The sequence below is a fragment of the Symphodus melops genome, assembly GCF_947650265.1.
Source record: "Symphodus melops genome assembly, chromosome: 5".
In the NCBI taxonomy this organism is placed as follows: domain Eukaryota; kingdom Metazoa; phylum Chordata; class Actinopteri; order Labriformes; family Labridae; genus Symphodus; species Symphodus melops.
Window position 1 is genome coordinate 4,478,332 of NC_136695.1, and position 60,948 is coordinate 4,539,279.

The 60,948-nt window shown below is 41.2% G+C and overlaps 1 protein-coding gene and 1 long non-coding RNA gene across 2 annotated transcripts; one reads left to right on the plus strand and one right to left on the minus strand.

Annotated features, from left to right (window-relative positions):
* The first annotated feature begins 12,111 nt into the window (after nucleotides 1-12,111).
* LOC306824603 lies at nucleotides 12,112-44,615 on the plus strand. Its single transcript, XR_013779160.1, has 3 exons — nucleotides 12,112-12,477; nucleotides 30,292-30,338; nucleotides 42,606-44,615. It is a non-coding gene; the product is annotated as an uncharacterized lncRNA (long non-coding RNA).
* Nucleotides 44,616-46,153: 1,538 nt separating this feature from the next.
* cndp1 (carnosine dipeptidase 1) lies at nucleotides 46,154-57,610 on the minus strand. Its single transcript, XM_079343510.1, has 12 exons — nucleotides 57,450-57,610; nucleotides 56,081-56,191; nucleotides 54,180-54,323; nucleotides 52,734-52,896; nucleotides 51,992-52,080; nucleotides 51,181-51,378; nucleotides 50,998-51,082; nucleotides 49,334-49,494; nucleotides 49,088-49,252; nucleotides 48,842-48,983; nucleotides 48,098-48,245; nucleotides 46,154-46,612 (listed from the first exon to the last, which is right to left on the minus strand). The coding sequence occupies exons 1-12, from the start codon at nucleotides 57,522-57,524 to the stop codon at nucleotides 46,534-46,536; spliced, it is 1,560 nt and encodes a 519-aa protein (XP_079199636.1). The 5' UTR covers nucleotides 57,525-57,610; the 3' UTR covers nucleotides 46,154-46,533.
* Nucleotides 57,611-60,948: the final 3,338 nt, after the last annotated feature.

Below are 60,948 nucleotides of genomic sequence, written 5' to 3' on the forward strand. Positions count from 1 at the left end.
GTAACGGCTCTACTCCGAGCTCCTCCCTGGTGACCGAGCTCCTCACCCTATCTCTAAGGGTGCGCCCAGCCACCCTACGGAGGAAGCCCATTTCGGCCGCTTGTATCCGAGATCTCGTTCTTTCGGTCATGACCCAAAGCTCATGACCATAGGTGAGGGTAGGAACGAAGATCGACCGGTAAATCGAGAGCCTCGCCTTTCGGCTTAGCTCCTTCTTCACCACGACGGACCGATACAGCGACCGCATGACTGCAGACGCCGCACCGATCCGTCTGTCGATCTTCCCCCCACCCGATCCCCGGACGCAGCTTCTGGCGTTTGGGACATGTATTTATTGAGTTTGGCAAAATACATTTCATCCAAAACATCATAAAGATGTGCACATGAAAGCAAATTTAAAAATAAGTTAAAATGCTAAACAGTAGTAAAATTGTGCTCCCTCTTTTTTTGTTCCAGATTTTTTCACATTAACAGCAAGAGGACCAAACTTTTCTGCCGCACCAGATTCTCCAAATGACCTTTACCTTTTGTCTTTTTAAATTGAGTTTGAGGAAGTTTAGGGTCATTCAGGAGTTTAGGGTCACCACTTGCACACTGTCATTGGCCGGGGGGGGAAATACAACAGAAATTTCCAGTCAACCACAACAGCGAAAAACATTAAATTCAAGCAGAGGACGAGGTCTCTGCAGACACAGGTACCACCACAGACCCATGAGTGATGATTGGGTGGCATTACCTTTATAAAGGTCTATATTTTTGTTTTTGTTGAAAAACGTAATTGGCTCTATCTTTAAGTACAGTAGAAGTTATCGTGGTTAAGACAGAAGACCATCATAAAGCACGCAGATGAAGACATCCAGTGTCGGCTGCTAATCTCTCCTCATCTTTAATTGGTATGCCAGTGGCCTCCCCTCTCTGGCACTTACACGTCTCCCTCCTGTGTATCCTGTAGGACTCAGACACTCTCCGAAGAGACTTTGTGAAGAGTCTCTTATAGTTCTTACTGGATGAATAGCAGTGTGGACGTTTGATTCCTGCACACTTCTTCTCTTCACAACCTCTTTATGTCCTGATGAACATAAATATTATTTAAATATTAAAACATCTTATAGGCTCCATCTTAACTGAGGATGCAAGGTCATGGCGAATTTATTGTTGGGCAAATAAGAGTTTGGAAATGCAGCCTGAAAGCGCAATGTTAGTTGCAAAAGGAAACCATTTTCAAAAGGCCCAATGAAGAATAAGCAGAGATTATTGGAAGAGGAGAGAATGATTTATTAGGAGACAAACACAATAAAGAAAGCCACTTATATTTGTACCCAACAAATCTTGACCTATCATATATACTCAACAAAAATATAAACGCAACACTTTTGTTTTTGCTCCCATTTGTCATGAGATGGACTCAAAGATCTAAAATTCATTCCAGATACACAATATTACCATTTCTCTCAAACATTGTTCATAAATCTGTCTAAATGTGTGATAGTGAGCACTTTTGCTTTGCTGAGACAATCCATCCCACCTCACAGGTGTGCCACATCAAGATGCTCATCAGACACCATGATTAGTGCATAGGTGTACCTTAGACTGTCCACAATAAAAGGCCACCCTGAAATGTGCAGTTTTTGCTTTATTGAGGGTCTGGGGACTCAGAACCAGTCAGTATCTGGTGTGACCACCATTTGCCTCATGCAGTGCAACACATCTTCTTCGCATAGAGTTTATCAGATTGTCAATTGTGGCCTGTGGAATGTTGGTCCACTCCTCTTCAATGGCTGTGCGAAGTTGCTGGATATTAGTGGGAACTGGTACGCGCTGTCGTATATGCCGGTCAAGCACATCCCAAACATGCTCAATGGGTGACATGTCCGGTGAGTATGCTGGCCATACAAGAACTGGGACATTTTCAGCTTCCAAGAATTGTGTACAGATCCTTGCAACATGGGGCCGTGCATTATCTTGCTGAAACATGAGGTGATGTTCATGGATGTATGGCACAACAATGGGCCTCAGGATCTCATCACGGTATCTCTGTGCATTCAAAATGCCATCAATAAAATGCACCTGTGTTCTTCGTCCATAACAGATGCCTGCCCATACCATAACCCCACCACCACCATGGGCCACTCGATCCACAACATTGACATCAGCAAAGCGCTCACCCACACGACGCCACACACGCTGTCTGCCATCTGCCCTGAACAATGTAAACCGAGATTCATCCGTGAAGAGAACACCTCTCCAACGTGCCAGACGCCATCGAATGTGAGCATTTGCCCACTCAAGTCTGTTACGGCGACGATCTGGAGTCAGGTTAAGACCCCGATGAGGACGACGAGCATGCAGTTGAGCTTCCCTGAGACGGTTTCTGACAGTTTGTGCAGAAATTCTTTGGTTATGCAAACCAATTGTTTCAGCAGCTGTCTGAGTAGCTGGTCTCAGACGATCTTGGAGGTGAACCTGCTGGATGTGGAGGTCCTGGGCTGGTGTGGTTACACGTGGTCTGCGGTTGTGAGGCCGGTTGGATGTACTGCCATATTCTCTGAAACGCCTTTGGAGACGGCTTATGGTGGAGAAATGAACATTCAATGCCCGAGCAACAGATCTGGTTGACATTCCTGCTGTCAGCATGCCAATTGCACGCTCCCTCAATGCTTGCGCCATCTGTGGCATTTTGCTGTGAGACAAAACTGCACATTTCAGAGTGGCCTTTTATTGTGGGCAGTATAAGGTACACCTGTGCACTAATCATGGTGTCTGATGAGCATCTTGATGTGGCACACCTGTGAGGTGGGATGGATTATCTCAGCAAAGCAAAAGTGCTCACTATCACACATTTAGACAGATTTGTGAACAATGTTTGAGAGAAATGGTAATATTGTGTATCTGGAATGAATTTTAGATCTTTGAGTCCATCTCATGACAAATGGGAGCAAAAACAAAAGTGTTGCGTTTATATTTTTGTTGAGTGTATATATATATAGTTTGCATGTAGCCACCAGTCTCAAAGGTATTTTGGCTTCAGTATAATAATGAGCATCAACAAAGCAACATCTGCACAAAGAAGGTTAAAGGGAAAAAAAAGGGGAACGCAAAAAATCTGAATGTTTGCTTTTCATCTTTTCAATAGAGTCACAAATCACACAGCTGTGGCAACGCATCTCTTTAAAATGTACAATATACAAAAAGATACACCATGCCTTGTCCATACATATGAAGTGAAGGGGTACATCTACATCGATCGTCTCAATATGCTAGGCGATATCTATTCAGGCGAACGCTGGTGTCTGACCTTTTTCAACTCAGGGCCCACTTTTTAGTTTCAAAAGTTTTGCCCGCAAACCTCCAACAAATGCACAAAAACTGTGCTAATGAGTTTAGTCTGCTAAAGAATATCTTTACAGGGGTTCTTCAGAACTTTTTTTAGCAGCAGGTATGTCTTTTCTACATCGTGATCATTTTTTATGCACAATTTGAGGCTTTTCTGATTCACTTTAAAATAAAGATTTAGTTGTGTGTCCTCTTTTGTGTCTTTTCAAACCTATTTTAGAGTTCTTGTTTCCGTTTTCACAACAGGCGAGCTTCAGACTTGTTAGTAAGTAGAGCAGAAAAAAAAACATTGTTAGCATCAGTTTAAACACAAGGGGGTTTTGCCTCCCCTCACGGACTGTGAGCTCCGCTCCGTGTGACTCTGAGACTGTCTCTGTCTCTTGGGCTAATTAAAACACTTTGTTGTGTCACCATCCGAAGTTGAAACTTTGCAAACTCTTCAGTTAACTGTTTCCCGATCGTCACCGACAGGAAGTCAGCATGCACATCGACAGTTCTAATGTTGTGTTATCAAAAAGTAGCTACCATGTCATGGTTTGGTTTGGTTCTGTGTTTCGTCTTGTTTTAGTTTTCTATCCTTAGTGTTCTGTTTTGTTTCCTAGTGTGATTGTTTCCCTGTATCCTTGGTGTCCTTCTCTCTTGTCTGTAATATTGTTTCCTGTTTTACTTGTGTGAATGATTCCTGGTGTTTACTTGTTTAGTCTTTAGTGTTTCCAGTTTTATTTTGTAACGTCTTCTCCCCGTGCTTCTGTGTGGTCCATGTTTTACCTTGTAGTTTTCAGTGTTGTCTGGTTTCCTGCCTCTCTGTGTTTCCCTCCTGTCTTGAGTACCCTGATTGTCCTCACCTGTCTGATTAGTCTCACCTGTGTCTGATTGCCCCTCTCTATATATTCTCTGTGTGTTCTTACCCTCTTGTCGGATCATTGTCTTTTGTTGTGGTATGTGCTTTGTCTCCTGTGGATTACTTTGTTTTGCTCCTCGTAGTTTTTGGATTTTCTTTTGAGTTGTTTTTGTTTTGGTGTTTCTGCCTTTTTTTGATTAAAATAAATAATTTTAGTTTGTTCTGCATTTGGGTCCTCCTTCCCTGTTTTCTGCCTCGAAAACGTCACATACGATGCATTTTAAAAAATTCAGTCCTTAAAACTTCAGGATAGGCCGTCCCTTCACGCCACAGCAAGACACGTTAGACTAGGGGAAGACAACAGACTGGACACCCTGTGCCCTTTTGTTTACGATGAGAGGGCAGAACAATCACCCAGCCTGTTTGAGCCCAGTTTCACAGCAGGCTAAAGACGGAGAGGACAGACTTTTCTCATCATGGCAGGGTTTGTTGAAAAAAGCTTGTTATGTGCATTTTGCTTAATATGTATCCTTATGGGGAGGAATAGCGTATGCTAATATCAATATCTATGGAGAGAGTAGTGCCGCAATTATAGAGCATTAGAGTGGATATTGATAGCCTCTGTTATGGATTTGTGCAATGGTAGCATTTTTGGACAAAGCAACACAAGTCGACAGAACGCCAGTGTGTCGTCACAGTGCTTTCAGGTTCTGTCTGCCATTTCACACAGGTTGCTATCAGGGGAAAAAAAGGCCTGTGTGGTTCTGCTTTCATTGTGCAAGAAATTCATCCAACGGTTTTGAGCAGCCAATTGGTTGACGATCAAATCTGATCATGGTAACCTCATACTCTGTGTGCTTCAGTAGGACGACGTCACAGTTTTTAAGAATACATGTGAGTGCTCTCTTCTTAATATAATGTTGCTTAATAACTTTTCCATTCTTTGAACTGCACAGGTAGCAAATAAAACAAGTATAAAAATCGGAAATAGAAACAAAAGTAAATGCAGCAGGCTCTCTGGGTTTCTTAGAGTGCTGATCCTGTTCCAAAGAGAAAGACGGCCTTTTAGGCTGCTCATCTGTAAACACAATAAACCCCAGATAACAACTTTAAAGTCTTATTTGGTAAAAAAAAATGATCAAGGTAAACAAACAGTCCGTCTACAGCAGGCAGTCTGTCGTAGCAGTTAGCACAATCTGTCAGCGTCCACGCTGCTCTTGTCTCTGTCCATTAGCATTGTAGCGTGTTAATGTAGTGGCTAGTTTATGTAATCATAACACAGAGAGTGAGGTAAGACTTGAGCCTCTTAATGGATATTTTTTTAACGTACATACATCCTGGATAATAGTGAGCAAAGTATGGAGGCATACAGAAGCTAATGCTGCACATTAAGACGGCGTTACTGACCTCATTACATACTTTAGGCTTTTAATCTTGCTAACATGGCCATGCAGAGTATGGAGTCACATAGGGGCCTTAAACAGATTAAATCTACATATGGATACAAACATAAATGGTGAATATGTGGCTTTGCCCAAAGTCATTGATCTCAAGCAAAAGATAAGATATGTGGGGAAGGAACACTGAGACTAAATAGACACAGGGGTAATCAATCACAGGTGAGGACAATCACACAGGCGGGAAACACAAAGAACACAAGACCAGAACACTGAGGACAACTACAAAGTAAAATCTATCACCGATGGTCCAGGTTAAAAATGTGTGTACATGAGCTGAGACCTGGCATGGGATTTGAGTGTATCATCCGCTCACGTCCCAAATTCATGCAGAAAGTGCCAAACTTGGAAAATGATCGGTCGTCCATATGTTTGATATGTGAGGGCCTTTGTGTGTAAAATGCCTGTTGAGCTGTCCAGCTGATATGAAGATGAGGGATCAGGGAGTGTCTCATCTCAGTGCTCTCACACACACTGACTCACGCAGACAGAGACAAGACAGCGGTAGAGGCAGAGAACACACAGGCGGCACAAACAATGGGATTTATATCTATACTACGCTTCATATATAATTCAAGCCTGAGCTGTGCTGCTCCATGCAGGTGCAACAGAACACTGCAGTAACGTGTGTGGGAATTTAAAGATTTGGGAAACACTTCACCATTTTGAGCTGGGGTGCATCCGTCATGTGAGCTGCTCATGGATTGGTTAATGATTAAATTTGCTTCGCAGCATAACGCTAAAATCTAATTTCCCAGCTCTGCATTACTTCACATGACTGCACGTTTATGGTACTGTGTAGAAAATGGCTGCAGCAAGCTCAGCCTCGACTGCAGCGCTCTTTTGTGCATCTGTCTCATTCAACCATTCAACGAGAGAGTAAGGCACCCATTAGCCTTGCAGTATGGTTTTCAGAAGCTGCAGAAATCTGCATGCTTATACAGGATGCATGTAGGGTAAAGCAACCTCTGATGATGAATGAAGCCAATGCAGCACACTAGTTGTACTGTATGTCAAAGAGTGAAAACGTGGACAACTTCACAACTCTGTACATTTCTGATATTGATTTTCTTTTCCTTATGTCTGGTTTTCTTCACAGCTTTTTTCAACTGTATGAACATAGACGTAGTATCAGTGACGTCATCCATTGGTACTGGAAATAAAAAAACTAACTTTTAGTCAGCCTTGTAACAGGCAAAGGCTAAAGTAGGCATTAAGACGTGCAGCTATACGCCCACCCACCAGTTCAGTCCCGCCCCTTATGACATGTAACTCTCATTCCTACTAAAATCCAAAGAGAGTCATTGTTGGTGTCTGCTTTTAATTATGTCAACTGACCAAATTGTTTTTTGTATTTTGCCTAATTTCTGCACTTTTTTTTACTGGATTACTGGGCTTTTGCAGCCAAGGGGACACTTGAGGAACTGCAGGTTTTTTTGCACTTCTGAACTGGCTTAATTTTTCCACACAGAACTTGTCACTTCGTCATCGCCCACGAGGAACTGTGGAGCTATGTCCATGCTAGTCTAGACAATGGACTCCTGTCCGAATGATCTAGGTTTGTTAGACTAAGAAATTTGTCTTGGTAAGATTTGAATTGCACATGTATTTTAAAAGTCCAGTTTTACCAGAACTAACAGTGATTTTTTTTAAAATTTTTAATGACTTGTGTTGGTGTACTTAAGGGGAGCAGGTAGACAGACACATTTAAATATAAAACATTAACGTGTCGACATTCAATGTGGCTGGATTTTACTGTAACTGTTAGCTAGAAGACTGAAAGCCCGCCTCAGCTCCACGTCTTGTCTTCTATTAGAGTGAAAGTTAGATATAGAGTTTCAACATCTCCATCATGGGGACAACCACCATTCAGCTTCATGATGCCTCTTCAGAAACAGATGGGTCACTGAGACTATGTCCATGTTTTACAAAGTCTATGATGGTCTCATGTAAGGCAAACATGACATGACTTTGGAAAACAATATTTCCAGCTTTAAATGTGAGAGAATTTTTTCATTTCTCTTCTTCTATTATTGCTAATTGGATATAATTGATAATGGATTGTTGGTCAAACAAAACAAGTTATTTAAGGTCTTCACCCAGTCCACTTGAAATTGGGCAAAAACGACAATTTATTAAAGTTTTTTAATTTAACTTAAGACTAGTTATGGCCTTGAAGATAATTTTTGAACACCAATATGTCACGATTTACGGGCAGAAAACAGGGAGGGAGGACCTAATTGCATAATAAACAAAAATGCAGATTTATTTCAACAAAAGACAAAAATAATAATAATAATAATAATTTCCAAAATCCACAAGAAGAAAAACTCTTACTAGCTCTAATAATACTAGCTACACTTGTGTACAAATAGCATACACTTCCTTGTATTGAGCTCTTACAGAAGACCTTACAAATATTCTAATCCAGGTTCATGGATGAATGTATGGGCTGACTTAGTTTGTATGTATGTGTCATGGCTGGAGGCTGTCCATCAAACATATGGAGAAGGTAGCACTAATTTCACAGCCTGTTATGACAGCCCGTGGTAGAAATGTAATCAATACCTCATCTCAAAGGCATGCCCACATCAACAAAAGCTGTGAATTTACATCAATCAATACGTGGCAGGGAGCTGTGATGAGTGATATGTGTATGGAAAATTAAACTTGCAGTTTAACTTATGAGGAATACTGAAAAGAGAGTCATCTTCGTCTGCTTTGGTTGACCCTAACTTGAAAGACTGTCATCGTGTTTTTGTATTCATGAAACCATACCTGCCAACATATAGGTTCCAAAAACTAAGGATGGGATCGGGATTTATTTTTGCAGAAAACTCCTGGAAAAATGTTGATATTTTCAGGAGGATCTATAGATGATGAATATTTCTCCTGGTAGCAGCACTGCTCTCTTGGGTCAAAAGTCCTGGGTTGTTTGAGTCATTGCACTTTATATATTATACTTTAAGCAATATTTTTTTCTGTATTTTTTTGTCACATCTTCCGTTACATTTGTACAGTTGATTCATAAAACTAAAAACTCCATGCCTCCAAATGACCACCACATGTTATACAGTATGTGGCATACATGTCAAGAATAAGTGCAAGTAAGGAATGAGAAAAGCCTGCATGCTAACATCATATCCATCAATCCATACAAGTACAGTATGGTGATGCTACTGAAATAATAACTATCGAAAAAGATGACAAAAATTATCAATACTAATGCATGATAAAACACACACAGTCTACAACATGTATTAACATTTGTAACATACATTTTGTGTCCTCTAAGTCTCAACTGGTGTTGGGACAAACAATGGGGTGCGATCATGTGACAAGTGGCATAAAGTCTACGAAGCGTTCCTGAAACATGTTGGCTCACGTTTCATACCATTGAAAGTCCAAACAACTCAATAAATCTGATTGGTTGAAAAAGTATCAGAAATGTTCATGAAGGAGTTGGTGGTGGATCCTGAGGCTAGACCAGTTGGGAACCACTGCTCATAAGCAAACAATAAAAAAAAAAGATTGAATAAACATTTGCTGTTTTTTTTATATCTGTAGATAATTTGTGACGTTAAAAACATGAAAATAAAAATTACCATGATTTGTGTGTGTGTGTGTGTGTGTGTGTGTGTAATGGGTTTAATGTGTTGCAGTTCTGCAGAGCCAGACAAACACTTAAGGCAGACGGTTTAAACCAGCTGAAGAAAGCAGGATTGCTGTTCACCACACACACACACACACACACACACACACACACACACACACACACACACACACACACACCTCTGCTTCACCTTCCTTCATGGTTCAGTAAATATTCATTCATTCATACTGCCTTCACTCTTTCAGCCACACACACACACACACACACACACACGCTACTGTACACACATACATGCACACATTTGCATACCCCGCTCCTTCGTTTAGAGGCAGCCTACTGTAACATATAGGTAAAGCTCAGTCAATTACAGCAGATTAAAATGTGCTTACATGTATTAACACGGGCAGTTAGGTGACGCTATGACCCCATTCTTCCTGCTGCAATAATGGATGTAGAAATTTCATGTAATTATGACTGCGTCGGTCATTCACAGAAGCATAAAAAGCAAAACTAAGCACTATTTTAATGCCAAATAATCATCATTTTGAATTAATTTGGAAAAGGAGAGGTGGAGGACATAACAGGAGGGTCATTATGGAAACACATCATCGATTAAATGGGTAAAACCTCACATGTTTACCCATATTATGGGGCGTTGTCATCTTTCTCTATTTTAACGATAGGATATATTGTAAAAGGATTAGTCTGTTTTGACTGCAGTGCCATCAGAGGGGCCGGAAAGATCTCCTGCATTCAGAGATTTCATTAGATTCCCTGAATCTTTTCATCGTGGATCATGTGTGACGCATTTGGAACAAAGGTAAAGCGTAGAGTCTGTACAAAATGTTCAAAGCTGTAAAGTGGTCCAAGTTTTCACTGCTCGACATAATTAACCAGTTTGCGGCTCACTAACTCGTTAGCACAGAAGGTCCAATAGTAAGTGGAGACGCATGAAGGTTCTGTCGATGAATCAAATCTGCCTCTGTGCTCGTATACTGGCACAAAGGCAGGAGTCCATATCAATTTCCTAATCAAGCTATACCCATAGCTAGACGCATCGGGCATCTGGTTCATTTTGGGTATTTTTTTTTTTTTTTTTTTAATAATCTTGACATTTCTGTTTAAATATTAAGATTTTGGGGGATTTTGGGGCCTTTATTGGAGAGACAGGACAGTGTATAGGAATTGAAATGAGCGAAAGTAAAGGAACGATGCGAACAAGGATAATAACTCCTCGCTGCAACACGCAGAATTGGGCGGCATCAGATAAAAGGAAGGTTCGGATGTCTGATCCCTCCTTTCATCTGGAAACCGTATTGAATTTTTTTCAAGCTTTGCGGAAGAAGACGCATTGAATCATCTTCATTTTCCATAATAATAAAAGTCATGACTGCTGCAACACAGAGGGACTATGATAACATGATCTTAAAAATGTTAGGGCCAAACTTAACAAAGTGACGTGAAGAAGTTTTTATAATGAGTGGGCTGTCAGGGAATAGTTTTGTAGGCCTTTCAGATGTTGCACCGGCGTTAAAACAACTTTAGATGGTATTTCCTTTAAACTGACGGACTCAGTTTGTTTGAAAGACATGTGCAATCATGGCATGAAGGAAATGAAACAAACATATCAAACAAGCCTAAACGACAGCATCTCCTACCTTGTGTCTTTCTTTTCCATGGATACATTTCATTTCTAGCTGTCAGCCTTAATGTATAAACTGAACAGCGTTTAGGATTTCAGATTCTGCTGGTTTGTGCTGTTTCTGCCTTTACAACAAGAACAGTGACAGGACATCATTTTAACCCTTTTGTATTACCCGATCCGTAGGGAGGACCCAAAGATGCAAAGGAGCCACAGGTCGGATTCAAACCCTGGCTGCCTTTTTGGTGACATCTTTACACACATACTAACCAATCAGCCACCGGTGCTATTTTTATAAGAAAATACAGTAGTTTCAGTGTTTTGCAAATAATCACGTTTCCAACTTTTAAGGGAATTGGCTTGTACAGTAGAGCCTGTTTTTTTCAGTATGTGGTCTTATATCAAGACTGAGCAGACTGGGATGAAAGTGAGGATGAATGGATGGCGATTTGAGCATCGCTGGGAGAGATGACAGCTCGCAGTGAGGCCGACAACCGCTCAGTCACCCTGAGACCTGACCTCCATCTTTAACTGTCTCTCGTCAGCCCATTCGCTGCCTCTGCCTGTCTGTTTGAGACTCATTCTCACAAACAGTCAGTGGCGCTTTCTGTTTGGCTGCGTTGTAACGTAAAGCAAACGGCATCACAGATTCATGCCACAGCTCTTTGTTCTTTTCATCCTACATGTTATACTTAAAAATATTTCCCGAGCTGAGGAGCCTCATTGATTCACTCTGCAACCCTTCGAGGCATCCCTCCTCCCAAAGCTATCCTCTATTCATCTCTCCTTTCACTCCCTTTCCTCTTCTATCTCATCCGTCCTTTCATTCCCACACTTCCTCCCACTCCCATCCGCTCTCTTCCTTCCTTCCTTGCTCCCATCCATCCTTCCTTCCTTCCATCCTTCATTCCTTTCCTTCCCCGCTCCTTCCTAAAACCTCAGCATGCAGAGAGGATGCAGCGAGACGAGACCTCCCATCGTCGGTGGGAAAAAAGGGAGAGACCATCGTCTAACAGATGGAGGGATGTAGGGAAGGTATACATTGGGAGGCGGCAGTATATGTCTGCTTACTGTTCCCTCGCCCTCCCTTCAACGAGTCTCATCAGCTCCCCCCCCCCCCCCCCCCTCCCCACCCTCTCCCCCTCTCCTATGCCAGGGTGGTATGACCTGCTGGATTACAAAACAGCCCTCCCATGTGTCTGCCTGTTCTCTGTGCCAGCTGAGAGACAGCGATACCGAGCTCCTGGAGCGCCGGTGAGGACGGCAGAGAGGAGGAGGAGAAGAAGAAGAGGATGACAGGGGGGGGGGGGATGTGTGGAGAAGTAAAAAAGAGTCAAAAGAGTAGAAAGTAGCAGAGTGAAAGAAGAAGAAGAAGAGAAGGAAAAGACGAGAAAGAAGAGTAGAGGAAGAAGGAGGGAGGGAGGGACGGAGGGAGGGGAAGCAGGAGCAGCAAGAAAGAAGGGAAAAGTGTTTCTGTGAAGTAGAGGAGGGAGTTTTGAGTGATAGTGAACATATTGTAGATGAAGCTTTGAGAGGAGCAGGACGCTGAGAAGCACCGGCGCTGTCAGAGCACCCTCAGGGACAGCCACGGGTAAGTTACACACTCCTCTGCTACACACACACACACACACACTCATAACCAGCATCGTATTATACCTCTAACACACACCTTTCTATGAGGCCAATAGGGAATACATTACACACATAGTGGAAACTAAAGACAGCTTTAAGTGTCAGGAAATGTTGTCTCTAGTAAATTTAAACACTCCAGTCAGATTCTGATTTTAACCAGCTGTGGTGATCCAGACAAACCTGCAGCTCTAAAGCTCCACCTCACTTATGAAGGAGGGTGAAAGATAGCAGGACGTCTGCCCCATAACAAGTCCTGACAGTGTTTTGTGCACTTTTAAATTCATTTTTTCACTCTCTTCCTTTCTTAGCACAAGGTGGGCCTTAAAAAACAAAAAAAACCCAGATATTGTTAGAGATATAGGAGGAAGATCAGGAGCAGAGATGCGAGGAGATAACAGTGCAGGGGAGAGGGAGAGGGAGGGGGGGGGGGGGGGGGGGGTTCGGCTGCATGGAATCAATTTCATATGATGTCTGACAGGCTGTCATGGATTCATTACGCAAGCCCCTGAGACAAAGAGATGCTTTAAGAAGCTGTGTGTGTGTGCCTGTGTCCATGTGAGTGCTTGGGTTGTACTTCTGCTGGAATACACACTTTAGTGCGCACGCATTCCTGAAGCGCACAATCGTCCTCTCATTTCTGTGCACAAACAGCTCGATCTGAAAATAACCTCGCGATCTGGCCCTTACTGCAGTCATTTGAGGAATTCTGTGCTGACTTTTCTCCAGGCTACCGAAGAGACAGAGAAGCGACAGTGCCGGGCAGTTGTTAGTTCTTCGTTTAGCAGCAATTGATTCCCGTGCTGGAAGGCGAAGGGTCGCCGAGGATAGAGCAGGTTTTATTGTCTGAAGGAGAGGCACTTCCTCCCATTTAGTTGCTAAACCCCCCCGAGGTGGAGAAATTACAGGAAAGAAGCGGGTGGTGGTCTCAGTCTCATGAGGGTGGCTCCACGGCGGCCATATTAGCTCTATTACAGGTCTCAGGAGGACAGCTAGGTGACATAGGTCGTCATGGCGAGGGGGGTTGTCATGGTAAGTGGTTGTCATGGAGATAGTGATGGAGCTGAGCGGGTGGGGACCCCTGTGGCTGGGTCTCACCTGGTCTGAAGAGACTATTATATTCTTTCTTTTTTTTTTGTACCTGCAGATGCCTTTCTCTCTTCTTCTTTTTCCCTTCTTTCTTCCTCTGTGGAATTCTGTGTCTTTTTTTTTTTTTTTCCCGAGCGGAAGCTTTATGTTCAGACAAAGATAAACTGCTGAAAAAAAGCAGCGAGATATAGGCGGGGTCAGTGCTTTTTTTTTTTTTTTTTCCTCCACATTTTTCTTAAATGACCTGAGATTTGTGCCTCACTAAATCCTGATGTTTCCATTTCATGTTGATAAAGTATTAAGAAAGGCTCTGCTTGAGTAGCTCATGTATTTACTCACATCTTAAAGACACCAGCGCTCAAGGCTGCACTGCTTTTGTGTCATAAACTTCAGCTGCACATCAGTGGAACAAAAAGCGCCTTTTAGAATTTTGAGGAAGAAAATGGAAGAACGGCTGTAAATGTACCTACAGACATTTAAAAATCTGATCTCTTAAATCCTAATGAAAGCTGTGCTCAATGGCAGCCGGAGAAGGGAAATATGATAAAGAAGATTTTTTTTGAATGATTTCTACTTTTCATTGTGTTGGAAAATTCCTCATTTCTGTGAGATGGCACAGACAGGCGGGAGTGTGTGTCATTACAGAGGAGCTCATTAGTAGGCCAGGAGAGAGCATGTAGTGTACATGTAATGGCCACCCTCCCCTAAGGCCCCCTCTATCTGGGCTGATATTTTTTTTGACACACACATCTGCACACACATTTTTTCTCTCGTCTCTTGTTTTCTCTCCGGCCTTTATCTCTGTGGTGATCAGTACATTTCCCCTCCTTCATTTAGCAGCTTCTTTTATGTGCTAATAATCGCCCTGGAGCGCTGACACTGATAGCATATGAGTCTGTGTATTTGGCCAGTTTTCACGCCCTGAAGCCTCTGTGTTCTTACACACCAAGCGAGCGATAATTTGAATATCTAAACACACAAAGCGGTTACTGTTTGCTAGCGTGAAATGCAACAAATTCCCCTCAGATGTGAATCATTATCAGTGCATATAAACTTACTCTGTACGAGAACATCTCTTCGTGGTGTATCTCTTCCTGCTGCTCACACATCCCGACTCTTTTAAAGGCCAAAAGTAAGAGAGGGCCAAGAGGTATTTAAGTTCATTTTATTGATTTAAAAACAAAAAAAAGTGTGAAGAAAAGTGTTAGTTTTACACACAAAGAAAGGGGTGCAAGCGTTTCACGAAATACAGTCAAATATATTTGTGTAGTTTGATTTAATCAGCTGTAATTTAATCTGCTGAATGCTCAGTCATCCTTCCCTCTCCACGAGGCTGCGAGGCGCCGGCCCGGTTAGCAGGGCCGTGGATTCTCTGCAGAGAATAATGTGAGTGTGGAGAAGTATTATCACACACCAAGCTGGGTCGAGTGTCTCATAATAGGAGCACGGCCTGTGTGTGTGTGTGTGTGTGTGTGAGCGGGCCTGTATAGGGGAATAGTGTGCTGTCCATGTAGTGTGTGTGTCTTTGGGTGTGGCTTTTCGCTGAGAAAACCTTTAAACACAGCAACCTGTTTGTGTCAACGCTGTTAAATCACAGCGCGTATAGGACGGCTGATTATTCGAGCATAAATCAAGTTTTGAAGGGTTGTATTTGCTTGATTGCGTTTGATTACACAACTGGAAAAAAAGGCCTTAAAACATTTAGAATTCTTCTTTATATTCATAAATATGTTGGTATATGAGTGTGTCATATTCACACAAGCTACTTTCCATCTGTGTGTTTTCTGCGTCCTCAAATCCTGACATTTGTTTTTTGTTAATTTTATCGAATTGATTTGTTTGTTAATTCGACCTAATCCAATTGAAATTGAATTTATTCACCGGATTTTTGTTCGATTAGCATGAGCTATGCACACACCAAACATCCTCTTTTTAATTACCCAAAATCCATGCAGGATGGATTTAAAAAAAAAAAAAAAAAATCATCATTTTAAGGGTTAATATGAAAGCGGTCATAAGGTAGCACTTGAGTGACAGGATCTGGCCTTGATTCTTAATACTACAATATCTCTCAGAAACCTCCAATTACACATAATATAAAGCACATTGACCTGACGAGGCCAGATTAACACGTTTTTAAAGAATATTTTAAAGAAGGAAAAATCAAGGCTGGAATTGATTGTTGTATTTAAAATATGTCCGCCAATACAGGTGAAATCTTTTTTTGTTGTTTATAATGACAAATAATTTCATGTAAGAGATTTATCTCAGTTTAAGAAACTGAAGTATATTTTTCTTGCTGCATTGGTCGACATGTTTTATGCATCACAAGCAGTTAAGCCTTCTTTTTTAAGTTTACATCTTGAAATGTTTTTGATGTTTTTAGGACTTATCTGGTCAGTAGGCCGATCATAAGTGTAGTGAGATATTTCTGATTTGAAATTAGACACTTGATAAGATTAGAATTTTTGCAGTGCAAATACCTAAATTCATGAAGTCCATTAAGATGTTTTTATTTTTTTTTTATTTTTTTTTTAAATATGACAATTTCAATTCAACTGCAGAACACAATATGAAACACTTATTGATCGGTTGCTTTCATTTGACTCTACTTCACTTTGTTTAGATTGGATAGCCCGTTGCAGATTTGTTTGGTACACATACTGTAAGGCGAAAATCCTTTGCTTCTGTCCGTATTGATACAAAAGTAATAACTTTCCACTGAAGCCTTGACATCTTATTCAGATAAAAATCCTCATGAAGCTATAACTAGTTATGTCATACTCTGTTTAAACAATGTGGTTTATATATTATGTTATCAATGTATGAATAAAGTCCATTCAAAGCTCTTTCATCGTGTTTTGATTTTGGCGCCCCCTCTGGGCACATTTTAGTGATCTAGTCCTTTGCATGTGTTAGTGGGTTTTTGTGTTTTTTTTACAATAATGTAATCCTGTAAGAGTAAAATGAATTTACTATGAATCTTTGCTGTGGAAACAAAAAAAAAAAAAAAGGCTGTCTCTTCAGCGAGCTAATGTACCTTTCTGACACCTACCGTCAGCCGATACTCGTACAAAAAAAAATGAATAACGTATAAGTCATCTTCTAACTAATACTCTTGATTGCTTTTGAAGGTGACTTTTGAGTCATAATTATTCATTTCAGTCGGTTTCATAACCATTTAAAAAATTCATCCCTTGAGCTTTAACTCCTTCTTGACACAATGACAAACAATGTATGGAAGTACACGCAGACTCCGAGGTAACGTTAAAAGGACAGTCCTTTCATTTAACCTGAGGCTTGGTTCACGAGTAAGCCACATATCTCAATAAATAATATTCAATATTGACTAAATAAACCTCAGGATTATTGGAAAGGATTTCATTATGCACAGCTGCTCATTGTTGTCTTTAGTCATGCACTTCATGGTCACATCACATGACAATGGCTCAATCACATGACTGTAGTCAGTAAAAACCACAAACACTCTCCCTCTTTATTTGACCGTTTCTCAGAAGTGAGAAGGAAGTAGTGAACAGGATTGATGTAGGACATTATTTTACAGTATCTTATTGACTTTAGATCTTAAGTCCCAAACGTGGGGTGCCAAAGATCTCAGGAGGGTCATGAACTGCTCTGAGATACATTTTTAGACATGCACATATTAACTCAACTCATGATAACGCACCATAGACTATATAGACATGGACGTAGTCTCAGTGGCGTCAGCCTTTGGTTTCTGTAGTGGATTTGTGAAGCCCGCAGCAGTAGTCATTTTGTAAACGCTGTGTGTTTACAGGCAAAGAGCTATTCAGATCAGCCACGCCCCTTATTATGAGTAACTCTTAGCCTTTATTTACTAAAAGGTAATACAATAATCATCCACCATACAGTGTGTACCACTGTTTGGTTGTGGGGAAATGAGCTATGAAACCTAATTTATTTTTTAAAAATGGTCATTTTAATATCGGGTGTGTGTGGGACTTCTGTGGCTTTTGCAGCCAGCCTCAAGTGGACACTCGAGGAACTGCAGTTTTCTTTTCAGTCCTTTTTTAAAGTCAGTCTAGCAGGGAGGCTGTTGCTTGGCCCCTGTTTGCTATGAGGTTGACAACAGTAGATTTCCCTGTGTTAACTAAAGACGTTTTTTTGGATGGAAACTGAATAAAGTTATTGCTCATTGGGAGCTGAACAGAACAGTGTGCGGACGGTTTGTACGTTTTTGTCCTGCACCTGTAAGCAATATGCTTGAATGTGCGTACAGTCTTTTTTCACATATTAACTAAAGTCATGATACCACAGTTATTTGATAGTTTATAGATCCCTCCACGAGAATAGATTTTTAGAGTTTGACTTTAAGAGGGTAAAAAGTAATAAGGTCATAGATCTAATAAGTGAAGTGCAAAATAAACACAAGAAGAAGAGACGGAGAGGTGATCATCCTGCCGGTTCAAAAAATATGATTACATACGTGTTCAAAAATAAAAGAAAAGCTGCATATGCCATTCACATGACAAATAATTACCTGACAACCGGTCATCTAATGCAAATATCACAACGTACGTGATATTGACATTCATGTGTTCGTTCATGTGTGTGTGGGGTGTGTGTGTGTGTGTGTGTGGTAATGCAAGATTGTGAGTCACTTAGCCGACGTTGAAATCCCTTGTTCTCCTTCACAGAGTCGATAACAAAGACAGCCACCAACAAATTTAATTTGATTTTTTAATGAGGGTTTTAAACACATCTGTACTCCAACTTTTGTTCAGCAAATGACTTCATGGACAGTGAAACATGTTAGGACCCGGCTCGGTGTGTTTTTAATAATTGGAAATGTGAATTAATTTGCACTCTTTTATTTAATTGAATTAGACATCATTTGAAAACTTGTTGGACGACACTGTTAGGCGGAATCACAGAGTATCGGATGATAGTTTAATTAATTCAGTGTAATAATTAAAATACCGAATGAAATAGTGTAATTTAAAATAGGGATAGAGTCATTGCCATTTAACATCAATTTATGGTCATTTCATGATGACAGTAGAAAAATGTGCTCATCAACCAGTGTGTGTGTGTGTGTGTGTGTGTGTGTGTGTGTGAGGGAAAAGAGAGAAAGCAGCCATGCATGCACAGCACACACTTGTGTTTGTGTGTTTACATATTCTTAATTAGCTGGACAGATTGTAAATGTTGCCCTGACAGATTCCTGACCGAACAACCTTTTCTGTTTTCGCAGCAGCTCCCTGAACAAACACAGCAGGTATGCAGAACAGAATAAAAAGTCCACACACACACACACACACACACACACTTACACTCTCTAAAAAGACGCTCAAGCTAAAAGGCTAAATGTCCGTTGTCTTTCAGATTTACATCCAGCTGTAAGAGTTGCACCTTGTCGACGCCGTCAGAAAACACAAACTGGCTGAAAATGAAACACCTTCAGTCAGCAGAAAATAAACTCGTGGACGACACTGACTTATCGCACATTCTGTCTTCCCCCAGGTCATTGTCCTTAACGTAAAACTCACAAAAAAAGGAAAACTAGATTGTCAAAAACATTTCCATTTACTGAAATATAATTAACAACTAAGCTTTACAAAAAAATACACCAGCTGAAACTGAACTGTGTGTTTATAAAAGAAGAAAATGTCTGGGTTTGTTTGGTGCCTTGCTCAAAGGCACCTCTGCAGTGCTGTAGATGTAAACTGACACTTCAGCTACCATAACAATTTCCAGATTTGATCCCCTCCGGTACATGAACCAACGATCCAGTTCCCAGTCCAAGCCGTACTTAGCTACTGCCGCCCCCGTTTAAAACACATTTTTTACAATGTTTATCCCAAACCAGCGTTAATAACGGATCAATACTAAACTGAAACAGAAAAATCACAACAATGTAAACTTATAAAACGTGTTAGGTCATAGACGTTTGCTGGTCTTAGCCCCTGTAAGGACCAGATGGAATTTGGTCTTGTTGCTGGAGAGGTGTCAGTTCACAATGTGAGTGCTGCCGAGGTGTCCTTGAGCACCCCCTGGGTCCTTGTTTGTGCACGTGTGTATTTTGAGTCTGTGTGCCAATGCAGCAAATCTCTCAGTAACAGCGCGTGAACCCAAATTCCCCTGAAGTATATAGAATTAGATCTAAGATGAACTGAACCTCTGTGCTTATATCCCTCTAGATCAGTGGTTCTCAACTAGTGGGGCGGGACCCAAAACCAACCGAATGTGAGTTGATGAAGTGCTTTTTAAGCATTATTGTTTGGTTTTGTTTCTTTGTTCTATTTTTTCTTCATCTAAAGTCCAAACGACTCAACTTTTAATTAAAAAAAACCTGATTGGTTGAAAAATATCAGAAATGTTTAATAAAAGAGTTCGGGGTGAGTATTGAGGCGAGACCAGCTGAGAACCATTGCTCTAGCTTGTCTAAACTTCCTCTTTACAGTTTAATGGAGTTAGCAGTAAAAATCTTCAGGTATGCTTTTCACCAACCAAAGCCTTTGTTGAACTTATTATATCCTTTATTCCCAGTAAACGTTCTACCTTTAATTTCCTCCTTTTTTTGTCATTCTTCTTGAGATGTTTATTATGTTCAATTTTAATTTCTTTCTATTTTACTGTCCCCCCTCCCCTACCTTTCTGCCCCCGCATCCTGTGTGATCTACCAGGTCCCAATAGAGAAAAAAATGTACACACAAAACAGTGACACAATAACAGTAGCATGTCCATGTAAGTGATTTATAACACAGGTGAATTTAAATGAACATAAGATGAAGACAATGTCCAGATGGAGAGATAAAGAAGATGTACTTTTCTTTCAGACCAGGAACATGAGATAATGAAGTCAGCTCATGAAGATGAGCCCAGAGACGAATACATGTCATTCTTTTTATGAAACTGCAGTACAGAGAAACTACAAAACGTGTATACGTTTTTGAAATGGTTAGCGTCCATGACATACGTCCCCGGGTTGTCTGTGGCTCAGTTTGAGGTCAAATTGGTCGTTTCTCAACGGGAGGGTTTCGAGGTTTCCATCTGCAGCTCCTGCAGTCTTTGGGCAATACTGAACCTCAAGTTGCTCCCCTCCTTTGCCAGCATCGTATGAATGTGTACAAATAGGATGAGTTACTTCCGATGGTCACTTGACACAGCAGCCTGTGTGTGACCTGCAGAGGTAACGCACTTTAATAGTCCGAAAACTAGAAAAAGGCTTTACAAGCCATTTAGTCCCTTTACATAAAGGAACATACGTGTTACTCAGGCAGAAACTAAGAATAATTAGAATCAAGGGTATCTGCATATGTAGAAATAACAAAGAATATATAGATCTGATTATATTATGGGATGGGATCATGTGAGGTCGTATCGTCTCGAACTGATCCGTGAAAAAAGAAAAAACGTGTCTTTCTTTTTAAAGAGCAGAACTCAAAGAAGTCAAAGTGTGACCCAGCAGACTTTAATTCCTCACATGTCCTCGTCAGCTCCGTGTTCAAATATCCAGCAGCCTCCTATCGTCTAGTAATGGCACCATTACTAGCCATCAATAATGCAGAGGGGGTAAATACAGTACATGAAGCCCTGCTGCCCCTCAGGACTCATTGAACTGCATGAGAGCTGTTTCTTTCCCGATGGATGAGGGTGTAAAGGTGCTTATTTGTTTAACCCCTCACCTTACTGTAAAGGCGAAAAAACACGCTGGTGTAATTTACACACACGGAGCAGAGGGTGTAAAAATGGTGTAAAGCAGTGCACACGTCAGACATTATTTCAGCGTGGCGTACAAATACACATGAAAGGCTACACAAAGGAGGAAGAGGCAGTGGAAACACACCACATGCTCTCACATGCATCCATGTGTCGCGCATCACACACATCACATGATCGCGCGGTCGGTGAGTGGGAGTCTTTGTGTGCTGGGAGCATATAGGAGTGGAGGATGTGTGCTGGAATTCCTGGAGAAGCGGGAGGCTGCAACAAGGTAGACTGTTGATGCTGCATGTTTTTCAGCCAGACAGACACTGTGAGAGAGTGTGTGTGTGTGTGTAGGTGTGTGTGTGTGTGTGTGAGTGTTACTCCCACATGTTTCCATCCAGACAGAGCTACGCATCCATGTGGGAGGGGTTGTGAGAACAATGATGGGTTCTCGCTTCTCCCTCCTTGCACACAGTGTGTATCAGCGCATGGGAGCGCATGTGTGATCACCGTGTGTCCGTGGGAGCGCGTGAGTGTGTGTGTGACTGTGTGTGTGTGTGTGTGAAAAGCAGCAGACTCTTACATGTGGCTGTGGAAATGAAAGGTAAGCCGTTTCATTTCTCTTTGTCTCTCTGTTAATTGTTTCCTGAAGTGATCATGACGGGATTTGTAATAATTTGTAAGATGAAGATTTCTTCTTCTGCACTCTCTTTCTGTGTAGCTATGAAAGTGTTGACTCTGTAAGAGGTGTAGGTGAGCTGGACGCTCTTTTTTTTCTTCGGTCGCCTGACCTGCCGTTATCGCCCGCTAACCTTCCTCTACTTTGACCACTTTGTTACTTAGTGTGGCTAAGAGGGTTTGAATATATTAAAGAGCTTATTGGCTCATCGTCACTCCATCATCCACTCCTACCGTTTGTCATGTGTCAGTTTGATTTGTGTGTGTATTGGCTGTGGGCACGCAACAAACCCTCAGAGATAACGCACCCTCACTCCCAATTTGTCAAAACGGTTTACGACCGGGTTCCCTGAGGATACACCCTCCATTTTTCATTGTCTTCCCACGCTCAGCTTACACACACACACACACACACACACACACACACACACACAGCAGTACACATGTGGAATCGGATGTAGTGCATATGCATGCATCTCACACAGCAGCGGCAGCATTTAATTTCCATATCAAAGATTGTCTCCCACCAAAGGAGCTGTAATGGGTGGTAAACTTTCCATTTGAATTTCCTTGCAGGATAATATTAGCTTCTGGCTGTGGGTTGAATGACAGGGTTGGAGGAGCTGGAAGAGAGGGAAGAAGGAGGAGGAGGGGGGGGGAGGGGTTTGAAGGTGAGACAGAGAGGAAGACAGGAGGTAAAGGATTGCGGTGATGAGGTGAACACATGAAAATGAAGGAGGAGGGCAGCACACAAAGAAGTCAGGATGAGGGAGAAAAAAGAGGAGGAGAGTCAGTGTGGAGGATTTTCACACGCCTGGTTGCTCCCTGCAGACAGCATCCCACCCCCCAAACACACACACACACACACACACACACACACACACTGAAACCACATTTCTGTCCTCCCTCCCCCCAGTCGAGTGTGTGGACGGCAGGCAGGCAGGCGTAGCGGCCCTTTGTTTGACATATAGCTGCACACAAAGGCATGTGAACCTGAAGTGGCATTGAAGAGCACGCACACACACACACACACTCTCATCAGGACCACTTCTGATTGGCTTAAACTCAACTTCACACTGATACTGGAGAAATCCGTCAAACAATGCTTTTAGTGATAGCACTTCATGTTGATTTAAAAAGGATCTGAATCTGAATAGAAGTTAAATTATTGACGTGACTCGTGATGATGACGCCGCGTTCAGAGCAGATGTGCGAGACCTTTGTTTCTCATCAGACAAAAGACTCTAGAGAGCACATCAGCTCGCTTTGAGAGCGCTCCTCCTGAGGCGATGTGACTCGCCTGTCGCTGGGATTCTTGTGGAGACATGAAATGAGTCGTTAGGCTGACGGCACCGTTTTCAACAATTACTCTTTGTCTCCAGTTTTGTATTCAAGATCTGGAGCGTTTGGGGGGGGGGGGGGGACAAACGTATAGACGAGTAAATGCAGCATTAAGCACATGTTGGAGCTTGCAGAGGTGAAACAAAGCCAAAGGATATGTGCAGAATAAGTTAAAAACGTGCACTGTCAGAATCTCAGAGTGATGCAAAGGGTGTGGGTTTTTTCTATCCAAACATTTATAGGTCAAATTTAAGCATGCATTGCCAGCTGTGACTGCACCAGCACCCACTTAGGTTTGATAAGAGAACTGACAAAGCCAAGCCTTTCCCCTTTAAAGCCCTATTCAACGATGCACAACACTCCTGAACACTTCCTGATATTTTCGGGATGAGCTGCATGAGTGAAAGCAAACAGCCCATTTTATCACTCCGTCTTTACCTTGACATTCCCCTCACCAACCTCCTGGGTCTGGGTGGAGCCTTGTGATTACCCAGCAGGACATATTCAGGAAAATTCCCAGTATAGGAGGTGATGGTGGCTGCTAAGTGTATTCTGTGATTTGCGAATGAGGGGCTACATCAGTCGCAATGTTACTATTTTGCGATTTCTGTGTGCTTTCACACCATCAAAAACTCCTTCATTATATTTTCTTATGTCCCCCCCCCCCCCCCCCCCTCTTTTTGATGAGAGCTACAGTTTGCATGACACAAAGGCAAAATTCTTTAGAGTCCGCGTTTTCTAGCGGACTCTAAATCATCCACTTCTGCAACGTTTTTTCGACGTCATGTCTTGCCTTCATCCGATAGGGTGCATGTGTGAACAAGCAACTCGATAACATGTCAGCTGCAGTCTGCCTGATATCTTCTCAACATTTTCAGCAGTTCATTTGTGAAAGTAGCTTGTTTGATCTTTTAACGCCATGTCCTGCCTCCTGAGAGTCCCCGCTCCTGTCACCCCATGTGAGGTTTGTGTGTGAACAAGTAACTCCAGCGATTCAAGCAGCAGCCTGCATGACATCTTTCTACACATTTTCAGGAGTGCATGTGTGAAACAGCCCATTCTTTAGGGAGCAGGGCTGTTTAAAGTCTCCTGACTCTTATGAAAGATTAACCTCACCGTGACAAAAAAAATCCATCTTTGTTTTTCATCAGCAAACACAGAGCGCCAGACTGAGAGACAAAGAGGGAGAGAAATATGGCAAGAGGAGAATATCACACTTTTAAAAAAAAAATTCTTCTTCCATATTTCAGGGGAAACCTTTCAATGAGATGACAAGCTTTCTGCAGGAATCTGTGCTAAATGGATTTCACACCATACTCCACGCAACAGGGGATTTAGGGCGCTGGCGGGCAAGAGAGCAATATCTGCCACCGGAATGTCAGCACTTTCCAATCCGCCATTTGAACTGCAAAACACTGCGGAAAACACGGAACAAGACAGTTCATGGCATTAGCCCCGCTTTGGCATCATGGAATTCAAAAGAGATTGCAACAGAAAAAAAAACAGCATGCAGGTATTTCAACACATTTAAATCTGGAAACGATACAAAAAAAAAAAAAAAAAAAGACAGCTGGGTTTAAGTGTGGAGATATATACGACGTGTACAGCAATTCTATTTGTGAAAGTCTTTGTGAACATGAGGGAGCCACATCTTGCATTTTTCAATATGGAAGTTATTATCACAGTGCTTAATCCCACACACTCTGCTTAGCTACTTAGCGTAGCGAGAGAGAGAAAAAAAGAGCGTGTATGTTGAGGGTGAGGGGGGGGCTTTAATTCCAGCTAAGGATGGCAGGTATGTTAAAACCAGATAAAAAGAGACATTAATTGAGTGACAGAGCTCGCTCGTGGGGTTTATTAGAGGTAGTGTGTGTGTGTGTGTGTGTGTGTGTGTGTGTAGTTTGATGTGAGCGCTCTTGGCGAGTCCTCCTCTCTGTCTTCTGTCTTTGACCCTTGCGTGGTCTCGTGTGAGGACGGAGGTTCGACGGTTGAGGGGAGGTGAGGCAGGTGCACGACTTGATTCGAGAACATCAGCATAAACGTCTGAAATGCCTCTTGATCCCCACTGAACTTGAAATCAGAGGGCTTTGTCAAGCAACCGAGGGGGGGGTTCTTGTAGACGAACAGACTGTTTGCCACTTTACCAACTCAAAAGATTGCTATCAAGCTGCTCAGATTCCTGTACATCTCCTATGAGCTATCGTGTTCTATCGTTGCAGCTTTTCTTTGATGGAGAATGGGGATAATGCACAGATCGAGCGGTTGCTTTTGTTTGCGAGGCAATACTCAGATGTTCTTGTCAGTTCTGAGCGTTGTGGTGAAAAGCCAATGCTGAGTGCTATTCAAGGCCTTCTGTGAGTGTATGTGTGTGTGTGTGTGTGTGTGTGTGTGTGTGTGTGTGTCGTGAGCAGCCTCAGTCTGGAGCTTTTACCAGGGCTGTGAGGAGGCATTTGAGGTGCAGAACTGAGGTAATTTTGACCAGACCCCGGAGCCGTAGTTCTCATCTTTCTATTACAATCTCTTTTTTAGGCTGCCCTAATTCCTTATCCTCATTTCTGGTGGAGGAGGTGCGGGATTGTTGGAGCACAGCGTATAAGAGCATGTAGCTCGACTTCTGCAAAGATGCTTTGAGAAGTAATGCCCTTGGAAGTGCTACATATCAAGCTCTACTTCGGTAACTTTCACAACCATTAAAGGGTCATTACACCCACATTTTTAGCACATCACATTTGCAGTTTATTTGAGATACAAAAGAGGGATGATTTGATACTTCACAATACAACAAAAAATGGATCCCACATAAGGGATGATTACGGTTGATGAGACACAAAATGTATAATATGATACTTTTCGAGCCAGCAGAGGGCGCTATCTGCTTTAGACCTATCTTGTTTAACATATCATTGTGCAGTCATTGAAAGACAAACCAATATGATGAAGTATATAAACCTTGCAAAGCTCGATAAACCCAAACATTTTAATAACAGTCAGTGGCTTCTCAGGGTGTCAAACAAAGCATAGTTTAAAGGTGTGGTAACAGACATTACTCTTTGATGTTGCAGCAGATACAACAGGTGGGACCAGTCTGTGTATGTCACAATGGTTTAAATGAGATTAAAAGCTGATGCATGAGCACGCACGGCATAATCCAAATATGTTACTTAGCCTGCATGTAAACAGTGAAATCGGAATAATTTCAATCAGATTGAAGAAATTGTGCACATGATAACGTAGCCAGTGTGTAACAGCCCCAGCAATGCATGTCCACAGGTCCTTTTTATGCTTGTGGGACATTCATGCCTGTATGTGTAAGAAGCATGTCTCTGTAAGTCCCATGAGTGTAAACCAGAATTTTCCCTTGTTTATTAATAAAGTGTATAAAATCCTAAAATTGTTTAGTTAGCAACTATAAAACCTCCAAACATATCACTTAGATTTAAACATGACAAATAAGGAAGCAGATACATTATATACCCTACATATATGTATGTATTTTATTGTGAGAAATTGAAATACTTCATTTTTCTTTGTAAACTCGACATAGTGATACGAACAGCCAACCTCGTTGTTTGCAGACTAAAATGAATTCTCTTCTTTTTTAGTTTCAGACTCAAATGTCACCATGTTGAAGAGCTGTTAATAACACTGCGACACATTGTGTTTTAAATTTGACGACAACAGCTGGGGACGACAGAAATCTGACCTGTGGATATATATTTTTTTGCATGATCCTGTTTAAATGTACCGTTGCCTACCTTCTGTAGCCAGTAACAGATTAAACCACTATAACACAATTAAAAGGAGAATACATGGGTAGCGTGTTGTTGAAATCAAACACCCAATGGGAACGCTTCCACACTCAGAGTTGTTTAAAACGATAGGATCTATTTTATTATACTGTGTTTAGGGTGTTCACAGAGAAAACTTGCAGGTGTGCTAAAAAAAACTCAGTCAATGCATCTGGTTTGTCCAATGTAATTTCTATGTCCACATTAAATAGAAATTACATTATAAATAATAAATATATATATATATATATATATATATATATATCTTATGCCACATTTAAAAATGCTCCTGAGTGTCGATGTAAAAATAACAATGTTGGCACATAGTTTCTGTGGCAGAGTTCTGAGTTTGGTGACACTGACTTTGAGTACAGTGATCTTTCCATTTTATGTAACAGGGTTGTTGTTTTTTTGTTTTAGTTTTTTTTTCAAATCCAAGGTTGCTGTTGATTTTAATCAAAATGTTCCTTTTCAATGCTGAGAAGCAGATTTGTGAAATGAAACAAAACTCTGTTTGTTCAGACAGTGTTGGTGTCAGAGGTGTAACTAAAAACATGTATGTGTTGTTGAGAGTCAACACAACCTGTTGACATATTACACTGTTCATTTCTCTGTACGTGCTCATTTGGTTTTTCAAACATCAAAAAAATCAAAATGTGTGTGCGTGTGAATGTCGAATGTGTGACTGCGAGATAATGTGTGTTGTGTGTGTATGCGTGTGTGACTGCGTTTTTAGTGTGCGTCTGTGTGCATGTGTGGTTGCAGGACGGTTCATGTCACTGAGTCACCTCAGTAAATATTTTTCTATTAAAGCACACTATATAGAAACCGTGAAGAAGTAATAGGTTATTATATTCAAATCCTTTGCATTCAAAAAGCAATTATTCAGCCTTTGCTTTATTTAAATATAATCTGGTTTTATTGTGGAAGTTGTTTTGTTTCCGCTTTTTCAATTATTGCCGCCTATAAGCAGACGTAAGGGGACATTTTGCATTTCAGCAGAAAACAATGTAATCGTGGCGTTACAATGCGCTTTAAAATAATGACTGAGTGACGGCTTGTTCATCTGGAACGACGGCTAAACATCTTTTTAATTTGATTCTAAAATGTGACATGAACAGAGGACAGACACACCGCACAAAATGTTCAGATCAGGAAATAAAACCAACAGAACATATTTAGAACTATGAACGTGCAATAATGCAATGCAGAAGAGACTCAGAGATGTATTTATATAGTATCACTGTTTCTGTATTTCTTTAAGTCTGAAGCTCTGGCTGTATAATCCTAAAAGCCGAGCCATGCAGGGACAGGGGATGCAAATGAGCCACAGCTTGAAACTCTTTGCATGGCATCTATTTTGTATTTTACATTTGAAGCTGTGCTCATTGAATGTGTCCCTGGTGGATAAAAAACACATAAAAATCATTACCATTATAAAGTAAATATAACTTCTTTAACTGGAGGTGTCGACGTTGTTTCCTTTTTTAACAGAAGAACCACCTTGACCCTCAGGTTGGCATTTTTTTAGGTTGAAATGAATATTTTTTTCTCTGTTTTGAATAATGCATATAAAAAAAAAAAAAATAGTGCCACTAAGGAGAAAGAAAAACAGAAGCTACAGAGAGAGAGAAAGAGAGAGAGAGAGAGAGAGAGAGAGAGAGGACTGATGGAATACAAAACAATGACATTAACAGAAATGATAAAATAAATCATATAAAATGACATCAATAACAAAGGATACGAGAGGAGAGACATAAGATGTGTGTGTGTGTGTGTGTGTGTGTGTGTGTGTGTGTGTGTGTTGGGTTGGGGGGAGAAGTAAAGTAATCAAGGAGACGCCAATGTACTATAATAATAAGCAATAAGAAGTACATTTTATCATCAATATAAAGACATGCTTTACACATATGAAATAAATGTGGGTCCAAAAAAGAGAACGCAGAGAAAAAGAAATCAAGAAAGTCTGAGTGAAAATATTTCTTACAACTGTGCACCTTTTGTTTTTTTTAGGTTTCTAGTTTCTGTAACTTGAATGATTTATCGTTCTTTTTAGAGGTGGTGCATGCACACATTTAAGGTGATGTACATAAATACATAAATATACACATTTTATATAAGGACAGACAGTCCGCCAAACTTTAAAGGTGTAATTATGCTCATGTTTTATTTATTCCACTAAATTCTTTTACACCGCAGGTTCACACAGTGGTTGCTCTGTATGTTGACCATCAGAGGTAACTAATCCTGTTCATACACATTCATACGCCCTGACGCAGCAAGCAGAGAAATTTGGGGTGAAGTGTTTTGCCCAAGGACACATTGGACATGTTGGGGCTGGGGATCAAACCCTCGACCTTCTGCATGGTATAAATGCATGAGCTCCTGCTCGTGCATTTATACTTTAAACCCCACAGTGCAGATGTACTACATCACCTTTGACGGTTAGCATTGTGTATTGATATTCGAGGCTATCTCGGTTTAATAATCTGAATAAGAACAACATTGAGTCCATCCGGTGTGTATTTATCTCCTCTGACTCCCTCTCTCTGTCTCATCACTCCGACACAACTTTCAGATTCCATTTAGTCTCCTTTACGCTAAAATCGATAATCATCCGCTTGTCACGCTGTTACACCCCAACAACCTCTGCCACCATTGGTCCAGAGGCAGCAGCCGCTTTCTCCTCTGAGCCAATCAATGTTGATAATCATAGCTGGGGATGTAGACGGCGAGCTGCGAGCCGTATGGTTGCATGATTAATGAGCTTATTACCGACGCAGAGTGGGCCTCATCACAGCCATGCCGCCTGGGAGAGAGACAAAGTCGATAGGGAGGCGCAGATGGGCTATGGACAACTCTCACAAACACACACACACACACACACACACGCACACACACACACACACACACACACACACACACACACACACACAGAGGAAATAAATGTACAAACAACCCCAAGCTTCCACAATTGCAAAAACACAAACACAGCTAGCAATGCTTGATTCATTGCACTGAATTTTAAAAAGCCACATTTGTGTGTGTTTACGTTTGTGTGTGTGTGTGTGTGTGTGTGTGTGTGAGGGGTCACTGTCCATCCTGTGATACACACACCACTGAACCTCCATTATTATTCTTAAAGGGGAAAAAAAAAAATTACATTGACATTTGCTTTCTTCCTGCAGGCCGTCCGTCAGCCGTTATCTACCTGCAGCCTGGAATCAGCTGAGAGGTAAGAGTGACTGCAAATGAAACTCTTCACTGCCTTTCTGCTGCCTGTTTACTCCAACAGTGTGGAGATAAAGGTCGGCTTCGTTTACATTTGATTGCACTGATTTGATCGGATTAAATTGTGTTTGTTCCCCAGTTTCCAAATTGTATTAAGAAGTGAAGCCTTTACTGGGATAGTAGGCCAATTATTTTAGGTCACTTTTTCTTTTTTTTAATTTCTCTCTGTATCAATAAAGTATCTATTTATCTATCTTTCTATCCACATGATGAATGAGAATGACCTTTTTTTTTTTTTTAAACTGCACTGAACAGTGGAACTGACAAATATATTAACATTTAATCATTAAATATTCCAAACTCACAAGTACAATCTGAGCAAGGATCAACATTATTCATTTGTTCAACCATTTGTTACCATAGTTACGGATATTTTAGGTTACAATACTTTACATTTTGTTGTGAAAAGTAACATTACGTCATGTTACCATACGGATAAACTCAGTAGTGTAGTGTTGCCCTAAGAAGTGTGTATGCTCGACAAAATGTGTTTTTGTTTGATTGACCCGTCCAAGGTTAACGACCTCTATTACACATAGGACTCCTCATGTATATTTAGTTAGCGCACGCTATAGCCAATTAGACATATAGTAGAGAGGGTCATCCATTCACCTTCCTTAAAATGGCAGCATAATCCTGAATACTGTCAATCAACCAATGGTGTGAATCAGAGGTTTATAAGTGGCTGTACTCCATGGAAACCTGTCTGCACCTGAGGCTGTCACCACTGTACAGTCGATATACTAAGACAATAGAAATCCACCACTGAAAAACATATTTACAAACTGTTGCGATACTTAGCATTGCATTATTACTTTATGTAGATTTACTTTCTGTGCAGTGATGTTACTTTGTGTTGTACGTGACACGACCTTACCTGACCTCACATTTTCACACACTTCCTTGTTCCATTCAGGCAGTTTTTTCTCTTCGTCTTCAGCGGTGCACAAAAAGCTGCCGTGTCACAGCAGATTCATCCAAAGGCATTTTTCACAAACTGTTACCATATTTTAAGCTACGTGGAGTGACGTGACATTATCTTTCTCTTTCTTTTTGTGTCCAGTGCTGCACAAATAAAGTTGCCTCTACAGTTTCATTGACTCATGTATTGACTTTACTGAAGTAGAGTCAGTGCATAAGAACAATAGAAACAAATGACCCACATGTAAACAAAGCACATAAACCCACAAACAACTTCTTTCACATTAACCATGTAGCACCAGCTCTGCATGAAAAACACAGTAAGATAAGAGAAAAGGTTAAGAATAATAAAGAAAAAAGAAGCTTTAGTTAAAATGTGATCCAAGTGTGTAAAAACAAGGATTTAAAATCATTCAGTTTAAATGAGGGGGCTCAGTATTGCAGAAAGTAAAAGCTCCCTTCAGAGACAGGTCTGACAACACACCTCAACAACTCTTTTTATATACTCTGTAAAACCCACTTTTATTTTAAGACTGTTTGCTTTCCCATCAGATTTCTTTTTTTCCAATCAGGTCAAAGTCGCTCTCGGCTCCTCTCCCTGTTTATTCTCAGTGTAAAGCCGCCTGTTTGTTCAGTCAGAGCCGGTTTCCGACTGATAATTACGAGGCCTCGTGGTCCACAGAATCAGGAAGCAGTTGGGTGACTCCGTGTCCTGGAAACTCATATGACTCAGCCCAAACACAGCATGAAAGCCATTTAATGGTCACTCTGTTATTTTGAGTTGGCTCTTTGTTGTCAGTAAGTAAAACTAACAAGCGACCTTTGGAGGAGTCGAGGAGAAGTGTGGGAAATTTTGTCTGCGGTAGATGTTTTATTAAATAGTGACCTAAGGCAAACGAAGCACTTTTTGGATTAATTCATCAAAAAAGACTGAAAGTTCTGAACAATGGTGAGTTAAAAAACATGTTGCCAAAAAGCTGTAACTACATTAAATATTAAACATGCTTCAGATACACGACAGACAAAAGTTGATATCAGAGGAGCTCAATCACAACAGATATGACCTGGAGTCTGGAGGTCGATTTCCTGCCGACGTTTCTCTCATTTGTTGTGATCGGAGACAAAGACACGTTAAACCAGCCTGGCTGCTGTCGCTACATATTGACCAACCTGGCTTTCTTACTTTTTTTTTTAAACTCTATTTGTCCCCGTGGGGCAATTGCGCACCAAGCGTCCGGCCACAGGAGCAGCGAACTGCATACACCCTGACAGAGCAGGGGGAGCAATTCAGGGTTAAGTGTCTTGCCCAAGGACACATCGGACATGTTGCTCGCAGGAGCTGGGGATCGAATCCCCGACCTTCCGGTTGAGAGACGATGACTCAACCCACTGAGACACAGCCGCCCCGTTTGTCCACATCAGGCGACACGTTGCCATGGAGCTTTCAGTGCCAGTCCACCTTTTGGTGCAGACGGGAGTGAGAACATCTAAACCTCAATGGCACATCTCGTAGAAGATGACGTTCCACCACGACAATTACACAACCCTACAGTGTGTGTGTTTATATATATATATATATATATATATATATATATATATATATATATATATATATATATATATGTATATATATATATATATATATATATATGTATATCCTAGCCAACAGGAAATGTATGTTATTTAAAACAAATGTTTCACAGAAACATTCAATAGAACTTTTTACAGATTTTTTCACATTTTATTAGAATACAAAGAACTGATTATTTCATTGACTGTAATTCATTCTGAGCATTTGGTGGCTGTAATTGGCAGACACATAACAGGCTTTCTGCAAGTAATAAATCCTTTCAACGAAAAATGACACTTTAACAAAGCAAACCTGAAGTCTGATTTCACCTCTTACGTCCTGTTTACAAGGACTGTCATCTACCAAAACAGCAGCTTTTCCTTAGTCCTCGCCCAGACTATGAAATTTAATTTCCCGGCCAGCTGACTTGCAGAGTCTGTAAGTGTGTCAGGCCGCACAGAGGCTGCAGTCCAATCGACCAGTCCAGCCTACTGGAACTGTTCTCCTTCCCACTCTCTCTTACATCACATACACACACACACACATACACACACACACAGAGTCCGTCGGGAGCTTGGCAGACATCCTACTCAGTTAAGAAGAGGCAATAAGAAACTGTCAGCCACACTGCTCTCAAGCTCTCAATGAACGCCATGCTAACCTTGTTTCTTTGTGTGCTAATAATCCTGCGCTTTCACTCATACCTCTAAAAGTTCTCCCTTCATTGGCAGAATATGCCCTAAAAACCCAACAACAAGCTTGTTTAAAAACACTTAGAGATAAAGCTCTTGTGTCTGAGGATGTTTTAATTAGTTTGGAGTTCTGGGTTTCATTCAATCTGATAATCCTTCCTCTATTCCTGCACCTGCTCATAGCCACCAGTCACTGTATTCAATTTTCATGTAACCATTTTGAAGTATTTCACAAATGATGTAATTACATAAATGCATCAATATAATTGGAGTTATGCAATTTACACACACACGACGCTCCTTGTGGGATTAATCACTAAATCACCTCTGACTTCATTTTTCTTCCATCATTGTCACATTAGGATTAATATAACAAGAGCGTTCTCCTTCACCTGGCTCCATCAGCTAAGCTATATTTCACTCTTATTACAGATGCTATCATTTAATGTGGCCTGGAAATGACTCCAGTCACGGCACAGCCTTCAGGTAGCTACCTCCGATTTAAATTATTCTGCGCAAAGGATTATAAAAGAGATACACATTTAGGGGACGTAGAGCCTCAGAGTTCACGGCGAGCTAATTAGCAGAAATAATAATTTAATAGGCTGAGGTAATTTGGCACCACTGGCTCTGCGGATGACGACTTAGTTGGTTGCTCGTACGCACACGAGAAATCTGTAGCATCGCCTATGAAGGCAGGAGAGATTATTTCAGAGCTGTCAGTCATGGCTTGATAATATACAAGTTAAACTTTATGTGTGTGTGCAATGTTGATAGTCTTCCTCTCTATTCTCCCTTCAAATTCAAATTGGCTCAATCTTCCCGAACCCTTCATCCGTCTTGCTAGTCGCATCTCTCTCTCTCTCTCTGTGTGTGTGTGTGTGTGTGTGTGTGTGTGTGTGTGTGTGTGGATGCCAGCTGGTTCAGTGGTGCTGCAGAGCGCCACGCCTGCCAAACATCCAGTCTAAAAAAGCAAACCAACGTAGAGTCACCACCTCTCTCTCTCTCTCGCTCCTGCAGCTGCAACACAGCAGCTCCGCCGTCATGTAGCTATCAGGGATTCGATGGCCTCGTATTGTCATTTGGCGACATGCGTTATGCTGTGCCTCTGATTTGTTGGCAGTCGCAGTTTAGATGCTTTGCTTAAAAATGAGCCAAATGATGTGAGAGGAAACACGGGACAAGAACATTTTTTATTATTTATTTTATTACACAAAAGTGGATTAGGGATCAAAAACATTATCAATCAAGCTTTATTTTTTGCCCCATCTCTTTCAGACAGAATTCAATTGTAGTTCAAAGTGCTTTACAACCGAGTGCAGTGAGTCCGTCTCTGAGTACTGTCTGAGGCTCTTAGCTCATTGGTTTCTTCTGAAGTCATGAATATAGTTCACGTTTTTGCAGCCTAGTTTATGAAATGCACAACACAATGGATCAAATAAATCAAATAATGGCCAGTTCATGCATTTATTCATACTTGAATGATACTTGTTCAGTGACTGGTTCATAATACGACAGGCTGCTGTTTTCCAAGCTTACGACTTTCAAGATTCTGCAGTAAATGTAGTCAGATGAAAGCTAGCTTAATATGGTTTTTGTGTGAATCTGTATAAATGAAGGTAAGATAAGTTAATGTATAAACATTTTGTAAAAAAGTGTACCTTACGCAATTTTCAAAACACCAACATCTTAAAGGAGTTCTTCACTGGTTATGAAACAGGCTGAAATTCATACTGATACTGACAGAGGTGAACAACAGGAAGATCATTGGCTACACACACACACACACACACACACACACACACCTTTTTGCAGGGGATCCCAAACTTTTCAGGTGGTCACCCCCCCTCCCCTCCAAAAAATAAATTAATTAATTAAATAAATTTAAAAAAATAAAAATAAGGGTGCCAGCAGAGACTTTGGACCCCCACTGTTCCTGGAGGTGGTTACAGTCATGTTACGTAGCGCAGAGCCACACACACTAATCTACAGTGACCAGTGTTGGAGGCTTGTGATTTTTGGAACCACTACCTTATTGTATAGGAAAGGTGTTGGTTTGTGTCTTTTAATGGCACTTATCTAAAGTAATAAATAAAACATCTAAATACCCTCCTTGAGGCAAAGTTTGGTGTGTGCGTAAATGTACAGTTGTTCAGTGCGCATGCAGCCTGCTCGGAGCCTCAGAGACTGTGATAGCAGCCATGCAGAGCGACAGACACAGACCAGTGGCTTCTTCTAATGAGCAGACTGTTGTTGGTCTGCCTGGGGGACGCTGCTTCAGGGCTGCCACACTCTGCGAGATTTCATGAACTAATTAAGCACTAAAGTTGCCGTCTTAGATGAGGAATCTGAGATCTATAACAAACTCTCAGAAAACTACAGGGAGCAAAATAAAATAAGAAAAGCAACATGGAATACTTCATCCAGTCGGGTTTATTCGCTTGAAGTTTCATTAATCCTTCCTGCTGCTCTGTGACTGTCTGATGGACCTGGAGATAATGTTAGCTCCACTTTATTTGATCTTTTTATTCTCTTTTATTGACGGTTTTTAAAATGAAGGCCGGAAAAAAAAACAGTGGTTGAGAGAATTTGTGGCAGAATCTGATTGGTTTATTACTTGAAGAGTAAATCAGCTGATCACCAGATGGTGGAAGTGGAAGAGAGGGAGACGATGATTTGAAGGAAGAAATGTGAATGAATGTGTGAGAGAATATAACCTTCCTGCTTGGACTCACGCTGAGCTCCATGTGGACTTTTAGGTATCAAGAAGATGTATTTGATGAATTCATGCCAACCAAGAATTGATGCTTTTTGTATTTTAATATTACGCTGACTTTGGTCGGAAATTTGTGCAAACGTTTTTTTCCAAATTATTATTCTTTTTGCAAAGATCTTATTCATGTGAATTATTTTTAAGTTTTTTTTAATATGGATTTCCGGAATAATTGCTCTCTGGATATGGCTAACGGGGATACGAACAAATAAACACAAATACCTGTCAGGTACTTAGATTTAGTATTTTAAAGTATTAAAAAAAATGCAATAAATCAGCATACAGCTGTGACTTTATGCCGACCGCTTCTTTAACTGCACATCTCCATGCAGCTCTTTGCTCTGAGAATCCACAGAGAAGTTGGATTGGCAGGCCGGGCTGCTGTCAGCATCGTCTTTTGTCACCTGTCCTGCTCAGCAGCCAGCTGCTCCTCCTACGATAAGACTCCAGTTTATTCTGGGGCTGAAAATCCCTCACTCAATCTGGCTGTCCGCCGATCGCTGAGCAGCCCATATCCCTCACTGTCAGTCTCAGGCCAAGGCTGAGCGAGCCTGTTTGTAAACCTTTTTACTGCTTTTTAAATTTCATTTTTCACATAGCAGCTGTGAAATAGTTTCAATTCTGACTATACGCCTCGTCTGATTTAGTTTGTCGGAGTTTGAGAATGAGCCGCATGTGAGTCAGGAATGAAAATAAAACTTCCAAACATCTGCACGAGCGATAAAAGACTTGTGGTTCTATTTAGGCATACATTTAATTTATATTCATGAAGAAGAATGTGACCTAATGAATGACTCAAACGCAGCATCCCTGTTGCTCTCCTCATTTCTCTGAAGTGTCATCCACCTTCATCTCCTCATCTTCCGCCTCCTCCTTACAAAATGAACGATGGTAAATCAATGATTGCCGTCGTCAGGCGCCGTCTGGATGAGTAATCTAAATAAAATAGACCAGACTCCATTAGGAAACAAAAAGCTTGCTTTTACCCGACTGAAGGCGGACTCTATTTTTCTGCTGTCTCTTTCGTTCCCACCCTCTGTGTGTAGTGCACTGTAAGCACAGCTGTCTGAAAGCAGCGTGAAGGATGGACGGCTTCAACAGCAGAGAGAGGGGGGGGGGAGGGGGGGAGGCGGAGGGGGGATGGGGACCCGAGGGAGAGCTGTGTTAACTGGGTGTGGCATGGCCTGGTTTTTGGCTGCACTGACAGAAGCTGGGGCCAAGCTGCAGCGCTGCCACTAAGCATCTGGCTGCTGGCCATGAAGTCAAAAGCCTGTCGAAAAACAACTGAGCCAGCGACACTGATTTATTTATTTTTTTGTACGTTTATTTTTTCCTACCCGCAGTCTGCAGCCTCAGAGCTCAAAGCTTCCACGAGTGAAAAATCATTTAAAGGTGGTGAAGTGTCTTTTCCTGTCGACGTGTTCCCTGTAGACGTGCATATCTATATTACAATCAATACCTGAAAATCATGTTACTCAGTAAACTCTGTGTCTTAAACTTCACATTAAAGTACAGAGTGAAAACTGTGTCGACTGCACATTACAGACCTGTGAGAGGCCTGTAGAGTCCCAGCTCTGAAAGGATGAGCATCAAGTGCACAAGATGAAAGCTCTACTTGAAAGTACCTCGGACCCCAATTAGGACAGAGAGACTGATAATACCTTGTTTTTCAAAACACGTGGATCCGACGATGGACTGCATTGAGTTTAAAGGAAAAATAATGAGGCCATAAATCACAGACAATCTCTATGAAAAAAAAAAAAGAAGAAGTCCTTCGGAGGGACTAATAGAGTGAGACATTTGACCACCCAACGTGTGGTCTCCAGGTCCAGTCTCTGAAGAAGTTTGAGACTTCAATTGGAACTTGAAGATCACAGCTATACTTTGACAATGAAATGTTGTAGCCTTTGTTTTAGTCTGGACTCGGGCTAAAACTAGCCCTGAGACATGACAGCAGTTAGGCAGTGGTCGAGTGAATCTTTAAATCTTTTGCAGCAATACATGAAGGCCCAATGACTCCACATCCTGAAATACCTTCAGTCGAATGCGCTCAAAGAACGAGGAGACGCCAAGCTAAGTTTTGTTTTTAGAGACTTTGATGATTTGCTCTTCCAAATATATTGAAAGTAAAACAAAACATTGTTGTGTTTGTGCTCATAAAAACACCCCAATAAGCACACAGCTAAGTTAATGTCACCACCTTTATCAGTCACGGTGTCCAGGTGAACATTCCTGTTACTTTTAGGGACCATAGAATCCAGAATATAAATCACAAAACAGAGTCTGTTGTCTCCCTACTGGAATAAACATTCAAACTGACTAACATGCACTTTCTCTGCAGCCAGAACCAGCTCCTCTTACAATGTGAAGCATGCAATCCTGCTAGCAGTATGAGTAATAGTAGTGACATTAGTGCTCTCAGTCTACAGGAATATCAATATTTATTGCATTCTTGACTTTCCCAATAATAACTGCTGGTAATATTAGAAGAAAAAACACTGTTAGCATTTTGTTATCTCGTAATCATAAAGAGTTTTGCAGAGGAATACATGCTCGTGCTGCTACAGACGTGTGTGTGTGTGTGTGTGTGTGTGTGTGTGTGTGTGTGTGTGGCATGGACAATCTCACGCAGGTGAGCAAAGACATCCTATCTGACTCACATGGTTCACATCGTTGTCAGGTTTCTGAGAGATTTGTAGACCAGGAAGAAAATCGTAAAATCCCTGCAGCTCAGGAGCAAAAGTGGCCAGATATTTTAGGATGGCTCGACTGTGTGAGGCAGGTAAGCAGGCAGTCAGGCGAGGCTAAGGCCTTAAAGATGGCGAATGCATTCAGTCATATTTTTAAAGAACCTATACAGACAGGCATGAAAATTTTAAATACATGTTTTTCTGTAAATACACAGTTTGCAAGTGTTTGCAGATTTCATGTGAGCAGCTGAAGACAAACCCGTCTGAGTTGTTGCAGCATCAAACACACTGAAAATCAATGAAAGCTGCAGGAAAAAAAAAAACCTTCTAGCTTAAACCCTGGACTGCTTTCACCCTTCCTAAAACTGATACATGACTTCACATAACTCACTTTAAGTCAGCCTCTCTCTCTTTTTCTACTCTGTAATACACACTCGTACAACAGCACACTCACACAAACACACCGCCTACTCCAGTGAATAATCCCTCAGGCTAGTTTTGATTCTTACTTAAATCTTTGTGCTCTTTCCCAGAGTAAAAACTCCCAAACCCTTGGCTCTGAAATGAGGTAAATTGTGAGGTGGGCTGCTGGAGGGGTTTTCTTTTTTCCTCACATTTTGCTGCTTTAGTTCTCCGTCCTCGCTGAAGTGTTTCTATCCGTTATGCACAGTGACAGTCTTTGTCTGAAGGACACTGGCGTTCTGCAAAGAGGTTCCGCTGGGCCGGCCCATGCGTACAATTGAAACCGTTAAAGAACTTTCTTTTGGCACAAAAGCCCTCATGTGGGCTTTGTGGCAATTAGATTGAGCAGAAAGGCCAAACGACCTGATAAAAAAGGGATTAGGAGAAGAGTGTTGCGCGGCTATTATGTTGAGTGTGACGCGGCAGCATGTGGAGGAATTAGCAGAGGCCCGACCCTCCCAGGAACGGTCAGATGGAAGGACATACTGATGATTAATGGAGCAGTCGAAGGCTTCTCTTAAAACCCTATTTCACATCAAAGCTGGGGAACATTGTGAACGCTGGTTCAGCGGAGCAGCATGGTACAGTAAACTAACTCACCTACAGAGCAGCAATCTCAAACAGCGGAGGGGGGGGACTTCATTACTCGTAGTCGGCAACTGTGAAGCTTTAGAGTTTAAACTTACACTGTTGAACTCATAGAGGTCACAGAGGATTGAGGAGACAGACGGACGTCTGGAACGCCCAAATTAAAATCTCAAAGACGATTTTTATACACAAGTCTGGCAAGGAGTGTTTTTTACAGATTTATTGTTGGGCAATTATTGCAGAGACAGGACGGTGGATAGAGTCAGATATCTAAAAGAGAGAGAGAGAGAGAGAGTGGGTAATGATATGCTGGAAAGGAGCCGCAGGTCGGATTGGAACTAGGACTGCATGCTTGGAGGACCACGGCCTCCGTACACGCACAGCGCCTGACTCTGAAGGAGTTGATCTTTTGGTGAATAAGGCCTAATAATTGCAGCTTTAAGTTTCAATTAAAGGATACTTCACCATTTTTCCTGCCAGCACCCTAATTTAACCTCACCCGAGTGAAACATTTTGAATAAAGTGTGGAAGAGCTGAGCAGAAAATACTGCTTTCACACAAAACAATTCAATGCGAGAGAGGTTGGTGACATTTACTGTTTATCGCGCACGCAGTACATGACCATGAACTGTATGCACAGTGCAATCTGTGCAAGTGCTTTTTGTTCGCCAGTATGTTCCTCAGTTTTTGTTGATGTTTTAAGTGTGCTGAGCTACAGCTGGCATTGGTATGAAGAAAAATATTCTCATTATAGCATAACACTGCAGACTCTCTCTCTTCTTCCTCACAGTGAGGTGTGTGAGTGAACAAGGAATTCAGGAGCATCCTGCCTTAAATTTTCTTGAAAAATTCAGGAGTGCATATTTGAAAAAGGATATGGAACAACATTTTTTTATTTTATTTTATTCTGTAATGCTACCTTAGTTTCCCCTCACCCTGCATTCATAGTGTAAGGAGTTATGGGATGCCTCTTCATGAAATGCAAAAACAAACTATAGATGACAGAGACTATAACCTTTTTTTTTTTGTTCTATGTTGTAATTTTTACTGTTCGTAACCAACACCACAGGATGGTTGTTCAGACGGGACGGAGACAGCGCCTTTGTCACACAATAAGTGAGACAACAAAAACATGACTTACAAATGTACAGGAACAAATCAGGAAGGATGAGGGGTGACACAATTCAAAAGAAATCAAGAGTTCTTCACAGGAGCTTGAGAATACAAGACTGCACATTTATTAATGTATGTATTACTTCTGAATGTATTAGAATTAATGTTTGGCCTTTTTGCACAGTTGTAGAGAGACAGGAAGTAAATAATAATAATAACTTATAATAATTAAAGATAATTACCTAGTCTGTTACCTAGCTGTTTACCTGAGGAAGATTCTGAATTCATGACTTGTCTTTAGTGAACCGACCTGTCAGGGAAGTAAACACAATATATTTCAGAATAACTCTGATGTTACTGCAAAGACAAACAAGATGATTTTACAGTAAACCTCCTTAATCGTGTCATGGTGATTGTTTTAACACACAGCCGGCTGCTTCAAGGTGGATTAAGACTCGCTGCTGAGAAACCAGGGTTATTCTGAGCTCCATCACGGCCCTGTCCTCAATACCAAAGCACTTTATAAATAGACAAACCAAATAGAGCACTGTTACATCTGAGGACGGTCTTGTGTTTCAATAAGCAGCCGTCACACTGAGGTTTTGTCAGCGGCTGGCTGATGATAATCACTCAGTGTGTGTGGGGTAATAGTGTCTGTGTTTCATGTGATCTAAGAGGCCATGCAGGGGCTGAAACCCTGCTGTCTTTAGACCCTCATCTTCAAACATTACATTCACTTCACGGGTGGCCTCCACAGTACACAGACGTTTAACATTACCAACCACAAGAACAAGAACTGCAAAGATTTGTCTTCAAGTCTATTTAATATTTACATCTATTCATTGTTTTTAGAAAATAACTTCCTAAATCTGCCCAAAACTTCAAGTCTATGGGCCTGGTTCAATATAGCCCTGTTTCCACCGAGCGGTTCAGTTCGGTTCGTCTCGGTTCGGCACGCATTTTGCAGCGTTTCCATTGACTAAAGCCGGGAAAGACTCCCAAATTACCGACCCCTGCCGTCTTACTTTTCGGGACCCTTCCGTTCGGGTGCAAAGAAAATCGAGCCAACAGCTGGAGCTAAACACTGCAGTTCGTTGATTAGTCGAAATGATCGTCACTAACATTGTGACAGCAGCAAAGACAACCCTGCCATGTTTAAACACACAGTCGATTGTTTATTTGTCTAAATTTCTCCTCGTGGCACACGGCCTTCTCTGAAATAAAGCTTGAGTGCATTTTTGTAACAAAGACCTTCATGCCAGTGACAGAGGAGATGAATTGCTAGATGTCTTGATTTTCTTTGTGTTGCCAACAGGGTGTTATTTCACAACTCATCCAGCATCAAAGGGTTAAATTACTCATTGTATTTTCGTGGGGGTTTTTCTTGTTTTTTTTTCTGCAGGTGGGGTCAAGATGAGTGGCATCATCAGATCAGCGACCTCCAATTGAGAAAGCAGCGGATGCAGGACTGTATTGAGACTGCCCCCTAATGGAGACCGTGTGTACTGCACACAGGCTTCTCTCACCCCTGTTCAGCCTTTCTTTAATGTCAATATCTATTATTTTTAAACACCTTTACTATAATAATGTAATAAGTAACATCGTGCAGAGGTAAGTATTGTCTCTGTTTTAATAGTGTGGCAGATTGACGGTCTAAATCTATGTTTCACATGGCTCTTTTGTGTCCTTAGCAAACTGTTATCGTGGGGTGGCGTCTTGCCAGCCTCTTGTTTTGTGTCTCTGACTCCATGAGGATGAACTCCTGACCTCACACTGCCTCTGAACTCGACCGCAGCACTGAGCCTGTGTGAGTGTGAGGGAGGGTGGGGAGGGTCAGCTGGTGTTGTGAATCAGGCCGATAAAGTGTCAGACACGGCTTCTTCACAACACCAGGGTTCCTCCTCACCACTGCCTGCTGGGAAACAACTCGCACCTTACAAGATAACAGACATGTCTCTCTAACACTGTGGAAATGAAATATTTAAAGGACGTGAACATCGCATGTATTCTTAAGTGGAAAGTGTAATTGGAATAAAGGAAATCATCTCTTACTACTGTTGGATTAAAAATATGATCACATTACAAAGTCTATGTGTCGGTCCGAGAAAACATCTCTCCATGGTTATAAGTCTTACAGGGGCTTACTGCCCTAAAACATTGCTGACAAGCTCACGATGAAAGATCGAATACATGCAGAACATCTGGGGCTGTCCTCCTGGCCGAGAAGATTTCAGAATCTGAATCATTTCTTATTGCCAAGTAAATTTACACATACAAAGAATTTGTCTCAGTGTATTGGTGCAAAAGAAAAAAACAAGGCTAAAAAAAAAACCAAGTAGCTTACTTAAATAAGATAAACTATGAGACGAGAGCTGAGTCTAAAAATGTTCCTTCTCTTAACGTGCATACCATTGCTTTAAATGGTAAGACTCTACAATGTATGGTTATTATACTTAAACTGTGAGTTCATTATTTGTAACAAATGCACCTTGTGTCTGAGCTTTTTAAAACAAACTGTACTGAGTGTTATCAATCCAAACTATTAATCTGCTAAACAAATACTAATGCCTTTCCTTGCTTGTTTTCTGACATGTCTGTAAAAATCTTATTTACACATACACAGGAGGGCTGTCAAACGAACAATTTGTCATCGTGATTAATCACTAAATGTCATAAGTTAATCGCCATTAATCTCATGTTTATAATTCAATAATTTGCTTTTTTTTAAAAACAGTACTGTACCGTCTTTGGCTGAGAATTCTTTACTTGCTGTATATATCAGAGGTTAAGACTTTGACTTAATTAGGGAAAAGGAACTTGTTACAGATTCTAAACTAAATAAAAACAGCTCAAAGGAATGACAAAATAGGTGAGATGTGTAACGTCATAAAGAGGATATGACTTAAGTCTTGTCAGCCGAGCGGTCGGAGAGTTTTATAAAGTGAATTGAGACATTCAAAGATGCGGAGGTATTGTTCTTTTCCTTCACTTTGACCACAGGGAGACACAGAGGAAGCTAATGGTGCGCCTTAAATGTTATGCACTTTTTGGGGTTCATCTTATCTAATTTGTGTGTCTGCGTTTGTGTTTATGTGTGTACATTCACAATCGCTAATGTTTGAAAGAGTTGTCTGTTTATGTATTGTCGCTCCATGCAGGCTCTCTCATCTGCATGTTTCTAGCACTCAGAATCCCCCTCAAAGAGAAAACAAAATTTTTTAAAAAAGGGTCCCCACGTGTGCCAAGTCGGATCTGATTGGTCGGCCGGTCTGCTCTCTCGTAATTGGTCAGTCATTCGTCTGTGTTCTCTGATATGTCCCGCCCCCTTTAGCATATTGGGAAGGTTACAGTCAGTCTGAGGAGAGCGTGTGCTTGCTACATCGAACCAATGGGCGTGGATCAGTGACATCACAGGTATATGATATCACAAACACATTTTCAGTGAGGGGGGCTAAGGACCGAGTGTTTCATGCAGCTATTGCTAATGCTAACAGGAGGACGTAGGAGAAGCTGCTTTTCAGCGGACTTTGAATTTTTGCAAATAGATGTGCCTCAACATGCACAAGACTTCTAGAAAACACACTAAACAGCCTCTAAAACCTGAAAAAGCAGAATATGGGACCTTTAAGGGACAAAATTGCATGTACCGTAAATTCCGTACTATTGAGCGCACCTGGATATAAGCCGCACCGGCTAAAAATAAGTAAATAAATGTATTTGTACATATATAAGCCGCACTTGATTATAAGCCGCAGGTGTCCACGCTATAACAAGAGCTATTTACACAGACGTAGGCTACCGGTAACATCCGCAAATACTGTAGCGTCCGTACAGACGTTAAAGGACGACGAGAGCGTTCAAATAATAACTTTTAATAACCCGATCACTGTCGGCCGTGACCACGCCGTTTACAGCAGAGAGCAACACATCACTTGCCGTAACAATCCAACTCTCTCCCCCAGCGTTCTCTCATACAGCCACTCAACACGTTCTCGCTGGTGCATTCACTGACTCTCCACATAATCGGAATTATGAACACATTATCAACTACTGACTTTACAACATGAACCGTTACAATACGAAGCCTAGCCGACGGTGTCTGTAACGCGGCTGATGAAAAAGATGACCGTAATATATTTCACAAGAAAAAGTCCATCCATTCACTGCCTCAGAATGACTTCATTACTCACTTCCTCAGTCTCTGTTGTCGCTGTCAGTGTCATCTTAACGTGCAGCAGCTCTGTTAGCTTCTTTGACAGCCAGGTCGATCGCCTTTAACTTGAAAGCTGCATCATATGTATTTCTCCGTGTGTTTTCCATCATGAGGGTGCGTGCATGAAGCGCAAAATGACTGATATTAAGATCCGACGTGACGAAGTCAAATGTTTTTGCGGTAGAAGCTCATTGTCCCCCAAGAAAAATCCATGCATTAGCCGCACCGGAGTAGAAGCCGCAGTGCTCGAAGTGTGAGAAAAAAGTAGCGGCTTATAGTCCGGAATTTACGGTAAATAATTGTGATTAATATGTGTTTGGGTGTGATATGTCTAATAAAAAACAAGTAAAAATGATTTGTTTTTTTGTGATAATTGTTTCCCGGACCGCCACGCTGAAGTAGCCTCTTGTTTCCACATTAAACGCCATGTTTAAGACTTTAATTTGGTTGTTTTTGGTTTCTCTGTCAGAGCCAGTAGATCTGGACAGCTGATCAGTTTGCTGCTAACGGAGGAATGTGGTGTGCCAAAGTTGTACAGAAAACTTGGTAACGGTTCAGTAAAACGCTAAGAGGCGTAAACGCCAATGGTCAAATATTGCAACCACCATTTCCACCGTCATCACTTCCTTTTAGCGCAGAGCAGCTGTTATGATGAAACACTAACATGTGGAAATGTTCTCAGTGCTGAATGAACACCCAGCAATTGACACACATAATAAACAAGAAGTACACATTGGTTGCATTGTACAGTTTTTACTACATGACACACACACAGCACACACACACACTACACTACAATACAGTACAGTGTGACATTATACAGAGCATAAAGGTATGCACACAGGTCTGCCATGACAGTCACTCAAAACGATAGATAGATAGATAGATAGATAGATAGATAGATAGATAGATAGATAGATAGATAGATAGATAGATAGATAGATAGATATATGAATAGACAGACAGATAGATATACAGATAGACAGACAGACATGGAGGAAGGAGGTGCTGCTCATGGTGCAGATAAATAAAGATGAAAGCAGAGAAATGGCATAAAAACAAGGCTTGTGTCAGAGGGCGCTCATTGGAGCTGGAACAATGAGGAGTTGATTTAACATTACACACTGGTCTTCTGAATCTTGGACACTTCATTCAGGTAGGCGATGAATAACTTGGTTCCCTCAATATAGTTGTACCTGTAGGAAGAAAGTTAAAGTAAGGAAAGACCGTGTAAAGACTACTTTATTATATTAAAGTGTGGATGAGAATCACTTCACAAACAAAACTGTGCCATATGTTGAAAGATAATATCGGCAACAGCATCTCTATACTATAGACGATCTTATATCTGCGCTTTGATTAAGTCTGAATAGTCATGCCGTGTCTTCCTCGACTTGTCAGGCCTGTCGCTTTCTACTGTTGTTAGTTAAAGGCAGGGTTGGTAATTCCCGAAAACTAGCATGATTGTGAAAGTAGCATTCCCTCTGCGCTCCCTCAAAAGCCACGTCCCCTCACCTACATACACGAGCGCTGTTGCTGCAGAAGTTGACCTCAGCTCATCGTTTACATAGTGCAGAAACTACATCGCCTCATGTCTCGATCAGCCTCAGTAAACTCAGTATAAACTCTGTCATCTGTGAGTGTTGGGAATTGGCCTCAATACAGTCTCAGTGACGTCCTAAATGTCATGGGATTGGCTTTTTCAGGCTTCTTGGATGGATGATGCCTGAGTGACGTCACCAATCAGTTCCTGCAGGGGGCTCCAGAGGCTCATCGGCAGCAGCCACCATGTTGGAAATCCTGTCTCAGTCTAACTTTAAGTCAACATGACGACAAGCTGAGAGCTGGAGATCAGGCGGGTTGTAACCCTCTTGATGAACTGTTACATCGCGCCCACCTGTCAGTCATGTCAGCTATACACTCATAACGATGCAGAACAGGTATTGTTTATAAAATCAATGGAGCGTCGTGTGTGCCACTGATGACAATAACTAATCAGACCTATTTCTTTTTTTTACCAGCTGTAAACAAGTTGTGATAGGCTCTAAAAACAGCTGTTTTTGACAGTCATGTGACTTCCTGTGTTCCTGGAGCCAGCGTCAAGCGGACACTTGACAAACTGCAGGATTTTGCACTTCAACTTTGGCTTTATTTTTCATGACCAGATGTTGCCTCTTGGTTCTGACACTAAAAACACTTAACTGGGAGGAAAGTGTTAGCTTTGTTTAAAAATAAGTAAAGATAAGAAATCTATTTTTTATACGCCAATATTTAATAAAGAGTCCACCAGTATGTCTTCGTTTGAGCTTTTAAGGTGTCAAAGCAGGTTCTAAGTAAGATAAGCTTACTGGGACTGTAAAGCATTGTTTGGTTCTGGGTGTATACATATAAATAAGCAGTGAATTGTTCCTGCACTGTTCTTTGTTTGAATCATTCCTATAAGCGGTGCACAATTAAAGTCAGTCTTTCATGTTTTTTTTCTTTGTTGTTGTTGCCATGGTTGATGTTTAAGCCTCAGCCCGATTAAGTCCATTGCATCCTCATTACTTTACACTCGTACTTTCTCACAGTTTCTTTGCATCTTTTGTTCCACTGAACATTTTAACAGACTTCACAACAAATGGGAGCCCGTACAGTTTAAACCATGCAGAGAAATGAAACAGAAAACTGTGGAGTCAAACCTGCTCATTTTCTCGTTCTGAGAGTGCAGCCCGTCGTCGAAGCCTCCGATGGGCATCATGATGATGCTCTTCCCCGTCACATCCTGGAAGGTTCTTGCAATAGGGATGGTCCCACCCTCACGGATCAGATCGGGATCCGTGTCAAAAACTAGAGAAGGGAGGACCTTCTTTTACTTCTTCATATTTATTATCAAAAGAAGTAACAGCTGAGCATTTGGAATAATAATGTGTCGCAGTATGTGATTCTTTCTGGAAGAGGTTCAGTGTGTCTTTGAATCAAACATTTGACAAAAAACTTAAAAAAACACTTCACATAATGATTAAACAAAAGATCCATATCTATAGCAGAATCAGCGAAAAAAGCAAACTACATTTAGAGAATGTTTTTTCACTTCATGATGCACTGATGTCCGTGACTAACAGGTGATGAATTGTAGGACAGTGCGCTCAAGTTACTGAAGCTCCTGCACTCTCACTCACTCACTCTGCTTTGACCTTCTCCACAGGTATACTGCGTTTTGGTTTGAGAATGACGGACAAAGTTGAACTTTTGCTGTGTCACATTTCATAAAACCTACACACACACACTTACAATCACATGTCAGCTCAAATGTGTTACCCCACTAGACTGTACGCCGTGCCTGCGGTCTCTTTAGCTTTGTCCCTATTCAGCATCATTCAAAGGGAGAAATGAAGACCGAGAGCGACAGGTGTTCACTCTGAGCTGATGAGTGTGTTCTGTACCTCTCTTAACGGCAGCCTTCCCAGCCTCATAGAGAACGTGCTGCGTGTCCGCCAGCCAAGGCTTGGCCCCGATCACCATGGTGACTTTCAGATTGTTAGGACTCTTCCTCTTAGCAAACACTGAATGAAGGTAGTCTGTTACCTAAAGCGTCACAGCAACAACATACAAGAAGAAAACCTGATAAACCTCTACTGTGCTTGAAGACTCGGCTCTAATATCCACGGAGGTTTCCCCTCCTGTCTTACCTGTTTCTTGACCATAGCAGGGTCCATGTTGGGAACTTGTCTAATGGAGAACTTAGCTATAACCTTAGCAGGGATGACCGTCTTGGTGCCGGGGTCAGAGAACGCCCCCTCAATGCCATGGATGGTGACAGTGGGGTAGCGCCACATGTGAGCCAATAAGTCAACCTGCAGGAAACAAACAGTGCCAATAATCGATCTTGTTTTGTCCACATGATCTTAAAGAAGAGTTTATGATCATTTGTATACCTTGTTGGTGTACATGAGCTGGCTGACACCAATCTTGTTCTTGTAGTTTTCGAGGTCGAACTCGATGTCCTGGTACATTTTCCACTCCTCATCAGAGAGGGGCGCCACGGCCTCTCTGATCCCAGGGATCAGGATCTTACCACTGGGGTTGATCAGTGTGTCTAAGATAAGAAAGTAATCAGATATGGATTAAAATAGAATTCATCTCACACTGTATAATAATAATAAAACATTTTATTTGTTCGCGTTTTTTTTTTATTAAACTCAAAGACGCTGTACAGTTGGTTTAAAAATACAGAAAGAGGATGAAACAATAAGGACATAAAACGAAAAAAACAACATCACAGATACAGTGCAACACATTACAATCATAGATTAAAAGCTAACAGTGACTTAAAAGTGGAAGGGACAGTGGAGTTTTTGATAAGTGTGGGGAGTGAATGCCAGAGAGTGGAGAAAGCTCTGTCCCCCCCAGGTGGTTCTGAGTGGGGGAGGCAGGAGGTTGGCGTAGGCGGAACGGAGGCTGCGTGAAGGAGTGTGCTGGTGGAGCAGATCAGTGAGGTAGGAGGGGGCCTGGTGGGTAAAGGCTTTATGAGTGAGGAGAAAGATTTTAAATTGGATTCGGTAAGGGACAGGGAGCCAGTGGAGACTCTGAAGGACGGGGGCGATGTGTGCGGGTAAGAGGGCGAGCAGCAGAGGTCTGGATGTATTGGAGATTATTGAGGATTTTACATGATGTGCCGAAAAGGATACTGTTTTAACAATCAAGTCTGGATGTGATAAAAGCATGGATTTGGGTTTCAGCAGCAGAGAAGGAGAGTATGGGATGGAGGCGGGTATACGTAACAGGTCAGATATAATAGAGTTGCTGGAGATGGGAGGGACTCAGAGCCTGTCTGAAAGAAACCTCAGCTGTTTTCACACATGCACTCCTGAAGATTTCTGAAACATTTTTATGACAGCCTTCCCTGAAAGCCTTGTGGGGTTGTTTCAGGGACGTCTTCCCAGTCAGACGAGGGGGGAGGGGTGCATCAGGAGGCAAGACATGATGAAAAAAAGACACATTAGGAATCCAAGATGGTTGACAAAGCGCCTGAGTGAGTCTGACACTATAATGACAGTTTTGGCCTTTGTGTCACTTCTACATGTAGCTGAGCAAATGCACAGTGAGTGGAAAAAGAACTTAGTGAATTTAGCTAAATATGTTGACTGTAAACAGTACTTCATGCAAAACAAAAAAATCTTAAGGGGCTGGCACAAAAAGGTCCAGGCAAAGCCGTATTTAAAAATGTAGCCACAAGCTTTCACACATGCAGCTCAGCCCATACATGTCGGGAAATGTTCACACGTTTTTAGGATGTGTGAACCATTAAGGACACAATATTTTAAAGTAAACACAGGGTGACATATCGACCTCTGTTTTGATGTTTGTTTTTTTCTTTCTCATCATTTGCTCTTCTTCTTTGCAGGCGTCCACACCAGAGGGCTTTGACCTTTGAAACTCCATGTGTAAATCAACATGTGCCTCTTGACATCTGTCCTTTCGTCATTCATTCTAACGGTACGATATTATGACTTACAATACATAACAAAATCCAAAAATAATTACATAAAGGAGTGAAAGGGACAAAGGTGTCAAATGTGTAAACTCTTTCCGAACTTACCCAGAATCCCAATCAGGTCAGTCATTGGTTCAATCACTGTGCCTCCATAAACACCGGAGTGTAAGTCCTGTTTAGGTCCTTCAATCTGCAAACACAAGAGGAAGTGTTCACCTTGTGGAGGAACAATCAGGCATAACATGAATCAGTTTGGATTTGATTTTTTTGTGTGTATGTGTACGCCACCTCTGCAAAGAAGTAGCAGTTTCCTCTGGTGCCGTAGGTGAGGGCGGGCCGTCTGCTGAGCCAGCCACAGTCTGAGATGATGATGTAATCCACGTCAGAGAAGAAGGTGTCCCTCTGGGCCAGGATCATGGCATCCAGACCGTTAGAGCCTGTCTCCTCCATGCCCTCGATGACAAACTTCACGTTCACCGGCAGCTCCTGGGGGACAAACAGGTGCAGAGAGCAGCTACATGAGGTCTGTTTGGTCGTGAGTGACAGCAGGAGGAGTCGGAGGACAGAGGAGAATCACGTAACTTCTGGATGACAAGCATGCTAATTTGTCTTTGTAATGGTGTAGTCACAGACTTTGCAGAGCCTCAAACCATGAGCCATTAGCTGCATGTGAAACTTGTCTGTCAACAAACCACATTTCCTTTCCCCTTAATGCATCCGGCATCTGGCCGAGGCCTTTGATGTGCACATTCAGCTGAGCATTATACTGTGTATTATTTCACAGTGCCGGTGAGGATGGTGGGAACAGACTGCTGCAGTGACTTTGCAGAAACAACAATGACTTTGCGAGTGAGTTTGGCTGAGGCTCAGCTCTTCTTTTTCTCTGGCCTGAGGGTGTGCAGTTTGTTCATTTAATTTGCTATAGCTGTTCTATGTAGTGAGAGTTATCTTTTAGATTCAGCGTGGCTGTCGCTGTTTCCCCTCTTTATATTAAAGAAACATTTGCAAATAATTTCAATAATCTGTACTTTTGTCTCAACTGAATCGAGTTCAAGAACAGCCTTTAAATAACATAGAGGTTTTATGAACGATCTCTTACCATATTGAGGGCCAGGTAAGCTCCCACAGCATGGATCCAGGCTAAAACTGGGGCCTTGTTGTCTGATGCTCCTCTTCCATAAAGGTTTCCTTCAGGTACAAGAACCGTAACAGGGGTTATGTTCCAAAGAAGATTATTGGACTGTACCGAGGTAAGGAGACAAATTAATGTGTGTTGTTTGAGTACTGAATGTCCATGCAAACAGTTGACTGAATGCAACACAGTCACCTGTTTATAATATAGTTCATATTTATTTTTATTTTTTTTAATTTTCTTTTAATTTTCTTAAAAATCTGCAGTTTTTTGCATTTCTACATTGACTTCAATGTCCAACACCGGGGGCGTTTGCCACTTAGCCTAACTTGGTCAACAGATGAGATATAAGAGGTGCTAGTCGATCTAGTGGTTAGTTTGCACATCCCATCTACAGAGGCTGATGTCCTCAAAATCACAGGTCCCAGCTTCGAGTCAGACTCACACAACACACTTCTCTTTCATGTCATTCCTCAATATCACTCTCTTTCCCCCCGGACCTTATGCTCTGTCAGAGGAAAGAAAGATGATGAATAAAAATCATGACTTTACCTGGTTAGTTTATTTAGGTAACGCACGACTTGTTGTTTGTGATCGGTCTTTACATAAAACAGCTTTAGGACACACAGCTATAGTCAGAAAAGCTTAGATTCTAGAAGTCTCTTATTATCTGGTCTATGGGCTGTGAGCTTTGGATTTATAAGGTTACCATTGATGTCGGTCAGGTTGTAGGGATCCGTCGCCCAGCCGTCTTCAAGCTTTGCTGGTTGAACGTCCACATGGCCGTACACACACACTGTGACTTTGCTTGGATCATTACCAAACTGAGCCGTCACCACTTTAGGTAACGTTAGCGTTTGCCCGTTGGGGAGCTGCAGGAATGAAAGACGAGTTCATATCAGTTTTAGCTGCTGCAATATTACATTAAGGGAAGACAGCAATTATGACCTCAACCTTTTGTTTGTGGACCAACATTTTGACTTCTTAAGTTTGGCAATTTGGACTGTAGCCATCTTGCTGTTTTGGAGTCAATAATCATATTATATCATATCAAGAGGATGTACACATTTTTAAAACTCGGAAGGACAAGTAAACTACTATTTACTACTTACTACACTCCCATACTTTATCCTCCATACTCTTAGTGGGACCAACTCTTACCAGCTTTGCCAAAGTTCAAACGTAATCTCGTTTGAACATCATTTCTAATTAAGGTCAGATGTTCCAAAGTACAGCCTAATATATTCAGTTTATTCAGAAACAATGATGCACGAGAGACATCGCCGTAACAGCCACCAAATAAGAAACTTTCTACTGAACTTCCTTTTTGTGAATACATTTGGGTTAGTTTGGATGTTCATCTCTACAAATAGAGATGAACATTTTCATTTCATTTAGCAAACAAGGACACAGCTCAGGTTACAAACTGTTTTATATAGATTAGTGTGGAGTCAAACACACTAGTCCACTCAAACTCAAAGCTCTCATTAAACGAAAACGTGTTTGGATTTTATTGACTAAAGTTCCAGACAGAACCCTTTTTTTTTTTAACAAGAAAACTTGTTAAAATATTTTTTTTTAAATGAAGCTACTTCCATTTTTACGGTCCGCGGGTGCAACTGTAAAATCTGTAAATCGACAAGTTACAGTATGGATTAGAAACACAAAGTCTGGGTGTTTTTTATCATCCACAGAGTGTGAACCACGATAACAGTGACAATCTTCAGAAAGCAGATGTTTGGAGATGTTTTGCAGCTCTCTTTCTCTAAAACAAACACTTTAAGTATATGTCTGAAGGTCGTTAGCTATTGTTTGTACAGTACCAGGCAGTATAAGACAGAGAGAGATCAAACTTTATTGGTCCTAATTGCTGGTGAAAAGTTGAGTTTGTTGACCTGTAGTGTGACCTCAAATCCAGTATGTGTTTAATGAGTTTGGGAAGACGCTTTGATGCGTCTCAGTCAGTAATGAGGAGGTAGATTTAGTCAAGTCTGCTCTGCTGCCTTTTTGATGTTTGTTTGTCATTTTTACTCTCTCTGATGAACAATCCTTTCTGTATAGATTCAGAATTTCTACCAGCCAATTAGGGTTAGGGATTATATTTTAAGGCTGTTTAAGGCTGTTGTTCACTGTTTAACAAAGCTCTCACACTCACTTCTTGTTCTCCGATGTCCACCAGCTCTACAGTCCCTCCCATCAGCCTCAGCTTCTGAGCCGTCATCTCCATCATGCGGTGAAGGTCTGGTCTCTTGTGGACGTTACTGGAGTCGCTTTCAATTGCCACCCAGTCACGCAAAGCCTGAAACACACACACACACACACACACACACACACACACACACACACACACACACACACACACACACACAACAGTGTTACTGCATTTCATACAAGCATTTCATGCAAACATGGCTCCTCTCATGCAGAGCTGCACACTCTCCATGACAAAAAGTCAAGGAAGGAAAACAAGATGAAAAGTTTTTGGCTCAGGACGCCAGTGGCCCAGTGGTTGGTGCGTGCGTCCCATGTGGGGATGAGGTGGTTGCTTTCCTGCATGTCACCCTCACTGGTTTCTAGCTCTGTCCAGTGTCCTGTCTCTACAATGAGGCTGTAAAGCTTCAGAATAAACCTTTAAAAATTGTGGGCTCAAAGTATTAATAAATGCCTTAAATAAGAGCAATGTCATCTGATGGAAAACATTTCCCCTAACAGATTATACATAATTTATTTGTATAAATAAATGATGTTTATGAGTTTATGTTGTTTCAGAGTTTATGTTGTTACTGACATTGTATTAAATACTTTATTAGAAGAAGCAACACTCTAAAGCTGCCTGATCAGATACAAACTGAACTGCTTTGTGAAACTTAGAATTAGAGATTTGTTTCCTCTTTACATGACATCACTCATGTGCTCCTAAAGGTTTATGGGACAATAAATGTTTCATATGAGGGAACAAACAAAGTGTGTCATTTATACTGCTCCTTTTTTTATCTGAAATTAATTCCTTGGTTAATGCAGGAACATTTTCAGCGCAACTTAAATCATCCATGCATGATTTTTAAAATTGTTTTATATTATTTTTAAGTGAAGTGCATAGAAAGCCTCATTTATATTCCTGTATGAGAAACAGAGAATTCATTATTTTAATTTTCTTAGACATTATGGTCCAGCTGCACTTGTTCTGCGTTTTGACTTTTTTACAGTGGACGGACACATTGGATGACAATGAAAACAACGTTATGTAGTTTTTCATGTTTATTTTTTTTATAGCTACATTTTACAGGTTTACTTGCTCTTCATTTTTTCAATTCATAACGTTTATTTTAAATGGAAAGACACTGAGGTTTCCCTCTTTTACAGTGACGTCGAGCTCACAGCATAAACACTGGGACACAAATAAAAGCGAGTAGAAAAGAAAGCAAATACATACACAGAAAAACAGCCAGCAACACAACTAAAAACAGAAACAAACTGATGGACAATGGTCTGTTACTAAACCTTAAAGGGTCTTTTTAAGTTTTTTGTTTTGCTGCCACCTTTTGGTTAAGAGAGGTATTGTTCCTGTAAGCCATGAAGCTGATCTCCTCCAAAGTTTAAGAGAGGTAATATGATGAAGATAATTAGTAAAGTTTAAATTGGTTAGAATCCTGTGTGTTAATGTTAATATGTTGGTGAATTGGGTACTTTGTGAACGTCTCATTTTTAAAGTGTGTTTTCATTATCGTAGTCTGTCTGTCTATGATTTTCTTTATTATCTACTCTCATTGATCAGACAGGCTGAGGGATTGGGTTTTTTTTTTCTTTCTGTCTTCGTTGAAGGCCCTTATCATCCACAGCTCACAGGGACTAAAGTCCAATAAGCAGCATGAAATCAGAGTGACACTGGTATGTGTAATGGATATCGTTGGAATCAATATTGAAACAAACCAGGAGGTTTAACACTAGAAGTGGACAGCTCTGTGGGACTTCTTTTTTTTAGCATCTAGCTCTTTAAATGTGGTGCTTTTATTTTGAACAATTTTGCAAAATAAAGAACAAGCATATATTTCTTACCTCCACATATTCTTCTTGGTGGCTGTCAATATACTGTGCCAGCTCTGTGTACTGGAAAGCATGGACAGTAGAAACGACCAGCAGGATGACGGGCACAACTGCAAGATTCATCTGTCGGGAGAGTCGCAATCATTGATGCAGCAGATTGTTTTTTAAAGGTCACCACTTTGTCACAGTTTATAAATCAGTTAGTGTGACGGGATAATCTGATTGGACAAGAGGAACTGTTCTTTGCAGGCTGATGTGAGCTGTGTCTCTATTTCCAGGGTTAGCATCCAACAAAGGACTTTTGGATCCTGCGTAGACTGCTCATGCCAAAGCGAAATGAATACCAACAGACTAACATTTTATACTGCAACATTTTTGACTGAAATGAATGAAACTTGTAATAGTCTGCCGTCCGGCATTTTATTTTAATTATAACTCTCAATGAATCTCAGGATGTGTTGGGACTTATGCATCCCTTGTGGCACAGGAAATACACCAGTAATCACAAACAACTACTCTTTAAATGATTTATTTAACCAAGCTATCAATCCAAAATCAGTGCAACTCAATCAACAACAATTATTACAAGCTAATCGAAAGACGGTCAAGCATGGTCATGTAAACTTTTGAATGTTGTCTCTGTGTGTGTGTATGAGTGAGAGAGAGAGAGAGAGAGAGAAAGAGGGAGCAAGATGGCGACGTAACCGCGTGTGGTCACGTGATGGTGGACGCTCAACTCAAACCTTCTAGCTGATGGCGTGATCTTTCTTCGTTCTTGAGTTGTTTAATTGTTGGTTGTTTAAGCTCGTCATATTCAAACGTGCCACTAAAGTGTGACCGCGTGATACGTTCATGGTAGGTTTACATAAAACGTGATAGACACACAAAGTATAAAAAAAAAAAAACTCCAACCAACAACTAGCCAGAGAGCCAGCAGAAATTAAAAGATGTCATTAATTTACTTGTTCAGATATGAATACCTTGATGTCTTCAATTGAGCTTTGAGAGCATTTTTATTTATATAATTTAAAACAACCCTCAGTCCAAGCTTTAACTCTGAACCTTGTGTTTGTTTCAATAATGTGGATGATATGAGAACAGTAATTCATCTCTATTGAGGACCTGAAATTAAACAATCTTTGGCATTTTTCATCATTTCTTTTCAAAAAGCTTCAACAAATAATTAATTGAAATTAATTTTAGGATGGTAAACTGATCACCTGTTGCAGCAACAGTGCAAAAAGCATGTACACAGTAAATATAAAGTTATATTAGAATCACGTGTAAATGTTGTTTCACAAATAAAGTTAGTAGAAAGGTAATGTAAAGAGAGAAATTGAGTCTATCATCCATGATAAAGGTCATATAAACTTTGTCTTACCTTTTCTGTGCTCGAGTTGCGTGTGACAGTCTCCTCAGGTTGACAGACTGTGGCCCCGCGTTGTTGCAGGGACATTTATACCCCCCTTCTATCACAAGCCTACTAAGCCCTGGGGTCACACAGTCAAACATTTCCTGACACGGTGCCAAGATGGCTGACAAATTAAACTATTCTTGCTGACAGGCACAAGAATTACACACAGTTTATTGATCCCGCTCCAAGAATGCACACCACCAGGGTCCAGCAGGAACAAAAGCAGCATGCTGGAATGAACAAAATTCCTCATGTTTGTGTGTTTGAATCTCGAGGTAAACCCTGTTTACACACGAGCGCAGCAGATTATCTTTTTTCCATATTAGGAAAGTGTCCCGTTGTGCAAAATCTAATACTGAGCTACTTGTAGCCACTTGACATGCGGCGATATTAGATTATAACCCTTTGACGGGTTTGTTTTGAAAATATTTAATCCCATCACCTCTTCAAGTTCATTGGATAAATTGTCCCCGGTCAAATCTTCCTGTCTCTTACTGTGTGTCCCAGTGGGAGACAGGATAAGAGCCTGTGGATTTGTCGCACACATAATAATCAAACTTACAGGAGGTTAAAAGTCCCAACACTTTCTACAGATGTGCATGTTTCTGAGTTAGTGCGAACACTCTGAAAGAGTCAAAGACTTTCACTTAATTTTATGAAAACAGCTGGTGATAATAGATTTATTTTTCATCTCAAATGGTCGCTGCATATTCACTTCAAGTGCCCTTATATTGACAATTGATTCAATTACTGAAGGAAATGTGAAGAGATGTGCTATACTAAGATGGCTCCACATTTAGTAGTTGTTCTACATTAGATACCTACAGGTATACAGACAGAGTACTTTGTGTTCGTGTCCATATTTCTGTGCATTTCCTGGAACCTTAGTCATGCGGTACCACAGAAAGTCGTGACACTGATGAGTCTGTGGTCAAAACAAAAACAGACACTGGAATCTAAAGGTAGAAGAAAGACATACTGGCTGCTCACATAGCATGTTTCCTTAATGTGTAAACAGAGAGTGAGGTCATTGGTTAGATATCTTACACATTATTACTCACTCGGTCTGGTACCTAACCCGCTGCAGTGGCTACAAGCATTTCAAATGACCATATGGGAAGTTTACAGTTTTTGCTGATGGTCTTTTTTGCTTCTGTGGGTCACATAGAAGCATCAGTATTCATTTCAGTCTGTGAGGAGTTTTAATTCAGTTAACCATTTAGAGCGTTGAAGTTTACTGTATACAACCCGACTTCAGAAGCCCAAAGCAAACATTTTATTTGTTTTCCCTTAATATCTTGTAGATTTGAGTTATTTTCTTGAGATCTCAACTTATATAAACGCTGGTTTCCAGTGATTAAGACTTTTCTTGAGATAGTGACTTTCTGGAACAATGAAGCCGCTCGGCTGAGGATTGGCCTAATATCTCATCTGACCCGCTTTACAAATGTAATACTGTGAAACGAAAATAAGTTTGACTTTTTTATTAACCAAAAAAGATAATCAACTTGTGATAACGTGCATTAACTTATGATCACAGTAAGCCAGAAACAAACAATAAGGCGACCCAGTCCACCCTCTCTCCTATATTGAATCAATAGCTCAGTCATGTGACCCACTTTCCCCCTACTCAATATAATCCTAATAAATGTCAGAATATCAAGAACTCACAACACTTAATTATAACACATGACATACCTTAACCTTAAATAAATGCTTCAAATATATGTAGCTGTATATTCATGGCCAACAAAGAGACAGACAGGTCGAAATCTTGAGAAAACATCCACAGTTAATTCAAAACCTTTATTTTAACTTGAAAGACACTGAGGATTCCCTCGTTTTCCTCATTTGCAGTGACGTCGAATTCACAGCATAGAAGAGAAGATCAATTATTCATACTTTTTCATAAAGTAAAATGTTTGTCCACCAAGGGCTTCCGTACCCGACTGAGAAGGCCTAAATGTCAATGTGATCACCTCTCAGGTATTGATTTGAAAAGTTCATTGAAGAATTTTAAAACATTTTTTTCCTCATTTATTTATTTTTGTGGGGTTGAACTGAAGCACTCTGAGTAAACCCCTTGAACATGTAGTATGTAGCATATAGCATATATAGTTCCCCCCCCTGAAAACAACACCAGGACTTGGAACCCTCTGCTGGTCCAAAGTCTCCTCTCATGGTATTGTGTCTTTACTGCAGCAACTTAAAAACCTGAAGCACCTGGAGAGGTTTTTGTCCATTCTTTTCGGCCGTGCTTTCTTGGTTTTAGTCTCAACAAACCCAGCATGGTTTAATTCATCGGACGATTTCCCAATTTGGCTGTTTTTCACAGTTTCAAGAGCTGATGTGACGTAACTGTCCATGTTGGTGTCTCTGTCAAAGTGTTTCATTGTGATGAAACGGTGTTGTAGCCCTTTGGTCGGGGTGATTCTTTTTCGGGGATCCACCTGCAGCATGCGTTTTAAGAGGCTCATGAAAGCCTGTGTGTCTTTTCTTTCAGTGGTACTCGTCCCTCTTGGGTGAACCTTCACTATGTCTTCGAACTTATTCAGCCTATCAAGAATACTGAAAGTCTGTCTGGGGGTGGAGCCTGTTCTTGCCGAGTATTCAGCTTGTGTATTTAGCCTCCATGCTGAATCATTGCTTTTGGTGAAAAAAGTTTCGGAAGCTGTGCCAGAGGTCAGCAGGTGATCCTCAGGTATACCATGCATCTTCACGATGATTCTCATAAACTCATATTCACACCTTGTTGGATACAGGTGCTGGCCTAGGTCCAGGAAAGCCAAAACACAGCCAAGTGACCACATATCTATAACCTCATCCAATTGGAGGCCCAGACAAACCTCTGGCGCCCTGTAACCGAGGGCCTGGATTCTTCTGCTTTTCCAGGAAGTGGAGACTTCAGTGGTCAAACCGAAATCAATCAATTTTACCTTGAAGGGCTGCAACTGATGATTCACCAGCATCACGTTGTCAGGCTTGATGTCTGCATGTGCTAAACCTAATGTCTTCAGAGCATTCAGAGCCACCAGCATCTGTTGTGAGATCACTCTGATCTCTGACAAACGAAGAGACTTGAACTGTCTCTCCTCCATAAAGTCGTACAGACTTATGTCCAGCATTTCGAAGGTGATACAAATGTGCCCTTTGTGATTGAAGTGCTCCGTAAACCTGACCAAGTTCTTGTCCTGGTGTAACTTTCTGAGTTTTTTAAGCATGGCCACCTCTGCTTTACCTGATGAAGCTAAATCCCTGCGCACAAGCTTCACAGCCACTCTCTCCTCAGTGCCTAATTTAATGCACTCGACCACTAACCCATAATGACCCTTCCCCAGGAACTGTTCTATCATGTAGTTATGTTTTCCACCAGCAAGGACTTCCCCCACTTCTACATCAAAATTCTCTTCAGCTTTGTTCAATTCTCCGGCCATTGTTGATTTCTTTTCTTCTCACCAATATAATT

Excerpts from the sequence above, each read along its gene's own strand:
- cndp1 (XM_079343510.1), bottom strand. The coding sequence starts at position 57,524 with ATGTCCCTGCAACAACGCGGGGCCACAGTCTGTCAACCTGAGGAGACT. Across the intron at positions 52,897-54,179 it reads TGGACATCGGAGAACAAGAA|CTCCCCAACGGGCAAACGCT; the intron begins GTGAGTGTGAGA and ends TCATTCCTGCAG. Across the intron at positions 51,083-51,180 it reads ACTGCTACTTCTTTGCAGAG|ATTGAAGGACCTAAACAGGA; the intron begins GTGGCGTACACA and ends TTGTGTTTGCAG.